Here is a 72089-nt window from a genome sequence, read left to right as displayed (position 1 = left end):
TTTGCCCAAATCGGACGAAAAACGAAACCTTGTATTCTAAAAATCCTAACTTAATTAGTTCAACCCCAGAATATTTATCATTTAACATCTCTTAGGCCCCCACACTCCTAATAATTAATTTAATATTAAAAATATCTTACTTACCCTAGTTTTGGAGTGGTGCCCAAGAATCCAAATCAAGTTTCTGCATCGGCTAACTTGGAGAGAAACACCCGAGGAACCTCGTGGTGGTTTTTGATCATCGAATTAGGTAAAATCTGGACCAGAATCGAAGATAGAAGGTAGGAGAACCGAACCCTAGAGAGAGAGCGAGAGGAAGAGAGAAATTTATGCTGAAAAAGGATCCAGGCCTATTAAATAATCTGGCCTTCGTTGATGAATTTAAAAGGTTCGTCAACGAATCCAAGAAGGACATTCGTCGACGAGAACATCGGGTTTGTCAACGAAACGTTTAAAAACCTGAATTTTCCCTGCTCTCTGTAATTCCTCATCGATGAGACACATGTATTCGTCAACGAGACACAAAAGGACGTTCGTCGATGAGAAAAAAAAGTTCGTCGACGAGTCCCTACTTGATGCCCTTTTTAAATTTCTTCTCTCTCTTTATTTATTTTCTCTTTTCCTTTTATTTATTTTTATTTTATTTTCTGGGTTCGGGTTATTACAGTGTAGGAGAATACTTAGGGATTGTCCCATCAGTATTCATGGGAGGTCATTGCCTGCTAATTTGGTGGTTCTCAATATGCATGAGTTTGACGTAATTCTAGGAATGGACTGGCTAGCTGCCAACTATGCCAGTATTGATTGTCATAAGAAAGAGGTGGTATTCAAACCTCCTAGGGAGCAGGAATACAAATTTGTGGGGTCGTGTGTGTGCTCCTCGCCATAGTTATTGTTGGCTATTCAAGTGAGGAGACTACTACTAGAGGGATGCCAAGGGTATTTAGCTTGTGTGAAGAAAGCACACGAGGGAGGGTTAAAGTTTGAGGATATACTAGTTGTGAGAGAATTCTCTGATGTGTTTTCGGAGGATCTATTGAGGTTGCCTCCTGATCGTGAAATCGAGTTTGCTATTGATTTACCTCTAGGGACGACGCCGATCTCTAAGGCTCCATACAGAATAGCTCCGGTGGAATTAAAAGAATTAAAAGAGCAGTTGCAAGATTTGCTGGATAGAGGATTTATTAGGCCCAATGTGTCACCCTGGAAAGCATCGGTGCTTTTTGTGAAAAATAAAAATGGGTAGATGAGAATGTGTATAGATTTTAGGGAGATTAATAAAGTGACGATTAAGAATAAGTATCCTCTTCCCCGTATTGATGATTTGTTTGATCAGCTCCAAGGAACACGAGTTTTCTCTAAGATTGATCTTCGATCCAGGTACCATCAAGTGAAATCCTTAATATTTTAACACTTCAAGAAATCTTGAAAGACGAGCTTAGAGAGCTCCGAGCAGGATTAGTGGTTTTGGGTGTAACACCCCGAACCCTTAAACCCTGGGCCGACGAGTTATACCTGATAAAATTCCTAATAATCCATAATCAACATATACGCAGTGGAAAACATAAACAAAATCTCCATACAACATAATCCTATAATACCATAATTTCGTAATACTAGAGTTTACTAACCCTATCTAAATTTCACAATATCCATCCAACACCTACATTTCCATAAATACACAAATCTTGAAAACATTTCAATATGTTCACAACCATTCCGTTCTCAACAGACTTAAAACATTACGACATAAAACATAAAATATATACATCCCCAAGTATTAACAAACATATACCCTTTATCTTTATGTTCCTCAAAAATGCAAAATACCCTCGAACTCTCTAAGCTCGACCTCGAGGATGTCCTAAAAAAGATAAATTCATATTCGGGTGAAACACATCTCAGTAAGGGAAGAAACAATATATTAAAATAGTGTGTGACTAACATGAGTTTATATAACAACATAATATTTAACATTTGAAAATCGTTAACATCATTTCTGAAATCATTCTCTGAACCTAATCAAACACATGCAAAAGATTTAACCCACGAGATTACCCAAAGTTAGGGGTGATTACCCGCCTATACAAGTAGCACCCCTTTACTATGATACCTAGGCAACCCAAAGGTTACAGCTAAAGCATACCAGGGCACTCAACATACTTAGTAAGCCCTCAAGTGATAAATTGATCTTGTACTCACACAATTCATACAAAAGTTTACCGGCGAAGGCTCCCAACAATAGGGAAATCTATCCGCCCATACAAGTAGTTTCCCTCTGCCCTAACACGTTATGCAGCCTACTATTACACCTGATACAATCAGGGCACTCGTCTTTGTCAGCAAGCCCTCGGGCAAAGAGTTTGCCTAACCCAAACGTAACATGTTCTACTAGCATAAATGTTGCTAATACCATAATACATTATTCTTTCTGTCACTGTTCAACCATTCACTTATGTTCATGTTCATAACTTTAACATTTTACTTCATTTCACTTTAAGTGACTCTTTCCCTTTTTACATTGTTCACATTTCATATTTCATTTCCATTTCATTCATTTCCCTTTTCATTTCATTTCATTTCATACCCAGCATCTTTCAGCTATTTTACCCAGCATCTTTCAGCTGTTTTACCCAACATTTTTCAGCTGTCATACATTTACCCAACATCTTTCAGCTATTTTACCCAACATTTTTCAGCTGTTTACCCAGTATTTTTCAGCTGTTTACATGGTTGCATTAACACACACAAGCAACATAGTTCATATCATGTTTTATTCACAATGCATTACTTAATCTACATCTCATACATTTAACATATATTTGCACAGAATCTCATGCCACACAATTTAGCAATAAAATTCATACATTGTCTGTAAAATACGCAAACCAATATTTAACGTTTATATACCGAAAATACCTTTCATTCCTTACATAATTACCCTGAAAATATTTTTCCACTTTCATCGGTTCATTTTCGCATATACATATCTAATAAACAGCACTAAACCCGAAAAAATATAATTTAAACAATTGGTATTTTAAACTCATACCGAAACATATATATGTACATATAATACAATTTATTTTTCATTAAATTCATAAAAATTCTAATTTAATATATATTTTTTCCCTTACCTGATTTCTTGAACTACGCCAATAGGGACCCCGAAAAGATGCTTGCGGTGCTCACCCGGACCCTGAATCAAAAATTCTAATTCCATTAAATTAATCTTAAATAAAATATTATTTTAATATTTCATAAGCTCATAAATTATAAATAAATAAATATACCCTTAAATATAGCCAAATTGCCAAAATTTTCAAATCTCACTTTCGCTTTGGAGTAGGGCCTAGGAAACCCCAATTGGAACTTTACTTACATCAAAATGACGACGATCACGACTAAGACCCCGTGGTGGTGTCTGATCATCGATTTAACAGCAAATTTAATGAGAAATTGAAAGATTAGGAAAAATATACCTTTCCCCAGGAGTGGTGCCTACATCGCTCCCATGACAAATCCGCTCCAGTAGAAATGTCGGTGGCGGAGTTAGGAATCCTACGACACCTTTCGTTTTTCGATCGGCGCTCGTTAGGCCGATGAAATTAGGAGAAAGAGAGACGGAGACGGAAGGAGATGACAGAGAGTGGGAGAGAGAACAGAGAGAGTTGCGAAGGAAGCCTCTCTGGCTTCCTTATCTTTTTTTTTTCCTTTTCCTCTTTTTTTCTTTTACTTACTTTATATATATTATAACAATATCATATTATATTTTATATATATATATATATATATATATATATATATAACCATCATTTACTTAACTTAATTAATTCAAGTTAATAATGTTTAATTAATTAATTACTAATATATAATTTTAATTTAATTTAATTCTTTTTTTTCTATTTCCTTTATTTGTTTATTTAATACATTAATTTAATAGTGTTTAACTAATTAATTGATTAATGATTTTAATTAATTAATTTTTTTATTTTTTCTAGGTTATTACATTCTTCCCTCCTTTAAGAAATTTCGTCCTCAAAATTTTGCTAACTAATCAATCATTTCCTTAACCTCTGAAATAAACTAACCTAACCGTCGAATTCAAATCCCAAGTTCAAATTTCTCTGTTCGAAAACATCACAATCGATGGATTTGCCATAATTTTCCAAAACTAGCTACTTCTTCCAAAAAACACAGAAAACCATCAAGAGATTTCTGCCCCCAAACTTAGGAAACACGACTCAGAATTCCTAACGATGTCTTAATCAACCAATTCCTATCCTTATTGCAACTCAATCCTATATACTCTGATATAAATCATTTTTAACCCTAATACTCTAACATTTCCATATCTAGGCAATGTAAAATTAATCACACTTATGGCTGGACATTGCTCTGATACCATAATGTAACACCCGAAACCCTTAAACCCGGGTCCAGCGCGTTGTATCTGATAAAATCCCTGATAATCCATAATCAACATATACGCAGTGGAAAACATAAACAAAATCTCCATACAACATAATCCTATAATACCATAATTTCGTAATACTAGAGTTTACTAACCCTATCTAAATTTCACAATATCCATCCAACACCTACATTTCCATAAATACACAAATCTCCAAAACATTTCAGTATGTTCACAACCATTCCGTTCTCAACAGACTTAAAACATTACGACATAAAACATAAAATATATACATCCCCAAGTATTAACAAACATATACTCTTTATCTTTATGTTCCTCAAAAATGCAAAATACCCTCGAACTCTTTAAGCTCGACCTCGAGGATGTCCTAAAAAAGATAAATTCATATTCGGGTGACACACATCTCAGTAAGGGAAGAAACAATATATTAAAACAGTGTGTGGCTAACATGAGTTTATATAATAACATAATATTTAACATTTGAAAATCGTTAACATCATTTCTGAAATCATTCTTTGAACTTAATCAAACACATGCAAAAGATTTAACCCACGAGATTACCCAAAGTTAGGGTCATTACCCGCCCATACAAGTAGCACCCATTTACTCTGATACCTAGGCAACCCAAAGGTCACAGTTAAAGCATACCAGGGCACTCACCTTACTCAGTAAGCCCTCAAGTGATAAATTGATCTCGTACTCACACAGTTCATAGAAAATTTTATCGGCGAAGACTCCCAAGAATAGGGAAATCTACCTTCCCATACAAGTAGTTTCCCTCTACCCTAGCATGTTATGCAGCCTACTGCTACACTTGATACAACCAAGGCACTTGCCATTCTCAGCAAGCCCTCGAGCGAAGAGTTTGCCTAGCCAAAACATAACATGTTCTACTAGCATAAATACTGCTAATACCATAATGTATTATTCTTTCTGTCATTGTTCAACCATTCACCTATGTTCATGTTCATAACTTTAACATTTCACTTCATTTCTCTTTAAGTGACTCTTTCTCATTTTACATTGTTCACATTTCACATTTCATTTCCATTTCATTCAGTTCCCTTTTCATTTCATTTCATTTCATACCTAGCATCTTTCAGTTATTTTACCCAGCATCTTTCAATTGTTTTATCCAACATTTTTCAGTTGTCATACATTTACCCAACATCTTTCAGCTGTTTTACCCAGCATTTTTCGGCTGTTACACATTTACCCAACATCTTTCAGCTATTTTACCCAACATTTTTCAGCTGTTTACCCAGCATTTTTCAGTTATTTACATGGTTGCATTAACACACACAAGCAACATAGTTCATATCATGTTTTATTCACAATGCATTACTTACTTAACCCTCATCTCATACATTTAACATTTATTTGCACACAATCTCATGTCACACAGTTTAACAATAAAATTCATATATTGCCTGTAAAATACGCCAACCAACATTTAACGTTTATATACTGAAAATACCTTTCATTCCTTACATAATTACCTTGAAAATATTTTTCCACTTTCATCGGTTCATTTTCACATATACATATCTAATAAACAACCCTAAACTTGAAAAAAATATAATTTAAACAGCTGGCATTTTAAATCCATACCGAAACATATACATGTACATGTAACAACCTGCTATTTAAATGGGTTTTTTATTTTATTTTATACTATAACATTTGAAATGCTCTGATACCAAATTGGATTAAACTCAATCATCAACCTAAGTGGCAAGATGCAGAAATCAAATAAACATAACCATACGTAGTTATATACAATACCAGAGTGCTAAAGTGTTTCCCAAAATATACATATATGTCTGTTTTCCAGAATACCCTCAACTGGCTAAGGCTATACAAAATACTCCCAAAAATACTCACACTACTGTCAGGGCAATACTGAGGCCCCTCTATCTGCGAATCTGATCTGCTCGCCTACCTGAATCACCTGAAAAATGTTAAAGTAATTGGGATGAGCCAACGCTCAGTAAGATGAAATATGTTATTGCTAGTGTGTGGCAAATGAGTTACAATGCTATGAAAATCTATTGCTATATAGTCATGTATCACTGAATTTGTAAAGTACAATACTAGTAATATAATCTTCATCTTTTACCTGTTGATTAACGTTTTTGTACTTTAGGTTTCTACTCAAAATACTGCTAATATATATATATATATATATATATATATATATATATATATAGTTTCTGTTTCTGTAAACCTGTATAAACATAGTAATAATTGTAAACTTCCCTGTGGATAACTGTGTGTCGTGATTTAACCCCGTATGACAAAGTTGTGAGGCCTGTAGGCAGGATTTACCTTGACTGGCCAACCAGGAATAAATCACTATACTCCATAGTCTGATCAACCCTCCTCAACCCATATCCGATGGGGAGCCTATCCACTCGTGGGCTCTATGCGATCGATCTTTATAACACGTATTATCTGAATAGGATGTTGCACTCTATATACTGTATGTAGTTACGGTACCGTGCTCTGTAAACTGTATGGTCCAATAGGGTTTGATACTATATAATTCATCTCTACATACAACTATCTGTTTTACCATGATTATGTAATAACTGTATAAACCATGACGCTGTGGAAAACTATATCTATATCAACTGTGTTTTTGTAATTAACTGTAAATTTGTATGTTATGGTAGTGTAAAACTATATAATCATGGTATTTCTGTAATTGCTATAAAATATATTCACTGTCTATATATTTTGTAAAACATAACTCAAGAAAATACTGTAAAACATATGTCTGTACTATATCTATATTCTCAAGTCACACAGTAATTCTAAAACATATTAATCATACTTGATAAACTGTATAAATCTCTATGCTGAATAATACTCTGGTAGAACATTTATAATTTTATACTGAAATCATACTCAAATAACCTAGCATAGCATATTTCCTTTACTTGTTTCATGCTAAAAATCCCCTACTATAATGGGTCCAACACCCGCAGGGTTCTCCACTCAACACCCTGAAAACCATAAATCTCATAACAAAACATTACTATTTCTAAATCTATAACATTTCTTACAACTGCTGGAAACTCAAATTTCGAATAAAAGACCTTACCCTGGATTTGGGATGAATCCCAACTTCGTTCCACCGACGATCCGCTCTGGTAGACTTGAAGAGAACTCCGCCAAGAGCATCGTGGTTGCCTCAGATCGTCGATCAGGCAACTGACGAGACCGAAATCGAAGAGAGATAGAAAAGGGGTCGTAGGAGAAAGAGAGGAGAGAGAGCGGCGCTGTATTTATGAATTAATCTGAAGTTTTGCACAATTTATACTGCGGGATTCGTCGACGAGCCACATCACCTCGTCGAAGAGTCTTGTAGAAAGTTCGTTGACGAATCAATTCCCTTGTCAATAAATTTTAGACTTCCCAAAATTCCTCTCTCGGTATCTTCTCGTCGACGAGGTCCTGAAGAACCCTCGCCGACAAAACCCTTGTGTTCGTCGATGAGGCTTGGGGAAATTTCTTGGAATTATCACCTCCAAAATGCAATGTGAGTTCGTCGACAAAGTCAGCTGCTTTCTTCTGTTACTGATTCCATTTCCCTCTCTCTTTATTATTTAAATACCATTATTACTTGGGTCGTTATATAACACAATTTATTTTTCATTAAATTCATAAAAATTTTGATTTAATATATATATTTTCCCTTACTTGATTTCTTAAATTACACCAATAGGAACCCCTAAAAGATGCCTACGACACTCACCCAAACCCTGAATCAAAAATCCTAATTCCATTAAATTAATCATAAATAAAATTTTATTTTAATATTTCTATTCATAAATAAAATTTTATTTTAATATTTCCTACGCCCATAAATTCTAAATAAATAAATATACCCTTAAATATAACCAAATTGCCAAATTTCTCAAATCTCACTCTCACTTTGAAGTGAGGCCTAAAAAATCACAATTGGAACTTTACTTATGTCAAAATGACAACGATCACGACTAAGACCCCGTGGTGGTGTTTGATCGTCGATTTAACAGCAGATTTAATAAGGAGAGATTAGGAAAAATATACCTTTCCCAGGGAGTGGTACCTACGCTGCTCCCACGACAAATTCGCTCTAGTGGAAATGTCGGTGGCGGAGTTAGGAATCCTACAACACCTTCCGTTTTTCGATCGGCACCCATTAGGCCTACGAAATTAAGAGAAAGAGAGACGGAGATGGAAGGAGATGACGGAGAGTGGAAGAGAGAATAGAGAGAGCTGCACAGGAAGCTTCTGCATTCACAGGAAGCCTCTGGCTTCCTTATCTTTTTTCTTTTTTTTTCTTTTACTTACTTTATATATATTATAACAATATCATATTATATTATATTTTATATATATATATATATATATATATATATATATATATATATATAACACCACCATTTGCTTAACTTAATTAATTAATTAATAATAAGTAATTTTAATTTAATTTAATTTTTTTTTCTTTTTCCTTTATTTGTTTATTTAATACATTAATTTAATAGTGTTTAACTAATTAATTGATTAATAATTTTAATTAATTAAAATTTTTTAATTTTTTTTTTTCAGATTATTACATTAGGGATTGAAGTTAATGCCGGTGAGACACTACTATTTTATCTGTGTATAGATATGTTTATGTACCTTGGGTTATATAGGTGGTTTTGGGAGAGAGATACCTTTGTATTATGATGGTAATAGTACTCTGGTATGTATTGTATATGGATTTATGTATATTATGCTTATGTTGTGTTGTAGTATAGCTTATGGATAGTTATACCCGGTACCCACATGGGGGTCGGGTGGTTTATATATAGTATCAGAGTTTCATATGTAAAAAATAAAATTAAGAATAAATAAATAAATAAATAAAATAGTAGAATTTTCGGGTCGTCACAAGAAGGGTAGATCGTTTATCATGCAAGGATTGTAAAATTATTTTAGGTGAAAGTCTAACCACACAACATAGAGTCTTAGTGTTAGATATATGTATTAAAAAATGGAAGAAAAAATGATAAAATAAACCAATGTAAGTGTTGACTTTACTGTAGTCCCAAGAGAGGGGTGAATTGGATTTTTTAAAGTTTTTCTCTCCTAAGTCAAATAGCAAGCAACAGTATTTTACAAACCTAAGGTCAATCTAGAGCATATATAAAATAAACTAATGAATGCGACTGAATTAAATTTGCACAATAAAATCAACTAAGCATGCACAATATAGTAAAGCGAGTAAAGTAGAGATAACACTAGATATATTATCGAGGTTCAGCAAATGTGCCTACGTTCCCGCCTTGGCTCACAAGCCTGAGGATTCCACTACGACTCACTTAACGGGTGGAGCAGCTGTAACATCCCTCAATTTCTTAATATAAAATATCACATAATAAATAAAATGGTCGACCCGAACCCGTGGGTAGCGGGGACACCTGTCATACACAGCGGAAAACCTAGCAGCAGTACACATAAAATCTCAAACATCCAGTCATAAAATATAATACCAGAGCATTCTATACATCCTCACATACATCCAAATATCTCTAGGGTCAAACACAAAATAACTCTGACGCTATTACAAAATCTTACCCTTCTCACAGGGTAATCTCACTAGTTCAACGGCGGCCCTGACCCGCCCGTCTCTCAGGAGCTCCTGAAAAATTAATTAAGTTTGGGGATGAGACACTTCTCAGTAAGGGAAAATAAACTAAATATAGCTGTGTGGCAACATGAATATTTAATGCATTTGTACGTATACAGTACATTTCATAATTCTATAAACATAATCATATCGTACTGGGTAAATATATATTTTCACATCTGTTAACAAATCATATCATACATAAAGTCATCTGTTATAACTGTAGTACTGAAAACAAACCCAGGATGACTAGCTAGCTGGTGTCATGTATTACCCCCCATGACGGGTTGTGCAGCCCGAAGGCGGGACCCGACAATGGCTGGCCGACCACTGCCGAATCAAATATGTCTGTAAGTACGATGAGCCCGCCACACCCTGGTCCGGACTGCCAGGTGAACGTCCACACTCTACTGAAAGCCACATCGACTATCCATCTCCCATCCCCTCGTGGGACGGTAGCACTAATAAGGCCTCGTGCCAAAATAAATCCATAGCTACGGTACCGAGCTCCTGGTCTGAACTAAACTAACATCTTGGTTGTGAAAACATATAATACATGATCATACGTAACATCATTACGGCCTCGTGCCGAAAACATAAATACGGCCTCGCGCCGAAATCATACATATGGCCTCGCGCCAAAATCATAGTAAATATGGCCTCGCGCCAAAAACATAGATACGGTCTTGTGCCGATAAAATAAATATATGGCCTCGCGCCAAAATCGTTTCAGGTATATATATACTGAAAATACAACATTTATCACATAATCGTCAAAACCATCACAACATAACTCATATTTTCATAATACCTGAAATCATGCTTTGTTCGTAAAATCTTTCACATCATAAAACATTTCACACAAAATAATATTCATGCCACACATATGCTGTTCAAAGCCATACTTCATATTCTAAAATCGTGAATTACTTACATCTCATACATACATATACATTTTAATCATCATAGCAGTATTTTCCCAATCGTACATTTTATTCGTAATACACAATATAACATATGCTTTTCTAAAAATAAATTTAGAAATAATCAATAATAATTTGTATGAAAAATTACTGCTTTAGTTTATTCCCTTACCTGACTATTGAGAAATTCCTTAGGACCCAAAATTTCACGCCCTTGGCGCCCGAAATCTAATTCCTGCAATTTACATTTTTCCCCAGATTTATTAATCTATTTCTCTAAAATAATACTCATCTAGCCTTCCTTAGGCTCTATATACCTCAAATTAATATTTAAACTATTATTTAATATCCCTACTTAATTTTTTTAAATTTTACCTGCGGGTCCCAAAATTACACCCGCAGCGCTCACCCGAGCCCTAAATTTCAGAAATCCTATTTCAGTCGCAGATGCTTAATATTTTATCATTTCTAAATTAATGCTAATTAATTAAAAATAAGCCCCTTAATAATCGCCGCACCCCAAATTTAGAGTTTTGGCCCGACACTCCCATGAGAATTCCGTCCCACTAGACTTGTAGAGAATCATCCCTAGATTCTCATGGTGGTGTCCGTTTGTCAATTGGGCTTATATTTTGTGAGAAATTAAAGAAAAAGGGGGAAATGGCTTACCCCAGGGAATACGCTTACGTCGCTCCTACCACCGATCCGCTCCGGTAGAAATGACGACAGCGGCGAATAGAGTCCAGTGGTATCTTCGGATTTTCGATCGGGCGAAAATCCGTTACGAAATCGAGGAGAGAGGGAGAGAGAACGTGAGGAGAGAGAGAGAGTTCTAAGAGTTGCAGGTAAAAAAGATAAATAAATAAATAAAGAAGAAGAAGAAGAAGAAGAAAAAGAAAAGTAACTTGAATCTCCTGAAGCTTGCTGAAGCTTCAGGAGGATAATAATAATAATAATAATAATAATAATAATAATAATATATTTAATTAATATTAATAATAATATATTTTATTAATAAATAAAAATAAATTTTAATTATTTTTTTTCTTTTTTTTTCTTTTTCTTTTTAAATCTGATTAATTAATTAATTATTTTTTAATTTTTTTTATTCTTTAATTCTTTAATTCTTTATTTATTTATTTTTTTTTTGGAAATCAATCCACTAATCTTTTATATCTCTTTTTGGGGTTTTTACATTCTCCCCTTCTTATAAAAATTTCGTCCTCGAAATTTGTCATTCCCCTATTTCCCTTCTTTAGTGAAAACACTTCTAATTTTTATTGATTACCCTCACTTATGGCGGAGGAATACCATGGTTACAACGAGGGCTCTGAGAGATTACAACTATTCAAAATTCTCTCAAAACCATTCACGTTTCAAAACTAAAAACTCTATCTATCTTACGTTACACTATACAAATAAAAACTACAACAATATTCCATTCACTGACTGGCTAAACTCCACTGAATAAGTGCGGATATCTCTGGTGCATTTGATTCTCTAATTCCCAAGAAGCCTCCTCAATGGCATGGTTGCGCCACAGAACTTTTACCAATGGAATCTTCTTCGTGCGTAGTTCCTGTTCCTTCCAATCAAGAATCTGCACTGGCACTTCCTCATAAGCTATAGTATCACCCAACTCCAGTGCTTCATATCTAATCACATGGGAGGGGTCTGGGACGTATTTCCTCAGCATAGAAACGTGGAATACGTCATGGATCCTAGATAGGACCGGTGGTAATGCCAAACGATAGGCAACTGGACCCACTCTCTCAAGAATCTCGAATGGTCCAATATACCTAGGGCTCAGCTTACCTTTCCTCTCGAACCTCATAACACCCTTTAGCGGTGCCACCTTCAGGAACACGTGATCTCCTGTGTCAAACTTCAATTCTCGCCGACGAGTATCAGCATAACTCTTCTGCCGGCACTACGCTGTCCTGATCCTGTCTCTGATGAGTCTGACTTTATCTTGAGTCTGCTGTATCAGCTCTGGCCCCAATACCTGTCTCTCACCAACCTCATCCCAGTACAATGGGGATCGACACCTCCTGCCATACAGTGCCTCATATGGTGCCATCTCAATGCTGGCCTGGTAGCTGTTGTTATATGCAAACTCAACTAATGGCAAATACTACATCCAACGACCTCCAAAATCCAACACACATGCTCGCAGCATATCCTCCAAAATCTGTATCGTCCTCTCTGTCTGTCCATCTGTATGAGGATGAAAAGCTGTGCTGAACGACAATTGAGAACCCATGGCCCCTTGCAGACTCTTCCAAAAACGAGATGTAAACCGTGGGTCTCTATCTGAAACTATGGACACTGGAACGCCGTGGAGTCTAACTATCTCCTGGATGTATAACTCAGCCAATCTGTCCATGGAGTAGCTAACTCTAATCGGCAAAAAGTGGGCAGTCTTCATCAATCGATCCACCACTACCCAAATAGCGTCCTGTCCATGCAACACTGGCGGTAATCCTGAGACGAAATCCATCGCTATATGCTCCCACTTCCACTCAAGAATGTGGAGTGGCTGCAACGATCCCGCCGGTCTCTGATGCTCAGCCTTCACTTGCTAGCACGTCAAACATTGACCCATAAACTGAGCTATCTCCTTCTTCATGTTGCTCCACCAGAAGGACTCTCGGAGATCCCTGTACATTTTAGTGCTACCCGGATGTACAGTATATAGGGATCGATGTGCTTCCTCCAGAATGACTTTCTTGATCTCAGGATCGGCAGGAACACATAACCTGGTATGGAACCTCAGGGCTCCATCATCTGAAATGCTGAACTCTGATTCCTGACCATCCTGTACCTTTCCCATAAGCTCTACTAGTTCTGCATCATTCCTCTGAGCTGCTTTAATCCTCTCCTGTAGAGTCGGCCGCAAAACCAAGTCAGCAATGAACGCCTGGTGATCACCCTCTACCAGCTCCACACCGAGCCTCTCCAGATCCATCTGAATCGGATGCTGAATCTCCACTGCAGATACAGATGATTCCACTGATTTCCGACTCAAAGCATCAGCAACCACATTAGCCTTTCCCGGGTGGTAGCTAATAGTGAAGTTGTAATCCTTTATTAGCTCCAACCATCTCCTCTGCCTCATATTCAATTCCTTCTGCGTGAAGAAATACTTTAAACTCTTATGGTCAGTAAATATCTCACACCTACCCCCATATAGATAGTGCCTCCAAATCTTCAGCGCGTAAACAACCGCCGCCAACTCCAGATCGTGGGTAGGGTAGTTCTTTTCATATTCTTTCAACTGTCGTGAGGCATAGGCTATCACTCTCCCCTGCTGCATCAACACGCATCCGAGCCCCTTATGGGACGCATCGCTGTAAATTACGAACCCCTCTTCTCCTGAAGGAATCGTCAACACAGGCGCAGTGATGAGTCGCTGCTTCAACTCTTGGAAGCTCTGCTCACATTCATCAGACCACTCAAACTTTGCTCCTTTCCTGGTCAATCTGGTCAATGGGCCCGACAATCGAGAAAAGCCCTCAACACACCTGCGATAGTACCCAGCTAATCCCAGGAAACTCCTGATCTCATGCACGTTCTTTGGTTGTACCCAATCAACTACCGCCTCAATTTTACTCGGATCAACAGAAATACCAGCCTTGGATATAACGTGTCCAAGGAAGGTAACCTGTTCCAGCCAAAACCCACACTTCTTGAGCTTCGCATATAGCTTCTTCTCTCGCAATACCTGCAACACTATACTCAGATGCTCCTCATGCTCCTCTGGACTCTTCGAATACACCAATATATCATCAATAAATACTACCACAAACCGATCCAAGTACTGGTGAAAAACCCTGTTCATAAGATCCATAAACACCGCAGGAGCATTCGTCAACCCAAACGGCATAACTAGAAATTCATAGTGACCATACCGTGTTCTAAATGCCGTCTTCAGAACATCTTCAGCCCTGACTTTCACCTGATGATACCCGGAGCGGTAAATCTATCTTCGAAAAGATCTGTCTCCCCTGTAACTGGTCAAACAAATCATCAATACGCAGGAGCGGGTAATTTATTCTTGATAGTTACTTTATTGATTTCTCAATAGTCGATGCATAATCTCATCGAGCCATCCTTCTTCCTCACAAACAAAACTGGTGCTCCCCAGGGTGACACACTGGGGCCGAATGAACCCTTATCTAACAGCTCCTGCAACTGCTCTTTCAATTCTTTCAGCTCTGCCGGTGCCATTCTATACGGCGCCTTCGAAATCGGTGCTGTTTCCGGAACCAGATCAATAACGAACTCTACCCCACGATCAGGAGGTAGTCCCAGCAAATCCTCTGGAAATACATCAGGAAAATCTCTCCCACTGGGATATCCTCCACCCTCAGTTCCCTTCTGATACAGGCCTTCACATAAGCTAAATATCCCTGACAACCTTCTGATAGCAATCTACACACCTGAATAGAAGATAATAACTGAGGTGGGTGCGCACACCGTGATCCCCACAAATCTGTACTCCTGTCCCTCTGGAGGTCTAAACACTACCACTCTCTGATGGCAATCAATGCTAGCATAGTGGGCAGCTAGCACAATCCATGCCCAAGATTACCTCAAACCCATGCATGTCTAAAATCACCAGATTAGCTAACAAATACCTCCCTAGAATATCCACTGGACAGTCCCTGAGTACCTTCCTACATACCCCTACGGTCCCAGTTGGCGTAGCAACATACAAACTAATTTCTAACTGCTGAGGCTCAAACCCACACAATTTAACATAATCCCAGGCGATAATGAATGCGTCGCCCCAGAATCAAACAAAACAGTAGCTTTAATGACAGTATTGAAACAGTACCTGTCACCACATCTCCTGCCGCCCTCAGCATCGCCCGGTGTCAAAGCAAAAACTCTGGCTGGGGCCCTATTCCTCTGCTGGCCTCCTCGTGGTGCCTGGTAACCTCCTTGTGCAGGTCTAGGAACAATACCATCTGTGTCAGACACTCTCTCATCATATGTCCTGGCTCCCCGCACCTGTAGCAGACGCCCTCGCCCAGCATGACACTCTCCCAAGTGTCTTTTCCCACAAGATGGGCAAGCGGGAGATGGCTGTGCACCCTGGAAACCGCGATTCCCTATCCTCTCTCTTCGGTCCCTAGAATAGCCACCTTTCTTCCACGCGGCAACGGTCGGCTCCCGGCTAGAAATCAGAAGGTAATGGATCTCTTCTTCTTCTGGCCTCTGCTCCTCAGGCCTCCAATCGCTCACCAATCTCTGCTATAGTGGCCTCGGTCGATCCAACTCGGTGAAGGTCCACTGCAACTTCAATATCGATACCTGCTTGTAAATTTCTCTCCTCAAGCCTCTTTCAACTGTCGTACCTTCTTCGTCTCATCTGGAATAATGTACGGGGCGAAGCGAGATAGCTCGATGACCCTCGCCGCGAACTGTTGTACTGACAGCTGTCCCTGCTACAGATTCAGGAACTCCGTAATCTTAACCTCCCTGGAAGAGACTGGAAAATACCTGTTGAAGAATATCTCTCTAAAAAATCGCTCCCAAGTCATCTTCTACAGGGTATAGTCCTCTGCTGCTCTAATACTCTCATCGCTACCACCACCTCTCGGCCTCTCCAGTCAGTCTGTAGGTGCAAACAGCACCTTCTGCTCCTCTAAAAAACACTACAGTACTGCAAATATTTTCTCCATCTCCTGCACCCAATTCTCAGCAACTGCGGGGTCGCGTTCCTCCTGAGAAAGCTGCAGGATTCACTTTATGAACTTCTCAATCGTACAACCGTGGCTTACTACGACGGACCACCCTGTTCTCTCGAACTCCTGGCAATTTCTGCCACAACCCTGCTGTGCTAACGCTGCGTAAGACTGCTTCATCTGAATCACTACCCGTAGCGCCTGAGGGTCCAGGCACCCTCACTCCCACTGGCGTGGGCAACTATTCCACCGTGGTCCATCCTGAAAGAAGAAATAACTTAACTCAAAACCTCATTCTCTATACATTCACTCAGCTCATATGGTATATTTTCCTAATTAACTCGTCACTCTTGATCTTAATTCAAGGTTCAATCCTGCAACCTAGATACCCAACCCGACAATAGTTTACAATGAAATCCTGAAATCGTCCCCCCAGGAAAATCATACAAACCACACGGAAGTCCTGCATCTAGACTACAAAACCAGACCTCAAATCCTCTTATCCTATACTCTGGTATTATACTGCTGCCTCTAGAGTCCTACAGAAACCTAGTATCCTAGCTCTGATACCATGTAAACGTCCCTCAATTTCTTAATATAAAATATCACATATAAATAAAATGGTCGACCCGAACCCGTGGGTAGCGGGGACACCTGTCATACACAGCGGAAACCTAGCAAGCAGTACACATAAAATCTTTGTCAAACATCCATCATAAAATATAATACCATAGCATTCTATACTCCTCAACATACTCCAAATATCTCTAACTACGGTCAAACCCAAAATAACTCTGACGCTATTACAAAATCTACCCTTCTCACAGGTAATCGCACTAGCTCAACGCGGCCCTGACCCGCCTCGTCTCTCAGGAGCCTCCTGAAAATTACTTAAGTTTTTTTTGGGATGAGACCTTCTCAGTAAGGAAAATAAACAAATACGCTGTGTGGCAACATGAATAGTTAATGCATTTGTACGTATACAGTACATTTCATAATTCTACTAAACATAATCATATCGTTACTGGGATTTATTTTCACATCTGTTAACACATCATCATCATACATAAAGTCATCTGTTATACTGTCGTACTGAAAACACACCCCGGATGACTAGCTAGCTTGTGGTCATGTATTCCCCCCATGACGTGTTGTTCCGCGAAGGCCGGGACCCGACAATGGCTGGCCGCCACTGCCGAATCAATATGTCGTAAGTACGATGAGCCCCGCCACAAGAGACACCCTGGTCCTGACTGCCAGTGGAACGTCCACACTTACTGAAAGCCACATCGACTATCCTCTCCATCCCCTCGTGGGACGGTAGCCTAATAAGGCCTCGGCCAATAAATCCATAGCTACGGTACCGAGCTCCTGGTCCTAACTAACTAACATCCTTGTTTGTTGAAAACTTATAATACCATGATCATACGTACATCTACGGCCTCGTCCGAAAACATAAATGACGGCTCGCGCCGAATCATACATATGTAAAAGAGAGACCAAAGGCAAGATATGACAGGTAAAGAGAAGTGAAAAAAGAAATGGAAGAAATAGAGAAGCTCAGGGAGATAAGGAAGAAACAGCGAGGAGCAGAGGTACCAGTAGGGAAAGGGGTTAAATAAAGAATATGGAAGGGCGAAGTAAACAATGACGAAGAAAGGGGAAGGAGGAAACGGGGAAGTAGAGAGGAAGGAAGGCTTAAGAAATGGAAGGAGGCAGGAAGTAAGGCAGAAAAGGAAGGAATTCTGGTAATAGGAGAGGATAGGGAGTAAGATAGGGGGGGGACGTACGCATAAAAAAGAAGGGGGGAGATGGAAAGGAAAATAAAGGCGGCGATAATGAAGGCGAGGGCGGGAGGGGGGAAGGTGGTGGGGAAGGAGCGGGGGGAAATGAGGAATGGTTAGAGAAGCGGGGAGGAGAAAGAGGTTGGAATAGGATAGAAAAAAATAGTTGGAAAGGAAGGAAATCGAGAGGAATGGAGAGGCGGCAGAAGCGAGAGCCGGGTGAAATATGTGAGAGTTGAAATTTAGGGCAGTCTGAAGGAAAAGGAGTGAGATGAAAGGATGGGAAGGTGGGGAGAATCGCTCGGCGCGCCAAAATCAAAATAGTAAATAGCCTCTCAGCAGCCAACAACATAGATAACGGTCCTTGTGGCCGATAAAATAAATATAGGGCCTCGCCCACAAGCGGTTTCAGGTATATATATACTGAAAATACAACATTGATCACATAATCGTCAACCATCACACCATACTCATATTTTCATAATACCTGAAATCAAGGCTTTGTTCGTAAAATCTTTCACATCATTAACATTCACACAAAATAATATCATGCCACCATTGCTGTTCAAGCCAGACTCTAGTCTAAAATCGTGACTTACTTACATCTCATACATACATATGACCTTTTTAATCATCATAGCATATGTTCCCATCGTACATTTGGTCGTAATACACAATATAACATATGCTTTTCTAAAAATAAATTTTAGAAATACAATAATATTGTAATGAAAATTACTGCTTTAGTTATTCCCTTACCTGACTATTAGAAATTCCTTAGGACCCAAAATTTCACAGCCTTGGCGCCCGAAATCTAATTCCTGCAATTTTACATTTTTCCCCAGATTTATTAATCTAGTCTCTAAAGTAGATACTCATCTAGCTTCATTAGGCTCTATATCCTCAAATTAATATTTAAACTATTATTTAATATCCCTACGTAATTTTTTTTTAAATTTTACCTGCGGGTCCCAAAATTACACCCTCACGCTCCACCCTAGCCCTAAATTTCATAAATCCGATTTCAGTCGCAGAATGCTTAATATTATCATTTCTAAATTAATGCTAATTAATGAAATAAGCCCTTATTATCGCCGCATCCCAATTTAGAGTTTTGGCCCGACACCCCATGAGAATTCCGTCCCACCTAGACTTGTAGAGACATCATCCCTAGATTCTCATGGTGTGTCCGTTTGTCAATTGGGCTTTATTTTTGAGAAATTAAAGAAAAAGGGGGAAATGGCTTACCCCAGGGAATACGCTTAACGTCGCTCCTACCACCGATCCCTCCGGTGAAATTACGACAGCGCGTAATAGAGTCCAGTGTATCTGCGGATTTTCGATCGAGAGCGAAAATTCCGTTACGAAAGGCGGAGAGAGGGAGATAGAACGGAGGAAGAGATAGTTCTAAGATTGCAGGTAAAAAAGATAAATAAATAATAAAATAAGAGAAGAAGAAGAAGAAAAAGAAAAGAACTTGAATCCCTGAAGCGTGCTGAAGCTTCAGGAGGATAATATAATAAGAATAATAATAATAATAATATACTTTAATTAATATTAATAATAATATATTTATTAATAAATAAAAATAATTTTAATATTTTTTTTCCTTTTTTTTTTTCTTTTTTCTTTTTAAATCTGATTATTAATTAATTTATTTTTTTAATTTTTTGTTTATTCTTTAATTCTTTTACTTCTTTATTTATTTATTTTTTTTTTGGAAATCAATCCCTCAATCTTTTATCTTCTTTTTGGGGTTTTTAACAGCACACCAGTTACACTAGGTCAATTACTAGGGTACCTCAACCTTTCCATATAATTCTTCCAGACTAATTATCACCTTTTCAAGACAATGCCTGAAATTAGCAGTTAATCATACAATTTGCGTATATACAAAAATACGTGCTTCTCCATACGTAGATTTGTACCAGTATTAAACTATGCACTCCAGCATGATAATATCTATAAGCCTCATGAAGACAATATTAAGCCCAGATATGTTAGTGTGGCAATCAAAGTGTGAGAGTGTGATATGATATTCTTTGAAACTAATATAATATCGCAACCACAAATAAGGGTTTCAAAGATTCAAAATATCATCCATATCCTCAAAAGAATTTTCAGAAAATCAAGGCACAAATATATATTTAGAACACCAGCTTGTCAAAAAATATTTTATCAAAGAAAATACAAGACGAGCTCAAGAGTCCTTGTATAAAAATGCAAAGACTCACAAGCTCTAAAAGTTTCCCTAGAAAATGGATTTTATGAATAACTATGAAGGGAAAACTTTTTTGTTAACTTTCAATAAAATCAAAATGCAATCACACATGAGAGTACAAGCTGTATAGAACGGTAGATATCTCACCTACTCGCATGAATATGATTTTTCAAGGAAGATCAAGGAAGGAGTATTTTGGCTGTAGTGAATGAAGAGCACTATAAATTTTAGAAGAGAAATGTTCTTAATCACAGCTTAAAAAACTTCAGCGCTAATCTGTGCATAGGAGCATATATTAGCCTTCACCCAAAAAGTAACCATTCGAACATATAGGAATATTAAAATTATTTTAAAATATTTTAATCTTAATTAACCCTAGTTACCCAGGTAAAACTATGCAACCCGAGAGGTTTCAAAAACGCCCGAAACGCCTAGGGTCGTTTGGCCCGAACACTCACACCTAGAAAAGTTAAATTTCAACTTCGGTACCCCGAGAATAGTTTTCGGGTGGTTTGAACCAAGGGTTATTTTCCAAACGCTCGAGGTTCGGTCACCCGGTTCATAGTTCGTCTAAACCGAACTTCTCAGTTCTATCACCCGAGGTATATTTGAACGTAAGGTTTGGGAACCCAAGAAGGTAAAAAAGTTTAGTATCCATGGTTCGGTCACCCATGAACAATGCCTTCATTTGGGTCAGTCGCCCGGTCAAGTCAACCTTTTTGACTTTTACTATTTGGTCGCTGAGGCATTTTCAACGGCCACAAGGTTTCATCGCCCAAAGTCCTTCACGCTTAAGGAAGGGTTCTGTTTTTTCGTATGGGTTTTTTCCTTGTTGCATAATATATCTATAGAATTGAGGGGATTTATCAAGGAGATGTGCAGGGACCTAGTCCGATCTAAGGTCTGCGCTTATATTTCCTACCATGCATTAATTATTATAGACCGTTGATTATTATTACAGACCCAAATAATGAAAAATATCAAATACAGATGTAACCTTTTTGTCCTCTTATTCCTTGAGTCATCAGCACCATCATATGTATAAGACTGGGTACAATTATGCACGACTGATCCTGCACACAACTCAAGCATAGATTGGATACAAAAAATATTTGTCATTATCAAAACAAGAAATGACCTATAAGGTCAACATAGAGAACTATGTTGGTGGAACCTAAGGGAGAAATATAATAATTTTAAAATAAATGATCAAAGATGGCAATTGGGCTATAGAGGATGAGATACGTAACAAATACTCTGAGTAATTAGCTAGCTCTATTAAAAAGACAGCAAAATATATTTTAAGGTGAATCAAGGGAAGTGTATAGACCCCAAAAATTAAATATAAAGTAATAAAATAAAAGATAAGGAAAAAGAAAAGAAATGAAATAGAAGAAAAAGGGAAAGAGAGATTAGCAGGGGTTCGTCGACGAATCTAAGTCTTCGTCGACAAATGTCCCCTCTATATCTCTCTCCTCTTACTCTCTCTCTCTCTCTCTCCGCTCTCTCTCTCTCTCTCTCTCTCATCTCTCGGGTCTCTCTCTTCTCTCTCTCTAACCCCATGCTCTCATCTTTCTTTCTGTTCGATTTCGGCTCCTTTAAGCTCAGATTGACGATCAGGAACCCGCATAGGTTCTTGGGAAGATTCTCTGGCAAATTAAGCGGAGTAGATTTTCAGTTTGGAATTCTAGAGCACCATCCCAAAACAAGGTAAGCAAGTATTTTAGAGTTTTCAAAGTTAATATGGGTTTCAAGCTTAGGAACATATCAAATGTCAATATTGTGGAGGTTGCGTTGAATAATTTGGAAAAAAAAAATGATTTTTTAGGTTTTGAAGCTAGAACGCCAAGGAGCAAATTTTTAGGATGTTACTGGACTTCTCAGTAAGTTAGGTTAAGGGGGAATAAATATAACAGTTTGTTCTGAAAATTATTGTTGATAATCGAGAAACAGAAATTGATATTTTTACCTTAAATTTATTATGAATGATCTACGATGAAAATGTGTGACATATGATTTATAACTGAATGTATTGACCTTGAGTGGAATGATTTTATTGATAATCATGAGATTATGAAATGTGAATTTGAGATATAAGATTGAAATGTGGAAATGATAAAGTGATTGTCCGAAAAGTTATCTTTTGAGAAATGAATAAAATAAATTGAAATGTTTTTTTATTGAGAAATGTGATAATGTGCAATTAACTCATGTCTATATACTACTCCAACTGACAATGAGTATTGACTTGCATGCCCTATCATTGACATGATGACCTTATTGAGAACTGCTGAAACTGAATATTGCAAGTTAATGTTGTGCAATGAGTATGATTTTGAATATGAAAAATGTAATATGAGAAAATGAAATATTCCAATGTGAATACTGCAATAGCGATAATTGAAAAGTAAATATTAGAAATGTGAATATTACAATGTGAAGTAACTCTCGCAATATATATGTTGACATGTGAATACATGACTGTGGATATTGCAACCGTAAATCGCAAAATGAAATATGAAATGAGAATACTAGAAATGTGAAAATTGCATTTTGAAATATGGCAATTGTTGAAATATTGAAATTTGGAAAGGAAACCTAATGATGGAGTTTATTGAAAAGAGCACGGTACTTTATAGTGGTGGTTAGTGCAACCAACGACTCGTGGATTCACGTGCAATGAACGGTTTCGATGAGCCAGTGAAGGTTGTTTTGCCCCCCTGAGTCCTGGATCAAGGTAGCTACAAGTCAGTCAATACTACAGACGATGTATGGGTAGGATTATTTTGATCTACCGAGTAGGCCAACAGCGGTTTGGTCCAACCTTCTTGCCGCACAACCTCGACCATGTGGAAGCATGGAGTGGAGTAATGGAGATGACCTCGCCCATGGGGTGAACATGCGTGGAAAATCTCCTCAGGTAGTAGTCATGAGGTGCAGATGCCAATGTATCAATTACCCGAGGATACTCATGAGCTAGATATTGAGATGGGAAATGAATGAAGGGAAAGGGAATGAGAAATGAATAGCAATGAGTTTAATAAATAAATAATGAAGTGAAGTAAAACACTCCGACTGAGGGCTTCCTGAGTAATGTAGTACACTGATAATATCAGTTGTACTCCAAACCCAAGTTATTTGGTAGAAGACAAACATATCAGAGCAAGGGAGTTACATTATGAGCGTGTTAATCTCCCCTATTCTTGGGAGACTTGTTGGTAAACATGGTTGCGTAAATGCATTTGGAAATGAAATTAAAGCTTGTAAAAGTTTGTGATTTATATTTAATGGATTATGAGTAGAAGGTATATTCTCAGAAGATATTATCATTGAAATAAATATAATTGTTTATATATAATACCCTCATACTACCACACACTGTAAATAACTTATTCCTCTTACTAAAATTGAGTCTCACCAATCTTACAATATTTCACGAACCCAAGATAAACCAGGTGATATGAGTTCTGATATATAGGGGAGCTGATACCCTGCTAGACGGGTGGGAGTGTTCTGAGCTAGGGAGAGATTCCCCTAGCATTTTCGTTTTTTTTTTTTGGGAATGTATTAGACTGTAATTTATTGATGAATTAGACTCTGGAATTGTTTCTTGGGGTGCTCTGGGGGTATGTATATAATATGACTTGTTGTTAGGTTTGTGTATATGAAATGAGTGTGTACCCGGTACCCCCACCTCGGCTGGCGTTATGTAATAGTATTAGAGGCGTTGGCATGAGCGATATGTGACACTATGCTTATTTATATGGAAAAAAAATGGATGACAAATCGGGCATCACAGGAAGTTCTCGAATAGCACAGAAAGTTGGTGGTGTAATAAAGATATCAAAAGCCGTAAAGACATTTTTTTGTATAAACGTGAAAAAAAATGTAAGAAACATAGATAACTTTTTGAAAAATATAAGAGGCAAGAAAAGATGTAAAAAAAGACCGTTAATGAGCTAAATACAAATCATTTAATAGTTTGCATGATAGATTAGATCCACAGAAGTGAAAGAGATATTTTAAGCTTGCTAAAGGTTAGATAAGGAAGAGTAAGGACTTAGAAAATGTCAAATGTATAAAAGTGATGACGATATTGTCTTGGTTGGGACGAAAGACATTAAGAAGTTGTGCAGTTACGTTAATGTTGTTTAATGAAAACCAAAGAGAAAACTTAAACTTCGATTTGACAAATGAGGAAAAGACTCAAAATAATGAGATTATTTGCAAATTAGATTTAAGGAAGTTAAAAAAAAATTGCACTAAATAAGGATGCAAATTGGAAAATTATAGGGAATTTGGATAACATCTCATTGAGTTTTAAAATGCTTAGGTTGATAACATAATTATATAATTATTAATTATTTACTCAATTATAAAAAAACTAAAAAATTTTCAGATGAATGGAGGAAATCAGTAATACCTTATTCAAAATAAGAAATATTCAAAATTTAAATAACTATTATAGAACTAACTTATGGTCCATACATAAAACTATGAGAAAGGGTAGTTTGAACAAATTAAGGTTGAAACGAAGGCTCTCAAAATAATTGTTTTATGCCTAGGAAGATCTACCACAGAAATTATATGTCTTTTAAGAAGATTAATGGAAAATTTTAGGAAACAATAGGAGAATTGCATATGAATATTTATAACCTAAGAAAGCATATTATAGGATACCTAGGGAAGTCTATGTAGGTTTAGAAAAAAAAATGTATTTAATAGGTATACTGATATCATTAAGGATATTACGATGGAGTAATGACTTGTGTAAGAACTATATATGGAGAAAGTAGAAAATTTTTAAATCACCATAGGTGTACATCAAATATCTGCTTTGAAACCTTATCTTTTTGGCTTTAGTGATGGCCACTGACTAAAAGTATTCAAACTAAGGTTCATGGTAGATATTGTTTGCAATGATATTGTATTAATTGATAATGAAAAAACTAGGGGCGGAGTAGAGACTGAGTTAGAATTATGGAGAGGACGCTTTGAATCTAGAGGCTTTAGGATAAGTAAAATAAAACAGATATATGAAATAATAATTTCAATAAAATAGAAGGAATATGGAGAACAAGTTAAACTTGAATGATGAGAAATACATAGCCTTTAGATTTCAATTGTCAACGCCCCCGAACCTGTATGGGACTCAGGCATAAATGAGTAACCTAACCTATTCTATGATCATACAATCATCAATGACACAACACAATGAATGAGAGTCCGATCCCGTGGGATTTCCCGTACACCCTATTACACAATCATATCATTACAGATACACAAACGGAAAAAGGTCCTTTCTATACTATTTTGTACCATCCCAAGTCCATACAAAAGGAGTCCAGGCTACCATAATCAAAAAATAACCCGGGTTCAACCAAACACAAAAGACAACCTAGACAGTTCCTAGTACTTTACCCAAGTACTTCCCAGCAGTACACCATACCACTAGCTCCCACCAAGACGCATATTCCGGTTAATCTAAGACCTAAAAATATGTACGTACAGCAGGGGTGATATACCTCTCAGTAAGGCAGATCCAAGTTATTTGTTGTGTTGTTTTGAGTGTTATCATGACATAAACAGACACAGTTCAATGCAATTTCCAAAACAGTTCTATACAGTGCATCCCTCACACACTACATGATCAAGCAAACCCGGTTGTCCATCACAACCCTTCGGTCGGCCCGAAGCCGGCCTACCGACAAGGAGTCCCCCGACCCATGCATAGCCCAGGCTCCCATGGTATCGTATTGTACAACTGGTTGATCCACACCCCTTGGGTGGATCACTGAGAAGGCCTCACCCGCCCTCGGATTAGATCCGACACTTCTGCCAAACATGGTTAGGTGATTTCATCACACCCTCGTATATAGCCATACACTCTTTCAGTACCTGCAACAATTCGTAACCCCGTTCCTAATTTCATTAGTAGCAAAACACAACCATACATGTTCATATAACCAAATAATCCACACCCCTTTGGTAATCTAAAATCATGATTTTCCAACACATACGTTTAAACAAGTCAAGGCATTGTCATTCCTCACCGCGGTCCACCATCGCCCTGCCTCCCCCGACAACTGAAAGGTAGCTAGAGTACTTTTTGCCTATCTATGCAATGCAAGACCTCCAGAATCCCTCTGAGAACACTGAAGGGTGCAGGCGTGTGAACCTCTCAATAGTGCACCTGCAGCAGTAGCAAACGTTTCGCGTCTCCTAACGCTCAACCCGATCTCCACATACCGGCTCGTCAAACCTTGAGCACCAAAGGAGACTCATCCCTCGCATCTCCTCGGAACACTTCCTAGGTTGTTATCCTTGGGCTCCATTTCTAAAAACGATAGGAACCTATTAGTACTTCCTACAACACGTACAGTATAACACAATCATTTACACTAATCATGTTGCTTCCACCCTAACGGGTTCCAGGACTTCCTATCAACACCGACACAAATCAACAATGGTTTGGTCATTATTTTTCCTGAATCGTCATTCCAGAAAAATACAGACATGCCAACGAATCCCTATCTAGCAACAAAACCAACCTCGACCTACTCTACCCATAACATTCCTACATCTTATAACTCTGGTATGTACACCCAGCTATGCCTAACAAGTCTACAACCACAACCTAGTTAGCTATGATACCAAGCTGTCCACTCCCTGAACCCGGTAATGGGACCCAGGGGTTGAGATAAACCTAACATGTCCTGTATCATACAAATCATACAATGACACAACACATGAATGAGGGTGTCGACCCCGTGGGTTCCCATTACACCCCTATACACATTCGTAATACAATTACAGATACATGCAGAAAAAAGGTCTTTCTATACAATATTTTGTACCAGATCAAAAGTTCTATACAAAAAGGAATCTCAGGTTTCCTAATGCAAAACATAACCTGGGTTCAGCCAAAACCACAAAAAACCAACCACCCCAATCAGTCCTAGTACTTTAACCCTAGCCTTCCACGTACAATCGACCACTATGCCCCAACACAAGGACGCTAGTTCCTGTTCCGTTACTTCGAAGGACCTAAAAAATATTACTTACAACAGGGGTGAGACACTCTCAGTAAGCGAGTCCAGGTTATATCGGTGTGTTGCATTTGGTGGTATCATGACATAAAACATACACAGTTCAATGCAAATTTCCAGTATTCCTCACAAAACATTTTTCGGTACAGGCATTCACGCAACACACATGATCAAGCAACCCGGTGTCAATCACCCCTTCGGCTCGGAGCTATCCGCATTACAACACGGCGTCCTTCCTGGCACATGGCATAGCCCCCGGCTCCCATTGCAATCTAAATGTACATTGGTGATCCACACCCTTCGGTGATCAGTCGGTAAGGCTCCTCCTCGTATATAGAGCCGACACCTCTTTTCAAACTAACAGGTGTATTTCAGACCCTCGGATATAGGAGTCGGACACTCTTTCATTACTTGAAACATTTGAACCGCAATCCTATGTCATTGCAGGCAAAACACAACCATGCATGTTCATATAACCACCCAATCCCACACTCATTTTGGTATCTAAAATCACATGTTTTCACTATACATTTAAACAAGTCAAGGCAGAGGCACGACCCCCTATAACACAATATATATCACATATATTTACGAGTTTTCCAACAAAACATAGATGCAACCCAATGCCCCTTTTTCCCCAAAACTTAACATGAAAACCCATAATTTTACTGTTAGATTTTCCCCAATGAGTAGTCAAAAAACACAACACATACCACGACTACAGTCTATCGAGTCCAATTTCATCAGAATAACAGACAAAATAGATCCCTTTACTTTCTCGAAAATCCCAATCCCAACTCTACCACTAAAAACCGCGAACCGATTCCCAACCTAAAAAAAATAAAAAAAAAACAAAAAAAAAAAATAACACGTACAGATCCATACTCCCAATTATATTCTCTCATCACTTCCCGATCATAATGAAATTGAGCTTACCTCATTTCGAACTAAAACCCGAAAAATCCCCAGAACAAGATTCGCTGCAATCTTGTAGAGATCCTTCCCTAATCCTCATGGTACGTCGGATCTAATGATTCCAGCATTTGAAATTAGGCAATCATTTCGGTCGTACGACAATAAATTGTAAAAAGAACCTATATTTCCCAGTCTAAACTGCTATACTCCCTTAGGTGTTTTTGCACTTACAATTTTCTTTTGCAGACCATAAATTGATAAACGTGTAAAATTTTAACAAAATAAATTTTGTAAAAAAATATTAAATTCCACTTTTAAAATCTATATAAATTTTAAAGTCATCGCGAAAGCCAGCTTCCCGGTGTAATGTAAGAGTCATTTGATAATGCTCAACATGTCCGAAAAGCTCAGTGGCTTTTATTCCTATCACATCTTTTCAAGCACCCGAAGCCGAAAGAAAACCAATGATTGCAAAACCCAGGCACTTCATATGGTTGTGTTGGAATCATAAAACTAGTGGCCCTAGATAGGAAAAAAAAATTTCACAAGCTAAATTCTGAAATCCGGACTTAGAATTCAAATGGCGTGAAAATGCGACTTCCTGAATAAAGGAACAATTCCATGCTCCCCAAGATGGTCACAGGGAAATAAATCACCTGGTCTCTTCGTCATACAAAGAACAAAATATGTGACCAAAAAACCATCACTCCTGCCTTGCAAAACAACGAGAGAGAGAGAGAGAGAGAGAGTGAGATGTAGCTACCACTGGTTTTACCATCTCATTTCAAAATACATCTAGTTCACTAAATAACTTAAAAGAGGATTCTCCCATGGTGGATCCTTCTGAAACAATAAGGCGTTTCTTTGAGTGAAACAGCAATTTCTGGAGCCCAAAACCAGAAAGCGCAACTATTTAGTTATCTGACCAAATATATATACAGACGCACCACCGCTTCTGTGCTATGGCTAATAAATAAAAGACTAGAAAATTTTCAAAGTTAAACCTCTCAATAAAGCATTTGCAACCCCCTCCCCCGTCCCCAAAGCGCTGCACTTCTGCAAAGCTCCAAACCAAGATAAAAAATACCAACAGAGAATGGATTGCAGCACAGAATGGCGACGCATCTCCTTTGGTTAGAAGACATTGCCGAAGCTGGCAGTTTCATTCTGAGCCATAATTCCAGAGCAACAAGGACAAGGTGTCTACAAGAGAAAAGAGAACAGATGGTGGAGGGGGGAAGTGTCAATACTGGGAAGCTCGCAAGACATAGCAACTGTTAATGCAGTTAATGAAATAATATAACAAATCGGATGTGGAAAAAAAAAAGCTGTGAAACAACAGACAACAACACTTGTAATCTTGTACGCAGCCAATGTAATCTAGGAAAAGGGTGTTTTTCTACCATCTCAGACAGCAATTTATATGATTCAGTGCCAAGCCACCCATGTAATATCCTCTCCAAGCAAGTTGTTCAATGCTATATCCAAAACCCTAACTCTCAAGGATGCCATCACTCCCCAAACAAAAAAAAAAAAATACACCCATTTTGGCAGCCAACACCTCGTTTAGTGCAGAGAGTGCATACCACATTTGTTGCCAAATTCAACAACTCAATGGCTTAATAAATTGGCATCAAAATTTATTCAATTTTACTTTCTTTTTTTTTCCTTTTTTCTTTGTGTTGGGGGGGGGGGGGGGGGGGGGAAGGGAAGGGTTGTGAGTCAAGCTTACTCACGAGCTACTCAGACTCAATTCACATTATAACTCAACTCTACTCACTTTCAAGTTACTCAAGTATCTTAATAAGTCGAGTTCAAGCTTCGTAATACTACTCGTGAGCCTAATCGAGCTTTTAATTTTATTATTTTTATATTATTTAAGTCATATATTATAAATTTTATTCAAGTATTTAATATTATATATACATTATACATATATATATATATATATTATACTTGCATTTAATTAATTTATAATCAAATTGAGCTTAATTGATTAAGCTCAAGTTTGCTGAGTTGAATTCAAGTTTAACAATTTTAAGATCAAATGAGTTTGAGTCAAGTTTTGAGCTTAACATTTTCGAGTTGAGTAAAGTTTGAATATCCTATTGTGTCAACTCAGCTTGATTCGAATACACTCCTACCTATGACAAAGGGTTCAATTTGGCACTTACAATTGTTGAAACTTAGGTGTGAAGGGGTATGGCACCTCTTAGAGCATTGAATAAGCTTCTAGATGGTCCTAATTATTAATCAAAATTTAACTTTCGAATGGCTCATGAATCACTCAGCCAGATGGTCCTAGGGCTTACTCACCCCCATGTGGTATGGATGATAAGAGGTCATGGATTTGAATCAGGGGGCTGGTCTCATGACTCAAATGGTGCCTATGACAAAAATGGTTCAATTTGGGGCATGGCACCTTCTCGAGCATTCGGATAGCTACCAGATGGACTAATTTAGCTTTCAAATGGCTCATGAATCACTTGAACGAGAACCATTAAGCCACCCCAAAGGGCATTACTCCCAGGTGGTTTGGATGATAGGAGACCATGAGTTCGAGCCAAGAGGCCAATGATTGAATTTTAAGTCATGATCTTTAATCTTAGATCTCTTGCTTTGCCCCATTTTTCCCTCTATTGGGCTAAGTCAGGCTAGGACTGTTGGGTTATCCCACATCAGTTGTGGAAGAGGCTGGTGATCAGTTATTTAGTATGAGGGAGAGTCTCACTCCATGAGCTAACTTTTGGGGTTCAGAAGACCCTAGACCACCCAACACTAGTATCAGAGCATTGGTTCAACATTCTCCCTGATGGTTGTCTTGCTGAAGGAGTCCATGGGTGGGCTTGAAACACATGGGTGAGCACTAACTTCACCCAAAATGTTAAGCCTATTGGATTTGGGATTCAACCATGTATATAAGCACCCATTATCCACTCAATTTTTCTAATGTAGGACAAACTCACAAGTCAAATTCTCAACAATATCTCTCTTACTTGTGAGTTCCAATTGCTCCCCTTTGAACAGAATCCGTCTCCTTTATGGGAGTAAGCCCAATTCTCCAATAGTTGTTCAAGTGGGTCTTACCACCGCACCTTTACGTGCCTCGGATTGCATTCCACGTGCCTCCAAACTAATCTTATCTCGTACGTCTTGACCCTATTCAGATCCATCTTCCAAGCGTAGATGATCCTTATTGGCTTCGGTCACACACTTAGTCTTCCAACTGTTAGCATGTCAAGAGAATTAGCTCCATGCCTCGACTTTTATAATACCGCTCACTCAGAGTTACGAACCGTTGGCTCTAATACCACTTGTTAGCGCCGGAGGAGTCCATGGGTGGACTTGATACATATGGGTAAGCACAAACTTGACGCAAAAGGTTAAGCCTATTGGATCTTGAGCCTAACCGTGTATATAACCACCCATGATCCACTCAATTTTTCCAATGTGGGACAAACTCACAAGTGAAATTCTAAACAGTGACCCAACCACCCATGGGGAGTGCCTATAGGCTCTGCAACTAGCCAGTGAGGAAAGGCCTATGGTCCATTTATGTCCATCTAAATCTCTTATGAATTGGCTCCTAACAAATAGGAACTCCTATAATCACATCCCTTACACAAATTGGTAGCCCCCTTAAACCTTTCTACCCAACCAAGAAAAAAAACCACACTAGAAGCACAATTGATTCCTCAAAATCTGACCTATCTACACCCAAGGTCTCAAATTTAATTTCGACTCAAATTTCAAAGCTCCAAAAGTATGGAAATTTGGATGGAAATTTCAATTTCGATATCAATCTCGATTTCAATTTGAAAAAATAACAGAAATCAGTAGTAAAGCATGAAATTCTTGGTAAAACTTTAGAAATGGTTAACAAACATAAATATGTAAGTCTTAGGACTAATATATTACAACTAAAGTACATCTATGTTGTGTGCGAGGTGGAAAACTTGTACAATAGTATGTGTAACAAACTTATTTGTAAGATAATGTGCATTAAACATATTTTAGTTAATACAAATGAAATTCATAAATCATTCAAATATTATTTATTATACAAGGTAATTTAGACATGAATGGTTAAATAAAATGTTGTTGTAAGTTTATTTTTTCATATAATTTCAAAAGCACATGTAATAATCTTTTGTTTTGTTAAAAATAAATAAAATTAATTAAGAGAGAAATTTCACTTCACTCCTAAATCTCTCATTTAAATTCCAAGGAAATTTCATTGCATAGTCAAAATTTCGACAAATTTCGCTAAAAATTCGAGACTTCTATAAATTTCAAATGATTTGTTGATATTTTGATGGAAATTATGCAAAATGGAAACTGACTACCATTTCGATTTCGAGGGTAACGAAAATCGAAAATTTCGACAAAAATTTCAAAAATTTCATGAAAGTTCAAGCCCATGTCTACACCTTTGATCAAAGCTTTAAAATAGCCATAAATTTAATTGATTCTTCAACCAAATGAAAATAGATTCATCTTTCCATACATATCTTGCTCAAAACTACCCAAGAAATGAGGGAGAGATGATTTTTCAAGATTTTGCCTCCGGTTCCATCTCTAGGAAAACTAGCATTTTTTACCTCGACTCACTTGTTTTGATATTACTTCTCCAATTCTTAATGTTTTCAAGTGAAAACAATTGCACTTGAATGTAAAATTACGGGCATTCCAGTGACCAAGATCACCAAACTGAACAATGTTGTTAAGTCAGGATCCAACTACAAATCATTGGGAGAATTTTGGAATTGAACCGTATGATTGCATTAAGGGATCTTAAGATTATATGAACAGGAAAATTACCACTCAAATCCAAACAAATTAAGAATTAATAAAGCATTCTAAGAATTTTTGACAATCCAATGATAAACCATCCTAAAATGGAATTAAGTATAAAGATTAGGGAAATAAAAATTACTCTTTATGATGTTGATTGTATAGATGGATAAAAAAACTCATTACATGACCAAAAATGATATAAATACGATTTAAGCTTCTACTGTTGTTATTGTTTCCGTAGAAACCACATTACATCAATAAAGATATCTAATTACTTTTTGTAATGTCTAACACTTTAATAGAGAAAAAATTAAGAGGACTAAATAATGAACCAAGATTAAAAATTAAGAGAACAGGCATGAGAAAGAACAATTGAGATTTAAGAGAACAATAGCAGGAAAGTAGTAAAAAATACTATATATCAGGTTTCAATCCATAAATAGATGAAATTGCCAATTTGGTGTGGACTAAGGAAAAGGATAACAAAGATCCCATGATCCATGGACTCCAATTGTGAGCCCATAGAGATATCCACATTAAAAAATATTTGAATGGGATTTAGATCATTTTGTGATTTTTGGATTGTAGGATTGCAAGATTATAATAACTGGGATTGAAATTTTAATAGCATTACAATTAAGAAAAGCAATGAAGGAGATATGGCCCCATGAAAAGAGACTATCAAACAGTGGTGCAAACCAATATGTTTAGTTAAAAGAAAGCAAAGAAAAAAACAAATGTTCCCATTGATTTTTTTATTAATGATAAAATTTATATGGTTAATGTTTAATTTACACTGGATTTAGGGATGAAAGCAACAAACACTATAGACTAACCATGGAACAAACACCAATCCATGGATTCAAGAAAAATTGATTACTATGAGTAAAAGTTGGTTGGAGATGAATGCGTGAGCGCAATGCAATTATGTTGGAATTTTACTTTTTGAATGTTTTAAAATTGTTAACAGAAAATTAAAGAAAATGTCTTTGCCTATGGGTCAGGATGCAACTTTTCCTGAATTTCCTCATTCAGCTACACCCAATTCAGTAACTAGACTTCCAACTCAGTTTCAAGCCTTTGAAGTAGCTTGGTCATCAAGTACTTGTCAAAGCCCTCAAATCAATCCTTGGGCAACAAGAACTAATCTAGAATCTTTTATTTATTTATTTCATTTGGGCATCAATGACTTGATCACAAACATTTGGTTGATAATCTCTTACACTATAAGAAGAGGCCTTCATCACTATCATAAAAATCATAGCCTGAAATTGTTCTCGAAATCAAAGATGATTTGGAACGGGAACCTAATCAAGGGACAGACAAGTTAGAGGAGGTGTCTAATCAAGGCTAGTCCAATTCCAGCTGTAAGTTGAAGAGAATTGGGTCATTATCTATAGGTTAATGGTTGAAGCACACCCTCAGGAGTTAACTTGATTATTTTAATTGATATAATGATGTGATCCAAGTGTGGCTTATATAACTGCTCTCATGTAAGTTAAAGCCCTAGCATTAGCCATCATTGCACACTTCAACAAAAAACCCCCTTCCTTACAACTACCAAAAGCCACAAAACTCATGAAGAAATAAATTTTTCAAAGGAGATAGGCAAACTGGATGCTTCCCGACACTCCAAGCAACCCACTCCACATGACTAGGGCTGCAAACGAGCCAAGCCCGCTCACCTAAAATTTGGGCTTGAGGCTCACTTATTTAAATAATAAACGACCCAAGCGAGCCCCTACCAAGCCCGCTCACAAGCAGCTTGGGAGCTCGGCTCGGTAGTGGCTCGCATGGGTTGTTTATTATTTAAATAAGTGAGTCTCAAGCCCAAATTTTAGGCTCGATTTGTAAACAAACCGAACATGAGCATAGCTGGGCTTGGCTCGTTTCAGATCATGAGCAGCTTGATAATTGGCTCGAATGGGCTCGTTAAGGAGTTTGGTAATAAGTTCGTTAATAGGCCCGTTAAGTTGGCCCAATCCCAAGAGTCCTCCTCATCACCCAAGAAGAAAGGCACAAATTTTGACCCAAACAAAATAGGTGGATGAAACTATTATTATCATGTCATTTATAAAATTTCAGCCCAAACCCAAGCCCGAGCCGAGCCTGCAAATGAGCCAAGCCTAAGCTCAAGCCCCAGCCAATATTTTTAATCTCAAGCCGAGCTCGAGTTCAAGCCCAAATTTCTAAGCTCGAACCGAGCCGAACCCAAGCACAACTTTCTAAGCTTGAACCAAGCAGAGCCCAAGCCTGAGCCGAGTTCTGACTCTACCAAGCCAAGCCTAAGCATGCTGAAGTTCGACTCAACTTGGCTCATTTGCAGCCCTACACATGACCCAAAAAAGGCACAATGCAAGAAAGTGCAAGCATTGCCTCTCTATTTTGATATCAGAGAATGCAGACACCATAAGAGACAGCTTTATTAAGCCTCTACATGTAACAAATCATTAGTGCTAATCTTGGTAAGACCCACAACCATGTACATGGCTTTATTTTTTAAGGGAACCCAGTTTTCAAAATGAAAGAATTCAAAGGAAAATAATCACTTTTAGAGCCTCAGGTTAAATAATAAAAGGAAGAATTGCATGAGAAAACTCAAAGCATTCAGGGTCCAAACACTAGCAGAATCATGAAGCTCAATTACTGAACAAGATAATTCATCTCTAGTTTATATTCCTCCTAAAGAAGAAGCCCCGAGAGCCATTACAACCCCCCCCCCCCCCACCCAAGGGGTAAAAAAGAGAGAGAAACAGCATAGCATTATGACAATTAGAGAAGCAAAACAAAATAAGACACAAGCTAAGGGGAAAAAAAAACCAACACACCCTATCCAATGATCCTAACAAAAGTGAATATTCTCCCCATACCAATATAAAGGTTCACCAAAGGAATAAAAACATGATATACCAATAGCCTCACATGAGTGTTGTTATCACCAGTAATCACATCCCTAGTATCACCCATTTGGAAGGACATCATATTTACCTTCGATCGTAATGCCGAGGGGACTCAGTCTTTAAAGGAAACCTTCAAAGCCTTCAACTACTTACGCGATGCTTTTAGAGAAGTTCCCTACGCCCAAAACCCTCCATTTACACAACTCATCCCAACTAACAAGTAACAAGGAGGTCCTTCTTAGTCTCCCCCACTCACGACTATAATAATTCTATCATCAATATCTCCAACTTAACAACAACCTGCATAGGAATTAAGTAGAGAAGGAATATTATGAAGGAACATGAGATGAACATGATTACCCCCACAAAAAACCTAATAGGTAAAAGGCCACTGCCATGCAGCTCGTTATCTCTGCAAACTAAAAGCAAAGCTCCCTCCTCTAAGTTAAAACCTGGTAGTCCGCTGCTGGAAAGATTGATCTTCAACCCTGAAACCCTATCAAACAATTAGAAAAGAGTAATCACATTGGAAAAATTCCCAATCATCATCAAAGAAAAGAATGGTTTCCATGCGCAAACTATAGATGAGACAACATTTCACAACACCCCTATCCATTCTACGAGTAATCATCCTACACAAGACTGAACAAGAAAACAGACAAAGGATCACCTTGTAATAATCTTAAATGTTCTAAACTAAGAGTTGGTTTCACCACTAACAATGATCAAAGACTACTGAAAACAAACACCCACTAATCCACCTCCACCAGGCATAACAAACCCTTTCTTCTTCAAAACTCTATTAATACATCTCCAACAAACACAATCATAAGCCTTCTCAATATCAGGTTTGAAAACAATCCCCTTCCTATCATTACTGCAAACATCATTCCCCACCTCATTATTAGCCAATAAAGCAGCATCCCAAGTCTAATGATCACCAATAAAAAACACTTCAAGAAAGATTTTAATCATACCTCACAAGATCCCACTTAACCTATTTGATAGAACCTTAGACAAAATTTTATAAACAGTAGTCACTACTCAGTACTTGCACACTAATGAGCCTAAAATCTCTCACCTTTATGGATCTTTCTTAGGCACCAAGGTGATAACATCCAATTCATACCTTTACACATCCTTCACAATATCCCAACACTCCTTATTGAAAAAAAAAAAAGAGGGGGGTGGGGGGGTGGAGGTAAAATCATCAGGGCCAAGTGCCTTTTTCCCGGCCTAAAAAACTACCTTCTGCCTCTCTAACCACTCAACATCATCCAGAGAAATAGGAACACAACCCTCCTACAATCTTCTTCCAAAATAGAGCACCTAATAAAAAACAAGTAGTCTTAGTTGCAATCAATCATTCAATTGCAATTTTTTGTTGGATACATACAACATGTCATGATTGGAAAAATTCATAGTGATTAACTGTGATTGAGCAATAACCTCATTGCCTGAGATGTGACAAAAATCTGCTGCATGACGGAGAACCGAAGTGTGAGTCAAGAAATGGTGGAACCATAAAATTTGTACTATTGTACTGTATACATGATTTGGGTAACACTCATACCATCAGATATGGTTTTTGGTGCAGTGACAAATGCTAGGTCCAACAAGTGATACCAGATCCAAGACCTGCATTCATTTTCCAGCGCCAGCATACAGTTGCTAGGCAGAGATTGTTAGCCAACAAGGTGTGGTCACAATTTTCCTATGTAACAGAGGCCCAAGGTGTGAATCAAGCCACAACTGAATTTATACAGTATAAGGATTTGGGTAGCATGCTTACTATTACAGCTTTTGGTGCAGTGAAAGCACTCAATCCAACAAACCCCATTGGATGACTTGTTCTCTTCCATATAGACATAAGAAAAGCCTATGGCTCAAAACTATCATTTTCTTGAACTATAATGGGATCAATAAGAACTAATGTCATTGTTACTTGAGTTCATAGAGTTGATCTGATTTATTTGATTATGGCTCTTTGCTTAAGATTCTATCAATGGCTACAGGTTCTAAAGGTTGGAGTCTATACTTAACAAACTTAAGAAAAATCATTTGAGCTTAAGTTTGTGTTCAAGAAACCCCAATTTCACAATTTGACTTTTCAGAATAGTCTCCCACAATGTTTCTGAAATAATAAATTTTCCATCCACAAAAGATTGCCCAAAGAAAAGATTTTTCACGGGTCCCATGGCCCTGGTCCAACCCCTCAACCTCCAACAAGAGAAAGATAGAGAGAGAGATAAATTTCCAACAACAATTGCATCTAATATCCAAGTCCAAGTCTGCTAAGGATGCACCATAGCATGCTTACAAAGCAGCTATTAAAAACACGGTTTTAAATAGTAGCCCAATGATTACATAACAGATTTTTGGGTCCCAATGCCATCATTACACACCACTAAAGCAATGGGAATAAAAATAAAGCCAAAGCAGTCATTAATTAACAAGTTGATATGAACAAAATTTTGTTTACATTTGTTTTAGTTGATAATATTAGTAATTTGATATTTCTTTTCTATATTGTTCAACTTCAATCTTCCTTTTCTCGTTTTTTTCGTGTTTGAGTCATTAATACTTCATTTTTTTTTAATGATAAATTTTGTGATTATAAAATTGTAATCTTATTGTCAGAGGATATTGCCCAAGATGGTGAAAATTTTTGGAAAAGGATTCATGTAACTGACCCACCTAGTGGGACTTATGGCGTGGTGGTTGTTATTGTGTTGTAATATTGTAATCTTAAAGGTTAGGTCATACAATTTAACTTCTTGGTCTAAATTCATAGATTTTTAATACTTTAGTAATAAAACAATATGGCTTTACTGTATATTTTATGTGCCTAATAGATTAAATGATATATCATGATACAAGCTAATGTATTTTGTTTAGTTCATTTATTTATCACAGACAGGATTCATGAAAAATAAAAAAATTATAATTCCTAACATTTCAAAGCCAATGAAAAATGCATTACCCATACTAACCATTAAAGTAAGCTGAGCTGAAGGATCTAAAATACATTTCAGGGCTTAAAACGTGGCAAAAATAACAATGTAAATAAGGTTATGCATACCTGAAAAAAAAAAATTGCAGCCATTACTCCCATTTCATGCTACTACACCCACTTTCTACAACACTTATTGCTGTTACATTACGCTACCCACTACCGCTATTTAAAACCATGATGGAACTGTCACAGTTCGACACAAATTCAAATTCTTATGCTAATGTAGAGTTTAGTATTCAGCCTAATATAAAATGATAACTAAAAATAAAAATAGAATAAGATGTCCATTCATTGTCCAAAATCCAGTCCAAATGAAGTCTAATGCAACAAATAGATAGAATGGCGATGCCATCCCCTCATCAATGTGGGTCCACATCCTAGCAACACTAGATATTTCAAGCATTATACTAAAAATGGTTATGATATTGCATCTTTTTCACATGAAAATAAATCCCTATAAATGCACCAACAAATGTCACTACTATTGCCTATCCTACAATCAGGACACTTAGTAATGCATGTTTTCACTCTGCTTTAGCACAAAAGGGAAGGGGGGATTCTCATTAATCAGGTGACTAAACCTGAAAATTTGGTTGACCATATTCATTTGTCTCAACTAAGACGAGGGAAGGAGCTGAAAGAAAGGAGAAGGCACTAGAAAGAAAGATATTTGATTTTAAACAATATTTTGTAGAAACTTTTCCACTAAAAATTTCCACAAAATGAACAAAAGTGGAACCTCAAGGAATAAGCTCCACAGACCTTTATTTTAAAAAATAATAATAATAAAAAAAATAACACACACACATTTGCAAAAATGGGCACCAATTGATTCGAGTGTCAGCCCTTTTTTTTTTTACAAAGAGAAACTTTTCTTCCTCCAAAATTCAAGAAGATGATGCTGCAGAAAACAATCAATGTATACATACATGTATTAAAATAATAATATTTCCGGATATGAAGTATGTCAGGGGCCCTGATCCCGTAATGCCCTCTAGTGGACAATAGGATCATAGACCTTAAATTGGTTAATGTATACATTTTAAGAACAAAATGAGGTGTTAACTGGGAAACATATTTCCAAAAAATATTCAACCAGTATAGTAGTAAAAAGTTTATTACTCTAGCAACCAAGTAGCTTGCTATGCTACATCTAATTTGCCAAGTCGTCTTAATATAAAAAGTCTCTCATGAATCATTCATCAGTACAATTAAATTCACTTTCAGACAAAAGGTAAATCTCCATTAAAATTTTCTAAATACACAATTAAATTCCTCTCATGCAGATGTAATAATGTGTTATCTGAAAAAAATTGACATTAATCCCATCAAAGGATGAGACTAAACATTCTGAAAATGCACAGAAAGTGTTTCTATGCATTTCATTGCTAAGATAACAAGCATCAACAACACTTTTACCACATTATGTCTATAAGGAACTAATGTTTATTGGATTTCAATAGAGATAAAAGAAGCAAAGAACATAATGGAATCAAATGCAAACAACTGAAATAAAATCATTTACACATATTTTCCAAGCCCAATAGAATTACATCAATACTATGTTATCAACACAAGGCAACAAAAACAATAACACTTTCCATTTTGATAGATGGATTAATGTGCACATATGGAATAACAACAAAACACTAAGAAACCTAAGCAATAATATTTAACTGACCTTGGAAAAACAGGGACTTGGAAGCAATGATTTTCGAGCCATCACGTTTTTTATGACATCAAGAACTTAGCTTTTTTCTCTGCTGGCTTAAGAATCTGGAAAGAACACATTAAGTTTTCATCGACACTCATCATTGCACCAGCATTATCAAATTCACCACAATAATTGGGGGCTGAAAATATGGTAACCAGTTGCCTGTTGGCAAAGAATTCATACCCATCCTCCACAACCTATACCAAAAGAATCATTTCAGCAACCAGTAAAAATAAGTATGACAAGACCAAGATAGCAGAGTCAACAACCTGATGTGCACGACAAATAAGGTCCAAATCATGCTTAGTTAAAAATTCTGACACCTTATCAGGGCCAAACGTGAATGAAACTCCCCTATCATTCATTCCCCATCCTTTAACATCCCTACCAGGATCTGACCAGAGCAAATCACAAAGCAATCCAGTGTCAGGAATAGCAGTTGGACGGGGTAGGTTTCTAATTTGATCCAAGCTTGTCAGATCAGGGGAAAGGCCGCCATGCATGCACAATATTTTGTCATCAACAAGAGCCGCCACAGGAAGGCAATTGAAACAGTCTGTAAAGGCTTTCCAGAGTCTCACATTAAACCGGCGCTTGCATTCATCGTAGAACCCATATATCCGATTAATAGAAGCACATTCATGATTCCCCCTTAGAAGAAAAAAGTTTTCTGGATATTTAATTTTATATGCAAGCAAGAGACAGATTGTCTCCAAACTCTGCTTGCCACGATCCACATAATCCCCTAAAAATAGATAATTAGCCTGAGGAGGAAAGCCACCATATTCGAAGAGCCTTAGGAGATCACTATACTGGCCATGAATGTCACCTACAACACAGATGAAAAATAAAGGTTGAGAACTATTCGAATAAAATTAGGACAAGAAGTCAAGAAAATCAATTGGGGCCTCTAGACTGTACATGTAGAGCCATCTAGCCACGTATGCCAAATGGCATGGATCAGTAAAGCAACTCTCTAGAACTACCTAAATTATTTCAAGTGGAAATTATGGCTTAAAGCACAGACCAGTACATTTATGTGCAAAAGATAAGCTTTATTTATTACTATCTGACATTCTTAAACCCAAAAAAGATAAAATTAGAAGAACTACAGACAAAATCAAAGACTTCATAATTTCAACATATAATTCGTAGAAATTACCCATCAATTGTGTTTTTTAATAGTTAACGAGCCTGAACCTTATACCTTCTAAAATATTCAAACAAAAGAAGATGAAAGGGACTGTGAGTCTGTGAGAGCAATATGCTTACTCCTCACACACTTCACAGTTTGAACAAACATTTTCAGTAAAAGTTAACTATCCACTGCCTCCTGAATCAAAATTCTTCCCAACAGCTCCTCAAAAAACTTTATGGTCATCATTCCCTCACCCCTAAAGTGCCCCTATCTGGCCTGCTTGGTTGCCAACAAATTTGCTGAGATAGAAGTTTTTCAAAGCCATCTAAAATATGCAGAACCTTAATTTCTTGGAAGAAACTAAACTTACAATTAAATACATATTGATTGAATGGATTGCATATGGCAGTTTGATGCCAACGCATATAAACTAGTACCATCAGCATGAATTGAACATGATATTTAATGAATACCAAATTCAAGAATAATACATATGAAATCATGTGGGAATATTTAAATACATTATATGTGCAAGATCATGTGGGAATATTTAGAGAATGGTTTCTTTCTTTTCTTCCCCACTTTTTTTGTGGTTTGGAAGGGGGGAATGGTTGCAGTGTTAAACTGAAAAACTTGTTTTAAGTTGCTCATAAGAATTTGTTTTTTGAAAATGTACATTTTCTGCTTGCACAAGAACAAGCAGATAAAAAGGGAACAGCATTTGTTTTACACTTCAATTAAACTTCAAACAAAATTGTCTATGATCAAACCCCAAATTAATGCAATGGTAAGGTAGATAAACAAGCAAAATGAAGAACAACACAAGGGAGACTCCAAGACTTTTATGATTCGGCTTTGAAGGCCTATAGCCAAACGTTCACAGGTGAAGGAAGAGAATATTTTCATTATGAATCAATCATAGGTACAATGGATAACAAAATCACTCAAAACATTCCAACCCTAACCCCAGCTCACATATTCATAAGAGAAAACAATCCAAATATACACACATATATGACCCATAAATATAACAGGATCATCATAGCCACTTCAATCTGCTCATCAGGAATGGTTCCAACATAAGTGGGTCTGAGGAAAGAAATTCAAGAAACACTGAGCACAAACTTATTATCCTGTTATAAAATTAACTGTAATGTGAAAATTGACCCTAAAAAATAGTTTGGGTTTGTTGCATTGAATCGGGCATTGGAAATTTATATTAAAGACTCCAGTTCCGAGTTCAACCACTGGCAGTATTATATAGCAATGGCTTTGGAATTAAACAACTAGTCCCCAATCTACAATGAAACAATCTTCAGGAAGGAAAGACCTCGAATCACACAGTTACATACCAAACCCAGCCAAAAGGCTCAACCTTTAACATTACGATTTCCTCAAATCCTTGTAATGACGCAATATCATAACATGCAACTTAACAAGCATCTAGACAGAGACCAATCGTCGGAAAAAAAAAAATACATAAGAATTATAAAGACGGTAAAGAAAACACAAACTGATACGCATTCTTTGTCTAACTTAAATACAGTATATATATATATATATATCGTACCGCAGATCTTAATGGGGGCTTCAAGCTCGAGCAGATTTGGTTGTTGGACAAAGATGTCTCTCGAAGCAACGCAGAGCTGCTTGATCTCAGCCTCCGAGAGCTGGACCTGCTTGCCCGGCCTGGCGGATCGGACTTCCAAGAGCCGTCTGATTATATCATCGACAACAGCAGGTTCCATCGTCTGCCCTTGCGAGGTCATTGGATCCTCCCTCTTCGAACTTCAACGGCCGTGATCTCTAACAGCCGCGAAGAGCAGAGAAACCCTATAAATCTGAAAACGGAGAGAGTCTAGTCCACCCACGCTTTCTGGGTCCACTGTGTTTTTGTTTTTGTTTTCCAGTATTTGTTTTCTTCTTTCTGGCAACTCTATTCTCTTTTGATCCTTTCAAACGAGAGGCCGACACAGTAAAATATTCCGACAATAAACACACAAGATTTTCTCGAGAAAGAAATTGAACGAAAGGGCAAGAAAAATTACGGATCAAAGAGGATGAGGCATCGGAGGAGGAGACGGCTGCAACCTCGTCAAGGCTGGAGGTGGAGTGCGTCCTTCTTGCTTTACATTTTATCAAAGGGCTAATAAACGACGTCGTTCGAGAAAAAAGGGCTTAGGAAACCGAGCAATTGCTTACTATGGGGCGATGACGTGGATTAAAACATAATTTATCAACTAAATGTTGAAGTTGCCAAGAAATTTGGGAATAATAACTTGTGATGAATTATGCTAAAACATATATTTTAATTGATTTCTTATAATTGTATCTAAAATATATTTTTTTGGATAAAATATATTAACTTTTCTTAAAATTTGACAAAAAGGTAAGGATCTTTTTTTGAGATTTTAAAATTTTGATAGATCTTTTTTAAACTTTTAAAAATTCAATAGACCCCTCATGATCCATGTTTGATTTTTAAAACACTTGTACCACTCAAAAACATTTTATCTTTTTTGCAAATCTTAAGAAAAGTTTGTGAAAATTTTAAAAACTCAAGGGAATTGTATAATATTTTTGAAACCTCATAAGAAGTCATTGTTTTTTTGTTAACTTTTATAAATGGTCGGCATCTTTTTGTTAATCTAAAGACAACACATAATATAAAAACAATTAAATCAAAGATAGAAAGTAAAAGAAATTACACAAACTCTTTTATAGTAATTCGTCAACCAGAGTCTACTTCCACCTTTTTAAGACCAATCGTCTTAAATTTCACTAACTCCTTTATTTTAATAGAGACCAATAAACTAATACATCGGTAGTCAAATATAATCCTTGTTTTCTACATAAACAAGAAAAATCAAAACACTAAAAATTACCAAAAAAAAAAGTTTTGCACTAAGAATGATTTACACTTTGATACTTGCATAATATAACTTTCATAGGATAAACAAGTAAAAGTTCAATGTTTTTTTTTTTCTCCCAAAGGTAAGCAAATAAATCACAAAAAGAAATTGAAAGAAAATTTGAGACTAAAGCACTTAGCAGTTTAGCATAGGTAAGTTTTCTAATGTTCTCAAAACTTAGAATAATATGTTTATAGACTTCAGTTGTAAATTAATAATTTTTTGCTCGTTATAGCCGTTCAAGCTTTCAGAACAAGCAACTGTTCATAAGATTTGGTTGACCACTTACTCGTTAAAGTGGGAAACCTGACCGTTATAGGCAAAACCTACCAAACCGATCAACTGCCTCCAGGGGCCAATTAATCGCTCTTAGCACAAAGATTGGGGTTCAGTCTACTCAGGTTTTCATTTGTCTAGTTTAGGTCTATTAATGTTATTATTATTATTTTTTTCCCTCATATTATTTTAAGTTGAAGTACATAAAAAATGGGAGAATAAACATACAAATAAATCAAATATAATCTTCAATATCTTCTCTCAATTCTTCCAGTTTTGTTCAACTCCATTAGCTTTAATCTTGTAAAATACAAATTAATCACAAAGTCATTATTCAATAGTAGTTTGTTATCATCAAAACTAAGTTAACAAAACTTTGAGGTTTTTTTATACTTAATATTTTATATTTAAATTTTTTATGCAGGGAAAAGAGACGAGTGATTAACTCACATTATTGTATTATCTCAACCCAATGTAAATTTTTGTACCAAAAATATATTTTTTTTAAATATACAAACTTATATTTTCGAATGACTTGAAAAATATGATATAATAAATTTTAATTGACGATAAATGCTACCCAGTCTCTACAAAAGATTAGCAAATGAATGGTAGTAAAATTTGAGCAACTCTTTAAGGAGAGTATGTGACTCACATGCTAATAGAGACAGTAGGAGGTAGAGGGGTTATAAGATCTTTAGAAATGTGACTTGTAGAATAATAAAAATAAAAATAATGTTGTTATATTTTAATAATATAACAGCAATGGTTAAAATTTGGCTGTCATATTCTCCCCAATAATTTTAATTAATTAGATTAGTAAAATTTAATTTTTAAAATATATAGCATTTAAAACTTATGAAACATGAATTTAATTACAAACACATTCTTAACAAGTTTTTATGTTAAAAATATAATTATTATTATTTAAAATAAAATTCATTTGTAAAAAATATCTTGGTCTTTTATACTTTTTTGTCTTTGGGTATTTTCAGTTGAGTAGCCCTTTATTTATCAAAATCTTCCTTTATTTTTAAAATTTTATATATCACTACTTAATTATACTTAGGTTCATTACTGCACTCATCTCTTGTTTTAAATTTAACTTACAGAATAAAATAAAAATCTAAAATAAGAAACATGAAAAAAATTCCATTCCATTCTTATGTGTAGAAGATGCAATTATTATATTAATTTTTTTAGAATTCAAATTAACAGGACAAAAAGTCTAAGAAAACATCATTTTCTTGTAATAATAGCAATGATAATCTTTAAATAATATTTTATGAAATAATTCTTTTGCATAAGTTAGTAATAATTAATAATAGTAAATATAATAATTTTTTACATATAATAATAATAATAATAATTTGGTGGTGAGGGTTAGTAATTGTATTGAAAAACGATCAAATCAAACGAAATGTTCTCACGGGATAATAATACTACCACCATGCATAAAGACACCATAAAAATTATTTTATAAGAACAATAGGATAATATGAGTCAACTTTTCATAAAAAAAAGTTTGACTTTTTTCTTCTTTTATTCTTTTTTCCAACTATTCATTTTTAAAAGTAAAAATGGGTGTGCCGCCTTTGAAAAATAGATTTTATTTATTTTTTTTTTTTTTTGTGGAGAAATTTGAAACTTTAAAAAGTCTAAGAAGGTACTTTGATTTAATAAAAACAAAATATTATTTATCTAACCTACAACTTTGGGGTGGGTGGAATGCACAATATAGCAATAATCATAAATATTGCAATTGTAAAAAGATGCGAGCTCAAAACTTAACTAGTATCATTGAGTAATAGATAAAATCTGTACATCTTATAAAGCCTTAATATATGAGGTTGTTTCTTTTATTGCAGTATAAATAGATTAAAATAAAAATAAAAGGACAAAAAGTTAAATCAAACTTTGGATAATTAATTTTTAATTAGACTTATTTTGACTTCACGGTGTGTTATATTTTTTAAATTTTCTGCTCACAATGCAGTGAAAAGTAATGACCTAACTATTACATCATAGTGAACTACTAAATAATCAACATTAAGGAGGATTTTAAGGAAATTTTCAAAATTAAAACAACCAACACAAGACGTCAAGTCAACAATAAACATTGTGAAAATATTTTTTCATAAAAGATACGTTGTCTGTCGGTATTTTTTTAAAATTGAGCCTAATCAATGAATAAAGTTGCATTTAATTTAGAGAAATTTGATAATGCTGAATAAATAAAAAATAAGAAATTCAAAAATTTACAATGAAAATGTATACTTCAATATTAATTGGTGTTGGAGGAACCAAACACAACCTAAGATTCCAAATTAGTTTTTAAATTGAGGAGGCATGGATAGCACTGTAAGTCCGAAAATAAGGGAAGGCCGAGCACAGGACAGCACAGCACAATGTAAGTCCGAAAATAAGGAAAGGCCGAGCACAGGACAGCACAGCACAGCACAACAGCGGGTGCAAAGGCAAATGCTGGTGGCTAGTGGTGCTTTTAGGGTGTGCTGGTGCTGGAAAATGGATTCCCCCTCAGAGAAGAGCTGACAGTGTTTGGTATTTTATTTAGCTAAGAGGCTCATGGTGACCACATGTTTTGTTGGTGGTTGAGACTTTAAATTGCAGATTTTAGTCTGCACTTTGTTCCCAACTTTTGGTACTACTATTATTTTTACAAAGCTACTTTATTGGTTTTTCTATTACTGTTACTTTTTATAGTAGTGGAGTCCAGGAGGGATTCCGATCCAGAGTGTTGGCTTAATTTCCCTTCACCATGTTTTCTTTTTCATAGCCACGTTGGGCGATTGACCCTTACACCTATATTTCTTGTGGCACTGCCATACGTCAATATGTCATGTGTCTTAAAAGAAAAAAAAATGAGACGGGAAGAAAATAGTATTTTTATTGTAATAATTGAATCGTGAACACTATGTGCTTAAGGAGGATGTTAGTTGGGGTATTTAAACAAGTTTATAAGATATAATTAACAATAAAGTAGATATCACATAAAATTTGAGATAAAATTTGCGTTGTTAACATATATGCTCCTTTAATTTTTTTGAATTAATAGACTCTAATTTTTTTGAATTAATCGGGATTACCATGACATGGTAAAAACGGTTTTTTTAAGCTATTTTGGCAATTGTACGAATAATAGTGCGGAATTAAAAGCAATCAAGGATATAATTCATTTGTGCAAACGTTTGCATTTTTTTAATGTGATTATTGAGAATGACTTGCAAAATGTTGTTGAGTGGTTTCGAAAAGGTAGATGCACTTTGTGGTATTTTTGAGATTTTTGGGAGGAGCTCGTGGTGGAACTAGAATGAGTGAACGTCAAGGTGATACATCAATATAGGGAAGGCAATAGTGCGACTGATTTCCTTGCTAAAGAAGGAGAAATGAGAAATAATGTAATCTACGAAGAATAATATCTTCTACCAAGTTATTTGAAAGGTATTCTTCGGATGGATAGGTGGGATCTCGTTTCCGTTCGTCGTTAGTTCAACTCTAGAGTTTCGTTTGGTGTATTTTGATTTGATTTTGATTGTGTTTATGTTTTTATTTTCTTTTTTAGTTATGTTTAATTTTGTTATCATAGTTTGATTGGTTGTTTTGTAATCTCCGTTTTGCTTAACTTGTAACCACGGTATTCCTCCGTCAAAAGTAAGGGTATATTAATAAATAAATGGAGGTGTCGCCCTCTTTTAGTAATATATATACATATGATCCTCAGACAATTAAATTTGGATTTTTGACGCTTCTCAGACTTTATTATGATGATTTATTTCGGATCTTCGACATTTAAATCTGCAGCGAACGAAACCATTGACGGTTTCCTTCTGAGTTTGTTTCTACCTCAAACCGTCGATGTAGCCGTCGATGTCATCACTCTCATTGAGTGTGCCTATTGGCACTAGTCTAGATTGTCACGCCCCGAATCCTTTAATTTGGGTTTGGTGCGTTATTCCTGATCATATCCTGATAAATCATAATTTATAAAATACGTAGCGAAAAACATAATTATAATCTCCATATAACATAATACCAGAGTTTACTAATTCTAACCACCAACCATAATAAATTATCCATCACCTGCATTTCCATAAATTTACATAACTCCCAAAACAATTCAGTATTTTCACAATCATTCCTTACTCAATAGCCTTAAAACATAAAGACTTTAACCTAAATATTGACTTTCTAAAAAATTAACATAGAAATATATCATTTTCTTTTTCTATTCCCCAATAATGCTATAAAAATCTTGAGCTCTGAAAGCTCGATCTCGAGAAAATCCTCAAAAAGAATAAATTCATATTCAGGTGAGACACATCTCAATAAGGAAAGAAACAATATATTAAAGTAGTGTGTGGCCAACATGAGTTTATAATCAACATAATATTTAACATTTAAAAATCGTTAACATAATTTCTAAAATCATTCTCTGATCCTATTCAGACACATGCAAATGTTTAACCCACGAGATTTCCCGAGGATAGGGATGATTACCCGCCCATACAAGTAGCACCCCTCTGCTCTGATACATTTAGCAACCCGAAGGTCACAATTTAAGCATACCAAGGCATTCGCCTTACTCAGTAAGCCCTCAATTGTTAAATTGATATCGCACTCACACTGTTCATACAAAAGTTAATTGGCGAAGGCCCTAAGGATAGGGAAATCTACCCGCCCATACAAGTAGGTTCCCTCTGCCCTAGACGTTATGCAGCTACTGCCACATCTATAGCTACTAGTACACTCGCCTTACTCAGCAAGCTCTTAGGCGAAAGGTACGGCTCGTCCAATCGTAACATGTTCTACGTATATACATACTTCTAATATTATAATACATCATTTTTATCGGTCATTATTATGTAATTCTCATCTGTGCATGTTCTCAGCTTGACATTTCGTAGCGTTTCACTTTATGTGGTTCTTTCCATTTTACATTGTTCACATTTCACATTCCATTTCCATTTCATTCATTTCCATTTTCATTTCATGCTTATTTTTATTTTAATTCATAAATACTCGGCATCTTTCAGCCGTGATTGGTTAGTTTCGGCATCCTTTCAGCCGTGGTTGATTAGTTTTGGCATCCTTTCAACCGTGGTCGGCATCTTTTCAGTCGTAATTGGTTAGCTTCGATATCCTTTCAGCCGTGGTCGGCATCTTTTCAACCGTAGTTGGTTAGCTTCAACATCCTTTCAGCCGTGGTCGGCATCTTTTCAACCGTGGTTGGTTTCATGATTGCATTAACACTCACATGCAGCATATTTCATATATCATTTTCTTACTCAGTTCATTTTCTGTATATCTTGTATCTCGTATATATAACATAATTTCACACAAAATTTTATTTTACTCATACCACACAATTTAGTAATAAAACTCATACATTGCCTGTAATATAAGACAACCAACATTTAATATTTATATACTAAAAATACATTTTATTTTTTACATAAATACTCTGAAAATATGTTTCTACTTTTATCAGTTCATTTTCACATATACATATCTAATAAACAGCCCTAAACTCGAAAAAAAATATAATTAAAATGGCTGGCAATTTACCTATACTGAAAAATTACACGTACATATAACACAATTTATTTTTCATTTAATTCATAAAACTTCTGATTTAATATATGTTTTTCCCCTTACTTGGTTTCTTGAACTACGCCAACAAGGACTCCGAAAAATACTTGCGGTGCTCACCCAGACCCTGAAATTAAATTCCTAGTTCCAATAAATTATTCTTGAATAAAATATTATTTAAATATTTCCTAGGGCCATAATTCCTAAATAAATAGATATACCCTTAAATTTAGCTAAATTGTCAAATTTCCCAAGTCCCACTCTCGCTTTGGAATAGGGCCTAGAAAACTTCAATTGAAAAATTACCTACGCCAAAATGACGATATCGATGACAAGGACCCCGTAATGGTGTCCATTCGTTGATTTAACCACATATTAATAGCGAAATTGAGAAAATGGAGAGAAATTACCTTTCTCCAGGAGCAGTGCCTAAGCCATTCCCATGAAAAATCTGTTCCAGTAGAAATATCGGCAGCGAAACCAGAATTCCAACGGCACCTTCCGTTTCTCGATCCATCGCAAACTCGCCGAGTAATTGAGAGAAGGAGAGAGACGGAGACAGAGTGGCTGGAAATATTTTCCCGGGGGGGGGGGGCATGCAGCTCTGCAATCCTTCTTCTTCTTTCTTCTTATCTTTTACTTTACAGCTAACTTTACATATATATATATATATATATATATATATATATATATCTTATTTCAGTTAGTTTTTTTTTTAAATCCAATGTAAAAATATTTAATTTAACAACTAATTATTTAATTCATCTTAATTTAATTTAATTTCTTTATTTTGAATTTTTTTTCTTTTTCCCGCACCATTCCTTTTATTTATTTATCTATTATTTTATTTATTATTTTTTTTATAATTATTTTAATCATTTTAATTTTTCGGGTCTTTACATAGATGATGTGTAACGCCCGAACCCTTAAACCCGGGTCCGGTGTGTTATACCTGATCATATCCTCATAAATCATATTTCAAAACATACGCAGCGGAAAAACATGATCATAATCTCCATATAACATAATACCAGAGTTTACTAATTCTAACTATAATCTATAATAAATCATCTAACACCTGCATTTCCATAAATTTACATAATTCCCAAAATAATTCAGCATGTTCACAAACTTTCTTTTCTCCATAGACTTAAAATATAAGGACGTAAAACATAAATTTTGTACATCTCAAAATTAACATAGAAATATACCCTTTACTTTTTATATTCCCCAATAACGCTATAAAAACCTCGAGCTCTCAAAGCTCGATCTTGAGGAAATCCTAAAAAAAAAATACATTCATATTCGGGTGAGACACATCTCAGTAAGGGAAGAAACCATATATTAAAGTAGTGTGTGGCCAACATAAGTTTATAAATAACATAATATTTAACATTTGAAAATCCTTAACATAACTTTCGAAATCATTCCCTGATCCTAATCAAACACATGCAAATGTTTAACTCATGAGATTACCCAAGGATAAGGGTGATTACCCACCCATACAAGTAGCACCCTTCTGCTCTTATACATTTAGCAACCTAAAGCTCACAATTTAAGCATACCAGGGCACTCACCCTACTCAGTAAGCCCTCAAGTGTTAGATTGATCTCGTACTCACCCATTCAACAAAAATTTATCGGCAAAGGCCCTAAGGATTAGGAAATCTACCCGCCCATACTAGTAGGTTCCCTCTGCCCTAGTACGTTATGCGGCTACTGCCACATCTGTAGCTACTAGTGCACTCGCCTTACTCAACAAGCCCTCAGGCGAAAGGTACGCCTCGCCCAATCGTAACATGTTTTACGTACATACATACTTCTAATATCATAATACATCATTCTGTTCTGTCATTATATATTCATGCACATTCATTCCTGTTCATAATTTAACTTTGCATTTCATTTCACTTTAAGTGACTATTTCCCATTTACATCATTTACCTTTGTCATTTCATTTCATTGCCATTTCATCGTCATTTCATTGCATAACATTTCATTTCATTACTTCGTACTACAGCTGGTCTTTAACCATCATCAGTTAGTTTACGTAGAAATGTGCTAGATCTATTAACACAGCTCCTTTTAGCTGTCATCAGTTAGTCTACACAGAAGTGTACTAGATCTGCTAACATGGCTGTCTTTCAACTGTCTTACATTTACATGGTTGCATTTAACATACACAGACAACATTGTCCATATCATATTTTATTATTATTGTTTTACTTACTTAGCCTGCATCTCATACATTTAACATATATTTGCATAAATTCTTATGCCACACAATTTAACAGTAAAATTCATACATTGCCTATAAAATAAGCCAACCAACATTTATAAATATTTTGAAAATATTTTCCATTTTCATTAGTTCATTTTCACACATACATATCTAATAAACAGCCATAAACTCGAAAAAAAATATAATTTAAACAGTTGACATTTTACCCATACTGAAAAAATTACACGTACATATAACACAATTTATTTTTTCATTAAATTCATAAAAATTTTGATTTAATATATATTTTCCCCCTTACCTGGTTTCTTGAACTACACCAACAGGGATTCCGAAAAATACCTGCGGCGCTCACCCGGACCCTGAAATTAAATTTCTAATTCCAATAAATATTTTATGAATAAAATATTAATTTAATACTTCCTAGGACCATAATTCTTAAATAAATAATAATATACCCTTAAATTTAGACAAATTGCCAAATTTTCCAAATCTCACTCTCGCTTTGGAGTAGGGTTTAGAAAACCCAAATTGAAAAATTACATACGTCAAAATGACGATGACGACGACTAGGACCTCGTGGTGGTGTCCGTTCCTCGATTTAACCACATATTAACGGCGAAATTGAGAAAATTGGGAAAAACTACCTTTCCCCAGGAGCAGTGTCTAAACCGTTCCCATGAAAAATCTGCTCCAGTAGAAATGTCGGCAGTGGAACCAGGAATCCAATGGCACCTTTCGTTTCCCAATCCATCGCAAACTCGCCGAGTAATTGTGAGAGAAGGAGAGAGACGGAGACGGATGCACAGGCACACAGGAAAATTTGCAGAGGGAGGGGGGGGCGTGCCTGTTCTTCTCCAGCTTCTTCTTCTTCTTTGTTCTTCTTCTTTCTTTTTTATTATCCTTCTGTCAGTACTTTATATATATATATATATATATATATATATATATACATATATATATTTATATATTATATTAACCATATATATATTTCTCTTATTTCAATTAGTTTTTTTTTTTAAATCCAATGTAAAAATATTTAATTTAAGAACTAATTATTTAATTATTTAATTTATCTTAATTTAATTTAATTTCTTTAATTTTAATTTTTTTTCTCTTTTCCCACGTCATTCCTTTTATTTATTTATCTTTTATTTTATTTATTATTATTTTTTTCTAAATTATTTTAATCCTTTTTAAATTTCCGAGTCTTTACATGATGCCACTCAGCAACAGAAGAAGCAGCACAAGCCACCTCAGCTGTAACTAATATTCCCATGAAACCACCAATATTTTTCTTCACCTGCTATATATATTTTTCTGTTGTTAAGTTGTTAGCACTGCTGTATTTTCATGCCTTATATAAGCTGTCAAGAGGCACAATGTAATATGAGGGAATTCAATGAATACATGAGCATCACTCTCTTCTCCTTTTTGATATGGTATCAAAACTTCCAAATAAGCAGTCCCTCTGATCCTCTACCATGGCACATTCATCATCATCCTCTTCCTCTCTTCCTTCTTCCTTTTCCCACTTAGTGACTACTAAACTAAACTCTGAAAATTATATGTCGTGGAAAGTTCAAATCACAACTTATCTCAGAGGACATGACATGTTCTCCTTCGTGGATGGCATACAAACTCCTCCACCAAAAATGCTTTATTCTGAGAGCATTGCAGACCCCAAAATAAATCCAACTTATCTCACCTGGGAAAGATCCAATCAACTCATCTTGAGTATTTTGTTTTCTTCTCTAACAAAGTCGATTATTGTCACGCCCCGAACCTCGAAATGGGACCCAAGGGTGAAAATGTAACCTAACCTGTCCCTGTATCATACAAATCATCACAAATATAGTACAAAAGGATGAGGGTCCGACCCCTGTGAGGTTCTCAGGCACCCTAAACACATCCAAACACAATCATACATGCAGCGGAACAACCATACATACATATGCAGTACCATACCAAAGTCTATACAAAAACAAACACAATGCTCTATCAAAAACGTACAAACGGGTGCCCAATACATCCCAAAATGGCAACCCACCAAATTTACAATCCTAGCACTTACCCAGCGCTAAACGCATTACATCGGCCACTACGCTTCCTACACCAGGACGCTAGTTCCGGTTACTCGAAGGACCTGTAAAAATGTACGTACAGCAGGAGTGAGACACCTCTCAGTAAGGAAGAACACAATTTATATTAGTGTGTGGCATTTGAGTGTTATCATGATACAACATACATACAGTTAAATGCATTCCAGTACTAATTTCCATAGTGCATACATGCACCCATACACATACACATGATCAGCAATCTCGGTGTCGTCACACCCTTCGGCCTGAAGCCGGTCCGCGACAATCCGGCGTTGGCCCAGCCAACCCGCGAAGCACAGTGCCACAGCACATGGCTAGTCCCCGACTCCCATGGCATCATATCGGCGCTAATCTAGTGGATCCACACCCTTCGAGCTGATCTGCCGGTATAGGCTCACACCCTCGGATATAGAGCCGAACACTTTTGCCTACATGGCAGACGATAAACACACGCCCTCAGATATAGAGTCGGACACTCTCAGTACCTGGAATCATTTCGGAACCCAGTTCCTACTAGCATTTCAACATATCACACACAAATGCATGCTCATATAACCAAACAAACCACACCCATTTGGTAATCTAAATCCTGGTTTTCCAAACAAATACAGTTTAAACAAGTCAAGGCACGACCATCCCAATATCATAGTATAAATCACACATATACTCAGTTTTCAACAAAACTAGGGATGCAACGCATCGCCCCCTTTTTTTCAAAACTATAATAATGAAAAACTCATAATTTTCCCTGTTAGATCCCCCCAAATGAGTAGCCAAAACACACACAGGACCGTGGACAACAGTTCCACCGAGTCCGATTTCAAAAATAACCAATATAAACATAGTTTCCCTTACCTTTTCCCCGAAAGCAATTCCCGAACTCCAAGGTTCCTAAACAGTGAACCGAGTTCCAAAACCTACAAGTCACAGTACAGAATATACTCACAAGACAGTTACCTACAAAACTACCGAATTAGAATTGAAAACCGAGCCTTACCTCAATTTTACACGAAAACCTAAAAATCTCCGAAATGAGATTCCGATCCGTAGAAGTTGTAGAGAATCCTTCCACGATTCTCGTGGTAACTTCAGATTTCTGATTCCATCAACGATCGGCGAAGAAATCTAGAGAGAGAGAGTAGGGAAAGGTTTAGAGAGAGAGAGAGATATATTTGAAGTTTCTTAATGAAGAAGTAATGAAAAATTCCTTTTATAGCCCTTTGACCCGGGGGAATTTAGTCAACGAAATGGTGCCTTCGTCGACGAATCTTTCACTGACTTCGTCGATGAATCGGTGGCCTCATCGATGAATCTGGCACCTCCGATTTTTTCGAGACTCCTCGGCTTCTCCTTGTCGACGAGCCCTTGAATTTCGTTGACAAGAAGAACAAAGGCTTCATCGACGAAATATGGCTTCATCGACGAAATCTGCCAAATTCCCAATTTTGCCCCTCTCTTATTTATTTAACTCATTTATCACGGTTCGGGTTCTTACAATTATTGCTCATGTGATTTTTGCAAGTACCTCATGCTAGCCGTGGACAGCTTTTGAATCCATGTATAGCTCACATTCTCAAGCTAAGGAATTCCATATCAGATTTCAGCTCACAAATTTGTCGAGAGGTGACCAATCAATCACCGATTACTTTAGCAAGGTGAAGATGCTTGTTGATACTCTTGCTGCAATTGGAGCACCTCTTTCGGACAAGGAATATGTCACCTACCTGATGAATGGCCTAAGTCCAACCTACAAGCCCTTCATCACCTCTGTTACAACTCAAGTAGAGCTCATCTTCTTCTCATCCATGAGAGCAGATTAAGTCATGCCCTCTGTATCCTTACATCTTCTCCGTTTGAACCATCAGTGAATCTCAGCACCACTAATTCAAGAGATCAACGAGGTTGTGGTTACTCTCATGGAGGACAAAATGGTTGAGGCCGTGGTAGATTCCCTTTCTCTAGAGGACGATTCTCCTCCAATTATAGGCCCTCTTTTCAAAACAACACCCAGCGACCCACTTGCCAAGTTTGTAACAAATCTGGACATGTTGCTTTGCAATGTTATTATCGTTTCGATCATACTTACCAATATAATCCACCCACCTCATTCTTTGCCAATTACACCTCACCTTCAACCATCACATATTCAACTTGGTATCCTGGCAGTACTGCCACCTACCATATAACTCATGATCTCTCTCATCTAAACCTCTCATCAAAACCTTACAGTGGCAACATGTAACGACCCCGAAAAATAATGGTATTTAAATAAAAAAAAAAGAGGGAAATGGAAACAGAAACGGAAGGAGGCAGCAGGCTTCATTGACGAAATTATTAAAGGACTCGTTGACGAGGTGACGTGTCTCGTCGATGAATCTGACTCTATAAATAGTGAAAACCCGGATTTTAGACCAATTTTCAGCGCAGACGGGTCTTTCTCTCTCTAAAAATGTCACTCCCTCCTTCTCTCTTTGATTCCAGCCCTGTTTCATGTCGGATTGAAGATCCGAAGCCACCACGATGCTCCTGGCAAAGTTCTCTGCAAGTCTGCTGGAGCTGATCGTTGGTGGAGTTGGTTTGGATTTCGTCCCAATCTCAGGGTAAGGCATTTTATTCGGTATTTGTCTTTCCCTCAACTATAAGAAATACTATACACGAAGAAATACTGATATTTTGTTCTTGGGGATGTGGTTTTCAGAGTGTTAAGTGGAGAACCCTGCGAGTATAGGGTTAAAGTATAGTAGGGACTTTTCAGAGATAAGGTAAGGGAAATATGCTATGCTAGGAGATTTATTTATGTTATCAGAAATTATATATATATATATATATATATATATATATATATATATATATGCATGTATACCAAATATTATATAGAATGTGAATTTTCAAAGTATGTGTGGCCTGAGTACATGATATTGATTTGCAGTTTTTCAGTATTTCAAGTTATGCAGTTATAGATAGATAATTGCAAATTTTATACAGATCAGTATTTCACAGATATTCATCCATAACAGTATATTACAGTTGTGACGACCTGCTTAATTTCCACAAATTTTTTTTTTAAATACAATCTCAAAATCCATATCACATATTTTAGCTCAGCAAATCATAATACGCCTGGACCCGTGGGTACCAGGGATAAATCAGAACGCAACACGGAAGCCTAAGCAGCAGCAAACATGCAACCACAATATAATAATACTGAAACATCTATCATATTACCATAACTACCAGAGTCACTATAACCATTGTATTTCCATATATATACAACCCAAAAATGAGATCTAGGGACATTTCCCCAAAATCTAATTGTCCCTACAAAACTTACCCTTAAAAAAGGGCAGATAACTGCTCTAGATCAGTGGGGCTTTTCCCGCTCTCCTATCTGGGGCTCCTGAAAAGTTTATAAAATTTAGGGGTGAGACACCTCTTAGTAAGGGAAATAAACTAATACCAGTGTATGACAACATGAGTATTCTGTGTTCTACATATATCATACGTAACGTACTCAGTAACTGTTTTGTATCTGGGAAAACATACATTTCATCAAATCATGGTAGAACATATTGTATTTTCATAAGCATATTTCATCTCATATAATAATAATAACACAAAACATTCCTGATAGGTTAGCTAATTGTTGTCATGTATTACCCCCACATGACTGGATTGTGTAGCCCAAAGGTGGGACCTGACAATGGTTGGCCGACCACTGCAAAGTCAATCATATAATCTGTAAGTCCGATGGGTCTGCCTGACTTGGTCCGTACACCAGGGGTGATCACACACACTTCTTAAAAATCACATTGACCATCCAATCTCACACCACTCTGTACAGTGGCGTTAACACAAATATCATGATCACGAAGACCATGGACACATAGCAACGAGACCATGCAAGTGCTAGCTTAGACCAAGCCAATTAGATTCTGATATCATATAGCATACGTTAAAACTGTGTTACATGGATATAGCATATCATTAATTTTCACATCAATCATTTCATTTTGCATATATACGTATATCATGAAAATCATCGCCCCGCACGTCGGTATTACACATTTTATCATAACTAGGCCCGTACGCCGGCAAATCATAGCACAGCCCGTACGCCGGCAAATCATAGCACAGCCCGTACGCTGGCAAACCACATCATAGCACAGCCTGTACGCTGGCAAATATATATATATAAATATAAATCTCAGTCCGTACGCCAGTTTTCCCAATTATAAAAATCCGTATCATAATCCCATTCCAAAAAACAGTATTTCACAACATTTTATACTCATGTCATACTAAACAGATTTGTCACGTATTCAACATATCATCATTTAAACAGTATTTTCCCAAATATATATCATATATATATAAACATATTTATTTTCCAGAAATCAAATACTATTTATACATACATTTTCTCAAAAGGAACTAACTTAGTTTATACCCTTACCTGAGTCCTGAAAAGCCCCTAAGAAAATCTACCTCGCTCCCGCAGGGTTCTTAACTCAACACCCTGGAAATAATATTTCCCATAACTAAAGTTCAGTATTTCTAAGCGTATAACACTTTTCTCAACTGTCAAAAATCCAAATATTGAGTAGAAAGCCTTACCCTGGATTTGGGATGGTTTCCACCTTGCTTTCACCAACGATCCACTCCGGCAAATTTGGAGAGAACTTCCCTAGGAGCGTTGTGGTGACTTCAGATTGTCGATTCGACGAAGATCTGGCCCGAAATCGATGAAAGAGAGAGAGAGAGAGAGAGAGAGAGAGAGAGAGAGGAGAGAGATTTCTTACTTATGAAGTAAATTTTTGGATTTTTCTATTTATAGTACAGGGGATTTCGTCGACGAACCACGTCATTCGTCGATGAATCCTTCAATAATTTTGTCGACGAAATTCAGTCCTCGTCAACGAAATTCAATTGGCTCAGAACGCCTCTCGGTATTTCTTCGTCGACGAATCCCCTGTGTTCGTCGACGAATCCTCTTATGCCTTCGTCGACAAATCCCCTGTGTTCGTCGACGAATCTTCTTATGCCTTCGTCGACGAGGCCCTAATAACTTTCCCTCAGTTTTTTCTTCCAAAATGCAATGTCGTCGACTGCCTCCTTCTGTTTCAGTTTCCATTCCCTTTTCTTTTATTGTTTAAATACCATTTTAAATTCAGGTCGTTACAACAGTTTTACTCAGATCGGTATACTATAATTTTATACAGATCAACATATCACAGATATTTATCCAGAAAAGTATATTACAGTTTTACTCATATCAGTATATATTACAGCTTTATATAGAACTAGTATATACAGTATTTATAGTTTGTCATGTTTCCTATTACCATAACATACAGAATATACAGACAGAGTATACAAACAGATATACAGAGATAGCATCAAGATGCTACAGATACAGTATACAGAGATTACAGTATTTACAGTATAGAAAAATAGTGTTATGGTAATTTTGGAAACATGATGAAAATAGTAAAAGAGTATATATGTATATATATAGTATCAGATCCCTAAGGAAGATAATAGATAGATACAGTACAGATAAAGAATACAGAGCACGGTACTGTTGCTAGATACAGATAGAGTGCAACCACATATCTCAGATAGTGTATAGGTACCGTCGACCGTGCTCGGAGAGTATGCAGCTCCCCAGTTCGCTAGGTGGAGGGGGCCGGTTTGACGAGGTAGCAGCCAGTCCCGTGCCTAGAAGAGTATGCAGTTTGGCCGGACTGAGGTAGTGTAGAGTATATTGACTAATCTGGAGGGCCGACCAGATTAAGTCCCGCCTACGGGCCGCACAACCCTATCATGAGGGGTCAAATCATGACTTACAAAGTTTTTTTTCCAAAACCAAAAAATCTCCGAAATGAGATTCCGATCCATAGAAGTTGTAGAGAATCCTTCCACGATCCTCGTGGTAACTTCAGATTTCCGATTCCATCAACGATCGGCGAAGAAATCTAGAGAGAGAGAGAGAGTAGGGAGAGTTCTAGAGAGAGAGAGAGAGATAAAATCTAAGTTTTCTTAGTGAGGAAGTAAAAGAATTTCTATTTATAAGCCTTTGACTAGGGCAATTTTGTCGAAATGGTGTTCTCGTCGACGAATCTTTCACTAACTTCGTCGACGAATCGATGGCCTCGTCGATGAATTTAAGATCACCAGTTTTTCTGAGACTCCTCGGCTTCCCATCGTCAATGAGTCTCTGAATTTCATCGACGAGAAGAACAAAGCCTTCGTCGACGAAATCTTCCAAATTCCCAATTTGCCCCTCTCTTATTTATTTAAACCCAGTTATCACGATTCGGGTTCTTACAAGTATAGTTATCATTCTGAGTTGGGTTGCTTAATTTGGGGAAAAATATAATTTCAGAGATTTGAGCTTCGAATGCCATAGGGGCGTAGATTTAAAGCTTAGTAGGCTTCACAAGAATCAGGTAAGGGAAATATGCTATGCTAGTAATTTTAAGAATTTTTACAAGTAAATTATATGTATTTTGGGATATGAATTCTAGATGTTTAAAGGTATGAAATTATGTGTTTTCAAGATAATTCCTTAGATCATAAATTATCTTTATTATCAGGAAAATAAGGGTTTCAATATATGGATTTTATTCATTTAATTGTGTGGCATGAGTAAATATCAGTTTAGTACAAAATTTGCACAGCTTTCATAGTATCATGATTTTCAGTACATATGTACAGAAATATGTTTTACAGAATTTACATAATCATGATTTATAGTATACCCATAGAAAGATATTTTACAGCATTTTCAGAATACTATGATATTCAGATTACAGAACCATAACGTTCAAATATTACAGTTTATTCAGATAAACTTTTACAATGTTATGGTTATTACAGTTGAAACAGAATCATGGTAAAACAGTAAGACATATACAAATTAATATTATACAGTATCAGACCTTAATGGATCAGATCAAATTTTAGAGCACGGTACCGTAGCTATTTTAGTTAAGAGTGCGACCACATATCTCAGATAGTGTGTGGATTTTATGAGTAGTCGACCGTGCCTTGGGAGAGATTGCAGGCATCCCAGTAGTCTGGGTTGAGGCGGTCGTCCGGCAACAGAGGTTTCAGTTGACTTATCATAGGAGGGAAACCAGTGTTAAATCCCGCCTACGAGCCGCACAACCCTATCATGAGGGGTTAAATCATAACATACAACCATCCAGGGAAGTTTTCACAATTATATATATATATATATATATATATATATATATTGTAGAGATTCGAACCCATAAAATGAGGACAATAAATAAGGAACAGGGTAAAAAGGGAATTATAGTAGGGTTCATCAATGAAGGCAGTATGTTCGTCGATGAAGTTCATTCAGCTCTTCATCGCCGAAATTTAGAGCGTCGTCGACTAAGAGATACCAAGCGAAACCAAAGAAAATATCTAGATGGGGTTCGTCGATGAAGGTAGAGCTTCGTCCATGAACTGCCTGACTAGCTCGTTGACGAAGGCGTCGTTTCGTCAACAAAGTTGACTCAGTCAAAGGCCTTATAAATATCATCTTTTATTGCTTAAGGGTGAAGAAAACCCAAAAGCTCTCTCTCTCTCTCTACGATTCTTCACCGTTCGTCGTCCGTTTCGACGATCGGAGGTTTCCGCGTGGATCAGAAGGAGAATCTCTTCAGTTATAGCGAATCAGATCATCATTTTTAAGATTTTCAGGTTTTCTCCTAAAATCGAGGTAAGGATCTGAATTAGTTTTTAAGATTTTCAGGTTTTCCCCTAAACCCTAAACCCTAAAATTGACCATTTTAATATACCCTTCGACAGTTGCCTCAACGATTTCAGACAGAAAGTTTTCTGGGAGAAAATCATCGACGGTTCTACCAGTTGCTGAATTGCCGAGAATCCTTACAGTTGAAGATTGATTGATATTCAATAGTCTGCAATAACTTGAGATTATTCAGTTGTATTACTTGAATATTTATTTGTATTTGATAGTTTAGGATCTTCTTGTTTTAGAAATACTTTTGAATTTGTAACAACTATACCTTGTACAAGTCCTATATATAGGACATCTCTATATCAATGAAAGTGTTCTACATTTTTTACAAATATGTCTCCCCAAAATCTTGTCTTAATTAGCAAAACCTGAAAGTTAATTTGAGTGTCTCTTGTAGCATTGGAGAAGATGCCAATTAAGTTGCCAACAACAATTAATATGGCAAGGAATGGTTCCCTTTTATCTTCTTAGAAAAGTTACACAATTATAAAAAACGCGTGGTGAAGTTTGGGATTGTGTAAAAAATTTTTGGTGAAGTTTGGAAGTTAATGTCAATAAATAGAGCAAGTCAAGCACTAATAACTTCGAGCCAACTTAATTTATTTAAATACAAAATATATATATATATATATATAGGTCTGGTCAATAACTCTTTGAAGAATAATTCAATTAGAATTGAGACTTCCATCTAGTATGGAAGATGAGTAACTTGTCATCGTGTCGTCCAAATCAAGTGTGAACTACTTTTGGTGTAGAGTAAAAGAATATGCCAACACCAATTAACATAATAAGGGATGGTCGTTGTGCACCACGTGACACAGTACCATCTATTTTCTATGATGGTTCCTTTTCCTTTGAGAAAAATTAGACAACCATAAAATTACATTAAGTTGCTAGTTGGTATATTGAACACGCCAATTTGAATTAAGTTAATTTAGATATAGGACATTATTAAGTTGACTCAATCATTCATCCCTTGCAACTTGTTTATATCAATGATTTTATTTTATTTTTTTAAAAATGTAAAATGGAAACTCATTAGTAAAAACTATTAAAACTATAAAAAATGTTCTATTGTGATTAAACATTAAGAAAAGTCAAATGTTAACAAAGTGTTAAAGCAAATTTTTGTTCACGATCTAGTTTAATTTTTTACTTTCTTTCTCATTGTCCTTGATAATCAAACATGAACAGGTGAACTTTTTTATAATTTTATTTTATTCTTTTATATTTTTTAAGTAATTCTAGAAGAGTCTTATATTGTGTTGAGAACCCTGAGTTCGGATCTTGAATTTGAATTTGGGTGGATTTAGACAAATTTCAATACAATTTTATACTATATTTTATTCAAATTCAGTATAACTTCAAATTCAAGACCTATCCGAACATAGGGTTAAAGAATATTCAAATGATTAGAAGTTGAGACTTTCATTTTGGAGGTTTTGAGTCAGATACTAGAGAGAGAATGAGAAAGAGTATAAGATGGAAGATGAATTATCTCCTATTGTGTAAAATATACCTAAAGAGTCCCAAATGGACTAAAAAAGACTACATCTATTACAATAATTGTATACTGAACTGCTAAAAATGCAACTACTCTTGGATATTAGATTACATGTACAAACCAATAAATTGGTTTCATGTTACAATATAATTAAGGTGGTGTTCAAATCCAAAAGAAAGCCATGAATGGGAATTATGTATAATATATGCATAATTTTATCTTGAGAAAATGTTAGGTCATCCTAGGGACAGCATAGTCTTCTAGTCAACCTTTTGAATCTAATGAAATCACTCTAAATAGTGGATTCCATTAAGTTAAACATGAATCTTATTACACGAGACTCATATAGATCTATTGGTTGATGCAATTTCATTGTAGGGTCTAATTGAAAAATTAAATTAGTCCTTCTGAAGAACCTAATTTTTTTTCTTGCAAACTGAGACTCCATATTGCAATCACTTGTTTTATTTACCAACAATTTGGATGGGAGACTAACTTATTGTAGCCTTAGATATGGTCAAAAACTCTTTGACAGCCTTTGTGCAATTTGTGCGCCAAAGAAAATAGTAAATAGTTTGGAAAACCTGAGTGTGGCATTTTTTTGGTTTGGCATCATATTTTTAGTGGTTTAATTTTATTATTTTTTCTCTAACTATGATTTGTTTTGAAGAGGATATATTTAATTTACTAGTAATAATGGTTTGTATAAGTGATTTAACTAAGCAACCACTTTGTATTGTTGTCAAAAATTAAGGGTTGATATTGTTGTTATTTTCTATTTTCTATTTCTATTTCTGTACAATGGAGAAACAAATTATAAAAACGTATTTACCTGTGTTGTCAGTCTTCAGTTTCTATTGCTAGTTTTTTACTATTTATGAAAAAACTGAAAACTAGATTTTATAATTTTAAATTATTTTGACAACTTGTTGTTAGAAATTTTAATATTCAGAAATAGTTCTTTGAAATTAATCATTTATTTTATGCGCTTCTAAATTAAAATAAGAATGAAATTGTTAACTTTAGTACAATCCCAAGAGGGGGGTGAATTTGATATTTTAAAAAAAAAATTATCTCTAGGTCAATCAGTCTATGAATTTGATATTTAAAAAAAAAAATTATCTCTAGGTCAATCAGTCTAACAACAGTATTACGCAATCTAGGGTCAATCTAGTGTGTATAAAATAAATCAGTATATATATTCAGGGGAAATTAAACTGTACAAGAGATTTAATTAAGCATGCACGATAACACCAGAAATGTTATCGAGATTCAGCAAATTGCCTACGTTCCCATCTTGGTTCACCAGCACAAGGATTCCACTATGTGCTCACTTCACGGGTGGAGCGACACTAGTTACAACTAGGTCAATTAACGGGACCGGCCTCAACCTACAAACACACTTTATCAGGATGGTGCCTAACTTTCCTAACCGAGTCTAAGCCAATTCGGGACTATTTAGTAAGGCTAGTCTCCCTTTTTAGGCCCACGTCTAGAATATAACAAATATTTAATATAAATTTTGTGTACAAGTGTATGCTTCTCAAATAAGCAAATTTGTACCAGTATACTCAACACACTACAGTATGATAGGATATGATAAGCTCAATATAGTTTTAATGTCTACTCTCAAAAATTATACAAGTATAGCAATTAGTACGTGAGAGTGTATGTGTTAAGATCTTTGTGTTAAGCTAATAATATCAATCACAAGAGATCTTCACTACACAAGTAAATATCTCAAAAATATTTTTCTCAAAAAAATAAGTACAAGAGATATTTGAAATTGGTTTGTAAAAATTTATTTTACAAACAAAATGCAATACGAGCTCTTGAGTATTGCAATGATGATGCAAAATTCACAAGCTTTAAGGAGTTTTCCCAAGGAAGACTTATTGATAAAGTCTTCAAGAAAAACTCTTAGCTTACTCTCAAATAAAAATATATCTCAATCAACGCAAGCAAATGAGAGTGTAAGCTTGATGAGATGAACACAAGAACACTCTTACTAAGTGATTTTGTCAATGAGAATGAGTAAGAATGAATCTAGGAAGCTTGAATATGAGAAATAGAATTTTTGGATTTTATAGAAAAATTACTAATCGTTTTTCCTAATCTTTTGCTAATCCATGTAAATGAGGGGGTATATATAGACACCCCTGAAATTATGACCGTTTAGGACCTATCTAGTATTTTTGAAAAAGTTTAAATAGGGTTAGTAAAAATTAAGCACATTTTAACCTCGGTAAAATCCGAGCAACCTGAGAGGGTCAGTAGACCATCTTGATGGTTTGGTTGACCATGGTGCTTAGTTCAGTCGATCAGAAAGAATTTGAACTATGAGTTCGGTCGACCATTCATAAGGTGATTTCCAAAACTCCGAGGTTTGGTCAACCGTTTTGGGTTTGGTTGGCCGAACTTTGGTGTTCGGTCGACCAGACAATTTTGTACTAAGAGTTCGGTCGACCGGGTGATTGGGATCTCCCCACATGTCAATTTGGCCAACCAGAGCATTGCAGTTCATTTGAAGGTTGGTCGACCAAAGGGTCAAACTGTTGACTCGGTGGAGGTTTAGTCGACCGAAGAGCCCTGTGTATTAAGGTTTGGTCGACCGAACATTCCTTTTTTTAGCATTTCGGTCCTATTCGTATAACGTTATCCCTATTCATATGATGATTAAATTTTAAGTCAATAGGAAACATTTTCATGTAGAATTGTGAGCCCTAAGGTCAATCTAAGTGTTTTGAGTTTTGTCCTAAAAATTTGGCATCGGTCGACCAAAGGGTGCCTAATGGTCATTTGGTTCCCCATGGTCAATATATGGTCATGTTGAGCTTATCTTACACATCATGCATGTTATGCATTATTACAGACCTACTGACCTTACAAGACTTAAAATCTTGTTTTGATGCTAACAAACAAGTGGAACTTAATATTTTTGGTTGAGTGGTGATATTTCATAACTCACAAGGATTACATATGTGAAAGTAAGGTCAAAGTGCTCACAAGGATCAAATGAAACTTAAAAGAGTCAAAGCATGGATTTAAAGATGATATTTTAAAGTATAAAGAGAATGAGGATATGGATGATTTTTTGAAATCCAAAGAAAAGTTAGAAGTCAAAAGAGTCAAAGAAAAGCAAAGTGAGAGAGCTCAAAGAAAGACAAAGCATGAAGACTCAAGTACCTAGAATGTGAAAAATCTTAGAAGTCTTTATGTAAGTACTTTAATATTTAAATATCATTTAAAATATTTTGAAGCTTTTTTAGGGGAAATACATGGACTTAGAGGCCTATTTTAAAACCCCGAAAAATGTTTTATAAAATAGCAAAGAAAGAGAGCAAAAATGGTTTTGAAAAATAAAATGAAAAACTAGAAAATTGTATTGTTTAGAAGACCGAAGTCACAGCCCAGAAGACTGAGAAGACTGAAGTTTAAGCTTAGTTGTCTAAATAATTACTTCAGAAGACTGAAGATTAAGATCAATCGTCTGAAGATTTATTAGTGAAACACAGAAACAGGTAGAAGCACGTCAGAAGACTGAACCCTAACTTTAGTCGTCTGAACCCAGGATTTCAGAAGTCTGAACTCCAAGATCAGACGTCTGATCTTGTATCCAGTTCAATATTTTCAAAGCATTAAAGAACTTCAGTCGTCTGAACCTGATACTTCAGAAGACTAAACACTGTTAATGGTCAAAAATTTTAAATGTTTTAAAGTTTAAATATCAGTTGCTTGTGCCCCAAAATTTCTAACAACTTGGGAAATACTTCAAGTAAACTTGGGCAACACGATAACACTTTGAAAGCTTATAAATACATGGTTTTGCAAATCAAATCATAACCAAGAGCCAATGAATTGAAAAATCTATTGTAAGTTATTTTGAAAACTGGCTATTCTCTCTTGATCACATCTCTTGCAAGCTGATATTGCTGAATTTATGAAAGAGCTGATCTTCCTAATCTATTCCTACTATTGATATTCATTTATTTGAATATTGAATTGCAATAGTGTTTGAAATTGTACTAATCTGCTCTATGTGAGAGTGTTATTGTACGCAGCTTTTGTTTCTTGTTTCTTGACGATTCTAGGATTGTTGGATCGTTGGCTAAGCGTAGGGTATCGCTTAGAGAGGTGTTGCTCTAACCTATTGAAGGAGTGACCGAGTGAGGGGATATCACTTGGAGAGACGGGATCTAGCCTACTGAAGGAGTGTGTAACGGTATTGTTCCGCCTGACAAAGGAACTGGTTTAGTGAATTCTTTGGTGGTTTGCCAAAGGCGAGGACGTAGGTTGGGGATAAGCCGAACCTCGTAAAAACTCGGTCTCACTCTCTCCTTCCCTTACTCTCTTTACATTCAGCATATATAAACTGCATGGAAAATTTAATTTTCTTAATTATACAAACTACGTAATTTGGAAGTTAAATAAACTTAAAGTTTAATTTTGATTTGGAATTGTAGAAACCGAAAGGGAGTACATTGGTTGATCAAAACTTTGTAGAAACCTCAAAAGGAAGTATGTTGGTTGGTTAATACCTAAATACAAATTAACTAAAAAGTTTATTTAAATTTTGAATTGTTTGGGAATTGAGTTGTGGTTTGCATTGAAGGAACAATTTCATATATACAGGACTTGGTTCAAATTCACATTCACTGTAAGGCCTGAATATAAATCATATACACAAGGCTACATACAACAAAGTTGAATTTATCAAAAGTGTTGCATCTTGATTGATCGAATATATTTTGTTTGATTGTTTACTTGAATTGTGTGGTTGTGGATTGAAGTCTTTAAAAAATTAAAAAAGGTTAATAATTCATTTAAGGAAGTAAAAGGAAAATTTTAAAACCCAATTTACCCCCCTATTGGGACTACACCTTTGTTTTCAAGACCAAATATAAAAAAAAATGCATTAAAAATTAAAAACATAAGTCTTCTTCTTCTTCATCTTTGCTCTTTTGTCTTTCGTGAAAAACACTAGTTGATATGAGCTTTAAGGTCTATTCTAGCTTCCATTTTCCCTTTCCTTATGTGTGCTGTAATTTAATCATGTTCGCATACTAAATACACACATAAGATATTGATGTTTCGTCAGCATCAAAATAGATATCGGACTTTTGTAGTGACCTGAAGAATAATATTATTTAAATAATAATGAGGGAGAGAAATGAAAACAGGAATAAAAAGAGGCACTAGGCTTCGTCGACAACATCGCATTTGGAGATAATAATAATAATAATAATTTAAAGGAATTTTCAGGACTCATCGACGAATATAAGGGTTCGTCGACGAGTGCATAAGGAAATTCGTCGACGAATACAGGGTTTTGTCGACGATAAATTACCGAGCGAAGATTGGGCTTCTCTGAATTTCGTCGACGAATACAGGGTTTTGTCGACGAATTTAATGAAGGACTCGTCGACGAGGTGACGTGTCTCGTCGATGAATCTGGCCTTATAAATAGTGGAAAACTAGGATTTTTATCATTTCAGTGCCTCTCTCTCTCTCTCTCTACGTCCCTCTCTCACTTCTCTCTTCGATTCTGGCCCTGTTAGTTGCCGGATCGACGATTCGAAGCCACCACGATGCTCCTGGCGAAGTTCTCTACAAGTCTGTCGGAGCGGATCGTTGGTGAAACGAAGTTGGATTTCATCCCAAATTTAGGGTAAAGCCTTTTAGTCCATTTTTGGTCTTTTAATAGTTATAGGAAATGATGTAAGCGAAGGAATACTGATATTTTGTTCTGACGAATGTTGTTTTCAGGGTGTTATGTAGGAGGTCCTGCGGGTGTTAGGCTAGTAAACCATAGGGGCTTTCCAGTAGTCAGGTAAGGGAAATATGTTATGCTAGATAATTTTAAAATATTATACAGTTTATTAAATTATGAATATTATGTATTAAAGTATGGTGTGACTTGAGAATGTGAATATAGTACGAAGATATATTTTACGAATTTTAGTTCTATGATTTTATGAATTTCAGTACCATGATTATACAAATTTTAGTACCATGATTATACGAATCTCAGTACTATGATTATACGAATTTCAATATTATGATTATACAGTTCTCAGTATTATGAAGTATGAACTACAGTACAGTTTATGCAGTATCATGGTTATTACGGTTATTTTAGAATCATGGTAAATCAGATAGCTATATATAAAAATATATTATGTAGTATCAGACTGTAACATCCTCAAATTCTATCCATTTTTTTTTTATTCATGTGTATATATCCATACCTAAGCAGCAGGAACATAAATCATACAACCATTCTATACAATACCAAAATCTAGTGTATATTCACCATAGTCATACAAGACTAACCCCTCCAGAATCATCTACCCCAAAAATATACACAACTTTGTCAAAAACTTACCCTATAACCAGGGTAATCAACACTCTCTCTATCCACGATCCTGATCTACTCGCCTAATTGGCTCACCTGAAAAATGTTAAATTAATGGGGTGAGTCGACTCTCAGTAAGTTAAAATATGCTATTACTAGTGTGTGGCAATTAAGTTAAAAGTGCTTTTAAATAGTAACTGAACTGTAATGAAATGAATAATTTGTAAAGCATATCTTTCTTTCACAATTTAAAATATACTATATCATCTGTATTTTCTACTTTTCATACTAATAATACCATACTATACTTATTATATACTGTAAAACTGTATACATATACATAACTGTGCTTTATCCTTGGGACTCTGTACGTCATGATTTGACCCCTCATGAGAGGGTTGTGCGGCCTGTAGGCGGGACTTAACTTGGTTGGCCCTCCAGGTAAGTCATCATACTCTACACTACCTCAACCCGGCCAAACTGCATCCACTCCTAAGCGTGGGACTAGCTGTTACCTCGTCTAACCGACTCCCTCTACCCAGCGTACTGGGGAGTTGCATCCACTCCGAGCACGGTTAGACGGTACCTACACATTATCTGAAATATGTGGTTGCACTCTATCTCTATATAGCAACGGTATCGTGCTCTATAACTGCATCTGTCTGTAATCTTTCCACAAGGATCTGATATTATATATATATATACATATATACTCTTTTACTATTTTCATCATGTTCCCCAAAATTACCATAACGTTATCTTTATGTGCTGTAAATACTGTAATCTCTATATACTGTATCTGTAGCATCTTGATGCTACCTCTGTGTATCCATCTGTATATTCTGTCTATATACTCTGTATGTTATGGTAATAGGAAAGACATGGCATGCAATAATACTGTACATACTGTTCTGTATAAAACTGTAATAAATATATTGATCTGAGTAAAACTGTATACATGTATATGTATATATATAAATCTGCATCATGAAACTATTCGTATAAAAGCTGTATATGCATGTAAATTTTTCTATAAAATCTCTGTGCATTCAGTATAGTATGATA

At 36.1% G+C, this 72089-nt stretch overlaps 1 protein-coding gene across 3 annotated transcripts; it reads right to left on the bottom strand.

The window, feature by feature from the left end:
- Positions 1 to 29441: 29441 nt before the first annotated feature.
- LOC131166011 (serine/threonine-protein phosphatase PP1 isozyme 4) lies at positions 29442 to 44386 on the bottom strand. 3 transcript variants are annotated; one of them, XR_009139705.1, is made up of 6 exons: positions 43821 to 44353; positions 41382 to 41941; positions 41080 to 41309; positions 36743 to 36870; positions 36471 to 36595; positions 29442 to 29888 (listed from the first exon to the last, which is right to left on the bottom strand). XR_009139705.1 is itself a non-coding variant. In XM_058124222.1 (3 exons), the coding sequence occupies exons 1-3, from the start codon at positions 44017 to 44019 to the stop codon at positions 41130 to 41132; spliced, it is 939 nt and encodes a 312-aa protein (XP_057980205.1). In that variant the 5' UTR covers positions 44020 to 44354; the 3' UTR covers positions 38989 to 41129. The 3 variants fall into 3 exon arrangements, 1 of the variants encoding a protein (XP_057980205.1); XR_009139706.1 differs by lacking the exons at positions 36471 to 36595; positions 36743 to 36870 and having other exon boundaries at positions 43821 to 44386; XM_058124222.1 differs by lacking the exons at positions 29442 to 29888; positions 36471 to 36595; positions 36743 to 36870 and having other exon boundaries at positions 38989 to 41309; positions 43821 to 44354.
- Positions 44387 to 72089: the final 27703 nt, after the last annotated feature.

Source organism: Malania oleifera, chromosome 10 (genome assembly GCF_029873635.1).
Source record: "Malania oleifera isolate guangnan ecotype guangnan chromosome 10, ASM2987363v1, whole genome shotgun sequence".
NCBI lineage: Eukaryota > Viridiplantae > Streptophyta > Magnoliopsida > Santalales > Ximeniaceae > Malania > Malania oleifera.
The sequence above is the reverse complement of the archived record's forward strand: the minus strand, read 5'-3'. Positions and strand labels throughout refer to the sequence as shown.

Excerpts from the sequence above, each read along its gene's own strand:
- LOC131166011 (XM_058124222.1), bottom strand. The coding sequence starts at position 44,019 with ATGACCTCGCAAGGGCAGACGATGGAACCTGCTGTTGTCGATGATATA. Across the intron at positions 41,942-43,820 it reads AGCCCCCATTAAGATCTGCG|GTGACATTCATGGCCAGTAT; the intron begins GTACGATATATA and ends TCTGTGTTGTAG. Across the intron at positions 41,310-41,381 it reads TTATTTGTCGTGCACATCAG|GTTGTGGAGGATGGGTATGA; the intron begins GTTGTTGACTCT and ends CTTTTGGTATAG.